This window comes from Ascaphus truei, unplaced genomic scaffold (assembly GCF_040206685.1).
Source record: "Ascaphus truei isolate aAscTru1 unplaced genomic scaffold, aAscTru1.hap1 HAP1_SCAFFOLD_1928, whole genome shotgun sequence".
In the NCBI taxonomy this organism is placed as follows: Eukaryota; Metazoa; Chordata; class Amphibia; order Anura; family Ascaphidae; genus Ascaphus; species Ascaphus truei.
Genome location: NW_027454832.1, coordinates 1 through 57,904, shown reverse-complemented (window position 1 = coordinate 57,904; position 57,904 = coordinate 1). Strand labels below are relative to the sequence as shown.

Below are 57,904 nucleotides of genomic sequence, written 5' to 3'. Positions count from 1 at the left end.
GAGGAGAGCAGCGTGTGGGAGGTGTTGAGCGCTGGGAGAGAGGTGGAGGAGAGCAGCGTGTGGGAGGTGTTTAGCGCTGGGAGCAGAGAGGTGGAGGAGAGCAGCGTGTGGGAGGTGTTGAGCGCTGGTAGCAGAGAGAGATGGAGGAGAGCAGCGTGTGGGAGGTGTTGAGCGCTGGGAGAGAGGTGGAGGAGAGCAGCGTGTGGGAGGTGTTGAGCGCTGGGAGAGAGGTGGAGGAGAGCAGCGTGTGGGAGGTGTTGAGCGCTGGGAGAGAGGTGGAGGAGAGCAGCGTGTGGGAGGTGTTGAGCGCTGGGAGCAGAGAGGTGGAGGAGAGCAGCGTGTGGGAGGTGTTGAGCGCTGGAGCAGAGAGGTGGAGGAGAGCAGCGTGTGGGAGGTGTTGAGCGCTGGGAGAGAGGAGGAGGAGAGCAGCGTGTGGGAGGTGTTGAGCGCTGGGAGAGGTGGAGGAGAGCAGCGTGTGGGAGGTGTTGAGCGCTGGGAGCAGAGAGGTGGAGGAGAGCAGCGTGTGGGAGGTGTTGAGCGCTGGGAGCAGAGAGGTGGAGGAGAGCAGCGTGTGGGAGGTGTTGAGCGCTGGGAGCAGAGAGGTGGAGGAGAGCAGCGTGTGGGAGGTGTTGAGCGCTGGGAGCAGAGAGGTGGAGGAGAGCAGCGTGTGGAGGTGTTGAGCGCTGGGAGAGAGGAGGAGGAGAGCAGCGTGTGGGAGGTGTTGAGCGCTGGGAGCAGAGAAGAGGTGGAGGAGAGCAGCGTGTGGGAGGTGTTGAGCGCTGGGAGAGGTGGAGGAGAGCAGCGTGTGGGAGGTGTTGAGCGCTGGTAGCAGAGAGGTGGAGGAGAGCAGCGTGTGGGAGGTGTTGAGCGCTGGAGCAGAGAGGTGGAGGAGAGCAGCGTGTGGGAGGTGTTGAGCGCTGGGAGAGGTGGAGGAGAGCAGCGTGTGGGAGGTGTTGAGCGCTGGTAGCAGAGAGGTGGAGGAGAGCAGCGTGTGGGAGGTGTTGAGCGCTGGGAGCAGAGAGGTGGAGGAGAGCAGCGTGTGGGAGGTGTTGAGCGCTGGGAGCAGAGAGGTGGAGGAGAGCAGCGTGTGGGAGGTGTTGAGCGCTGGGAGCAGAGAGGAGGAGGAGAGCAGCGTGTGGGAGGGGTTGAGCGCTGGGAGCAGAGAGGTGGAGGAGAGCAGCGTGTGGGAGGGTTGAGCGCTGGGAGCAGTGAGGTGGAGGAGAGCAGCGTGTGGGAGGTGTTGAGCGCTGGGGAGCAGAGAGGTGGAGGAGAGCAGCGTGTGGGAGGTGTTGAGCGCTGGGAGCAGAGAGGTGGAGGAGAGCAGCGTGTGGGAGGTGTTGAGCGCTGGGAGCAGAGAGGTGGAGGAGAGCAGCGTGTGGGAGGTGTTGAGCGCTGGCTGGGAGCAGAGAGGTGGAGGAGAGCAGCGTGTGGGAGATGTTGAGCGCTGGGAGAGAGGTGGAGGAGAGCAGCGTGTGGGAGGGGTTGAGCGCTGGGAGCAGAGAGGTGGAGGAGAGCAGCGTGTGGGAGGTGTTGAGCGCTGGTAGCAGAGAGAGGTGGAGGAGAGCAGCGTGTGGGAGGTGTTTAGCGCTGGGAGAGAGAGGTGGAGGAGAGCAGCGTGTGGGAGGTGTTGAGCGCTGGGAGCAGAGAGGTGGAGGAGAGCAGCGTGTGGGAGGTGTTGAGCGCTGGGAGCAGAGAGGAGGAGAGCAGCGTGTGGGAGGTGTTGAGCGCTGGGAGCAGAGAGGTGGAGGAGAGCAGCGTGTGGGAGGTGTTGAGCGCTGGGAGAGAGGAGGAGGAGAGCAGCGTGTGGGAGGTGTTGAGCGCTGGGAGCAGAGAGGTGGAGGAGAGCAGCGTGTGGGAGGTGTTGAGCGCTGGGAGCAGAGAGGTGGAGGAGAGCAGCGTGTGGGAGGTGTTGAGCGCTGGGAGCAGAGAGGTGGAGGAGAGCAGCGTGTGGGGAGGTGTTGAGCGCTGGGAGCAGAGAGGTGGAGGAGAGCAGCGTGTGGGAGGTGTTTAGCGCTGGGAGCAGAGAGGTGGAGGAGAGCAGCGTGTGGGAGGTGTTGAGCGCTGGAGAGAGAGGTGGAGGAGAGCAGCGTGTGGGAGGGGTTGAGCGCTGGGAGCAGAGAGGAGGAGGAGAGCAGCGCGTGGGAGGTGTTGAGCGCTGGGAGAGGTGGAGGAGAGCAGCGTGTGGGAGGTGTTGAGCGTTGGCTGGGAGCAGAGAGGTGGAGGAGAGCAGCGTGTGGGAGGTGTTGAGCGCTGGGAGCAGAGAGGAGGAGGAGAGCAGCGTGTGGGAGGTGTTGAGCGCTGGGAGCAGAGAGGAGGAGGAGAGCAGCGTGTGGGAGGTGTTGAGCGCTGGGAGAGAGGTGGAGGAGAGCAGCGTGTGGGAGATGTTGAGCGCTGGGAGCAGAGAGGTGGAGGAGAGCAGCGTGTGGGAGGTGTTGAGCGCTGGGAGAGAGGTGGAGGAGAGCAGCGTGTGGGAGGTGTTGAGCGCTGGGAGAGAGGTGGAGGAGAGCAGCGTGTGGGAGATGTTGAGCGCTGGGAGAGAGGTGGAGGAGAGCAGCGTGTGGGAGATGTTGAGCGCTGGGAGAGAGGTGGAGGAGAGCAGCGTGTGGGAGGTGTTGAGCGCTGGGAGAGAGTTGGAGGAGAGCAGCGTGTGGGAGGTGTTGAGCGCTGGGAGCAGAGAGGTGGAGGAGAGCAGCGTGTGGGAGGTGTTGAGCGCTGGGAGCAGAGAGGTGGAGGAGAGCAGCGTGTGGGAGGTGTTGAGCGCTGGGAGCAGAGAGGTGGAGGAGAGCAGCGTGTGGGAGGTGTTGAGCGCTGGAGCAGAGAGGAGGAGGAGAGCAGCGTGTGGGAGGTGTTGAGCGCTGGGAGAAAGGTGGAGGAGAGCAGCGTGTGGGAGGTGTTGAGCGCTGGAGCAGAGAGGTGGAGGAGAGCAGCGTGTGGGAGGTGTTGAGCGCTGGGAGCAGAGAGGTGGAGGAGAGCAGCGTGTGGGAGGCGTTGAGCGCTGGGAGCAGAGAGAGGTGGAGGAGAGCAGCGTGTGGGAGGTGTTGAGCGCTGGGAGCAGAGAGGTGGAGGAGAGCAGCGTGTGGGAGGTGTTGAGCGCTGGGAGCAGAGAGGTGGAGGAGAGCAGCGTGTGGGAGGTGTTGAGCGCTGGGAGCAGAGAGGTGGAGGAGAGCAGCGTGTTGGAGGTGTTGAGCGCTGGGAGCAGAGAGGAGGAGGAGAGCAGCGTGTGGGAGGTGTTGAGCGCTGGGAGCAGAGGAGGAGGAGAGCAGCGTGTGGGAGGTGTTGAGCGCTGGGAGAGAGAGGTGGAGGAGAGCAGCGTGTGGGAGGTGTTGAGCGCTGGGAGAGAGAGGTGGAGGAGAGCAGCGTGTGGGAGGTGTTGAGCGCTGGGAGCAGAGAGGTGGAGGAGAGCAGCGTGTGGGAGGTGTTGAGCGCTGGGAGCAGAGAGGAGGAGGAGAGCAGCGTGTGGGAGGTGTTGAGCGCTGGGAGCAGAGAGGAGGAGGAGAGCAGCGTGTGGGAGGCGTTGAGCGCTGGGAGCAGAGAGGTGGAGGAGAGCAGCGTGTGGGAGGTGTTGAGCGCTGGGAGAGAGGTGGAGGAGAGCAGCGTGTGGGAGGTGTTGAGCGCTGGGAGCAGAGAGGAGGAGGAGAGCAGCGTGTGGGAGGTGTTGAGCGCTGGAGCAGAGAGGAGGAGGAGAGCAGCGTGTGGGAGGTGTTGAGCGCTGGGAGCAGAGAGGTGGAGGAGAGCAGCGTGTGGGAGGTGTTGAGCGCTGGGAGAGAGGTGGAGGAGAGCAGCGTGTGGGAGGTGTTGAGTGCTGGGAGCAGAGAGGTGGAGGAGAGCAGCGTGTGGGAGGTGTTGAGTGCTGGGAGCAGAGAGGTGGAGGAGAGCAGCGTGTGGGAGGTGTTGAGCGCTGGGGAGAGGTGGAGGAGAGCAGCGTGTGGGAGGTGTTGAGCGCTGGGAGCAGTGAGGTGGAGGAGAGCAGCGTGTGGGAGGTGTTGAGCGCTGGGAGCAGTGAGGTGGAGGAGAGCAGCGTGTGGGAGGTGTTGAGCGCTGGGAGCAGAGAGGAGGAGGAGAGCAGCGTGTGGGAGGTGTTGAGCGCTGGGAGAGAGGTGGAGGAGAGCAGCGTGTGGGAGGTGTTGAGCGCTGGGAGCAGAGAGAGGTGGAGGAGAGCAGCGTGTGGGAGGTGTTGAGTGCTGGGAGCAGAGAGGTGGAGGAGAGCAGCGTGTGGGAGGTGTTGAGCGCTGGGAGAGAGGTGGAGGAGAGCAGCGTGTGGGAGGTGTTGAGCGCTGGGAGCAGAGAGGTGGAGGAGAGCAGCGTGTGGGAGGTGTTGAGCGCTGGGAGCAGAGAGGTGGAGGAGAGCAGCGTGTGGGAGGTGTTGAGCGCTGGGAGCAGAGAGGAGGAGGAGCAGCGTGTGGGAGGTGTTGAGCGCTGGGAGAGGTGGAGGAGAGCAGCGTGTGGGAGATGTTGAGCGCTGGGAGCAGAGAGGTGGAGGAGAGCAGCGTGTGGGAGGTGTTGAGCGCTGGGAGCAGAGAGGTGGAGGAGAGCAGCGTGTGGGAGGTGTTGAGCGCTGGGAGCAGAGAGGTGGAGGAGAGCAGCGTGTGGGAGGTGTTGAGCGCTGGGAGAGAGGTGGAGGAGAGCAGCGTGTGGGAGGTGTTGAGCGCTGGGAGCAGAGAGGAGGAGGAGAGCAGCGTGTGGGAGGTGTTGAGCGCTGGGAGCAGAGAGGTGGAGGAGAGCAGCGTGTGGGAGGCGTTGAGCGCTGGGAGCAGAGAGGTGGAGGAGAGCAGCGTGTGGGAGGCGTTGAGCGCTGGGAGCAGAGAGGTGGAGGAGAGCAGCGTGTGGGAGGTGTTGAGCGCTGGGAGAGAGGTGGAGGAGAGCAGCGTGTGGGAGGTGTTGAGCGCTGGGAGAGAGGTGGAGGAGAGCAGCGTGTGGGAGGTGTTGAGCGCTGGGAGAGAGGTGGAGGAGAGCAGCGTGTGGGAGGTGTTGAGCGTTGGGAGCAGAGAGAGGTGGAGAGCAGCGTGTGGGAGGTGTTGAGCGTTGGGAGCAGAGAGAGGTGGAGAGCAGCGTGTGGGAGGTGTTGAGCGCTGGGAGCAGAGAGAGGTGGAGGAGAGCAGCGTGTGGGAGGTGTTGAGCGCTGGGAGAGAGGTGGAGGAGAGCAGCGTGTGGGAGGTGTTGAGCGCTGGGAGAGAGGTGGAGGAGAGCAGCGTGTGGGAGGCGTTGAGCGCTGGGAGCAGAGAGAGGTGGAGGAGAGCAGCGTGTGGGAGGTGTTGAGCGCTGGGAGCAGAGAGGTGGAGGAGAGCAGCGTGTGGGAGGTGTTGAGCGCTGGGAGCAGAGAGGAGGAGGAGAGCAGCGTGTGGGAGGTGTTGAGCGCTGGGAGCAGAGAGGAGGAGGAGAGCAGCGTGTGGGAGGTGTTGAGCGCTGGGAGCAGAGAGGAGGAGGAGAGCAGCGTGTGGGAGGTGTTGAGCGCTGGGAGCAGAGAGGAGGAGGAGAGCAGCGTGTGGGAGGTGTTGAGCGCTGGGAGAGAGGTGGAGGAGAGCAGCGTGTGGGAGGTGTTTAGCGCTGGGAGCAGAGAGGTGGAGGAGAGCAGCGTGTGGGAGGTGTTGAGCGCTGGTAGCAGAGAGAGAGTGGAGGAGAGCAGCGTGTGGGAGGTGTTGAGCGCTGGTAGCAGAGAGGTGGAGGAGAGCAGCGTGTGGGAGGTGTTGAGCGCTGGGAGAGAGGTGGAGGAGAGCAGCGTGTGGGAGGTGTTGAGCGCTGGGAGAGAGGTGGAGGAGAGCAGCGTGTGGGAGGTGTTGAGCGCTGGGAGCAGAGAGGTGGAGGAGAGCAGCGTGTGGGAGGTGTTGAGCGCTGGGAGCAGAGAGGAGGAGGAGAGCAGCGTGTGGGAGGTGTTGAGCGCTGGGAGAGAGGTGGAGGAGAGCAGCGTGTGGGAGGTGTTGAGCGCTGGGAGAGAGGAGGAGGAGAGCAGCGTGTGGGAGGTGTTGAGCGCTGGGAGCAGTGAGGTGGAGGAGAGCAGCGTGTGGGAGGTGTTGAGCGCTGGGAGCAGAGAGGTGGAGGAGAGCAGCGTGTGGGAGGTGTTGAGCGCTGGGAGCAGAGAGGAGGAGGAGAGCAGCGTGTGGGAGGCGTTGAGCGCTGGGAGAGAGGAGGAGGAGAGCAGCGTGTGGGAGGTGTTGTGCGCTGGGAGCAGAGAGGTGGAGGAGAGCAGCGTGTGGGAGGTGTTGAGCGCTGGTAGCAGAGAGGTGGAGGAGAGCAGCGTGTGGGAGGTGTTGAGCGCTGGGAGAGAGGTGGAGGAGAGCAGCGTGTGGGAGGTGTTGTGCGCTGGGAGCAGAGAGGTGGAGGAGAGCAGCGTGTGGGAGGTGTTGAGCGCTGGGAGCAGAGAGGAGGAGGAGAGCAGCGTGTGGGAGGTGTTGAGCGCTGGGAGCAGAGAGGTGGAGGAGAGCAGCGTGTGGGAGGTGAGCGCTGGGAGAAAGGTGGAGGAGAGCAGCGTGTGGGAGGTGTTGAGCGCTGGGAGCAGAGAGGTGGAGGAGAGCAGCGTGTGGGAGGCGTTGAGCGCTGGGAGCAGAGAGGTGGAGGAGAGCAGCGTGTGGGAGGTGTTGAGCGCTGGGAGCAGAGAGGTGGAGGAGAGCAGCGTGTGGGAGGTGTTGAGCGCTGGGAGCAGAGAGGAGGAGGAGAGCAGCGTGTGGGAGGTGTTGAGCGCTGGGAGCAGAGAGGAGGAGGAGAGCAGCGTGTGGGAGGTGTTGAGCGCTGGGAGCAGAGAGGAGGAGGAGAGCAGCGTGTGGGAGGCGTTGAGCGCTGGGAGCAGAGAGGTGGAGGAGAGCAGCGTGTGGGAGGCGTTGAGCGCTGGGAGCAGAGAGGTGGAGGAGAGCAGCGTGTGGGAGGTGTTGAGCGCTGGGAGCAGAGAGGTGGAGGAGAGCAGCGTGTGGGAGGCGTTGAGTGCTGGGAGCAGAGAGAGGTGGAGGAGAGCAGCGTGTGGGAGGTGTTGAGTGCTGGGAGCAGAGAGGTGGAGGAGAGCAGCGTGTGGGAGGTGTTGAGCGCTGGGAGCAGAGAGGAGGAGGAGAGCAGCGTGTGGGAGGTGTTGAGCGCTGGGAGCAGAGAGGAGGAGGAGAGCAGCGTGTGGGAGGTGTTGAGCGCTGGGAGCAGAGAGGAGGAGGAGAGCAGCGTGTGGGAGGTGTTGAGCGCTGGGAGCAGAGAGGAGGAGGAGAGCAGCGTGTGGGAGGTGTTGAGCGCTGGGAGCAGAGAGGAGGAGGAGAGCAACGTGTGGGAGGTGTTGAGCGCTGGGAGCAGAGAGGAGGAGGAGAGCAGCGTGTGGGAGGCGTTGAGCGCTGGGAGAGAGGAGGAGGAGAGCAGCGTGTGGGAGGTGTTGAGCGCTGGGAGAGGTGGAGGAGAGCAGCGTGTGGGAGGTGTTGAGCGCTGGGAGAGAGGTGGAGGAGAGCAGCGTGTGGGAGGTGTTGTGCGCTGGGAGCAGAGAGGTGGAGGAGAGCAGCGTGTGGGAGGTGTTGAGCGCTGGTAGCAGAGAGAGGTGGAGGAGAGCAGCGTGTGGGAGGCGTTGAGCGCTGGGAGCAGAGAGGTGGAGGAGAGCAGCGTGTGGGAGGTGTTGAGCGCTGGGTGCAGAGAGGAGGAGGAGAGCAGCGTGTGGGAGGTGTTGAGCGCTGGGAGCAGAGAGGTGGAGGAGAGCAGCGTGTGGGAGGGGTTGAGCGCTGGTAGCAGAGAGGTGGAGGAGAGCAGCGTGTGGGAGGTGTTGAGCGCTGGGAGCAGAGAGGTGAAGGAGAGCAGCGTGTGGGAGGTGTTGAGCGCTGGGAGCAGAGAGAGGTGGAGGAGAGCAGCGTGTGGGAGGTGTTGAGCGCTGGGAGCAGAGAGAGGTGGAGGAGAGCAGCGTGTGGGAGGTGTTGAGCGCTGGGAACAGAGAGGAGGAGGAGAGCAGCGTGTGGGAGGTGTTGAGCGCTGGGAGCAGAGAGGAGGAGGAGAGCAGCGTGTGGGAGGTGTTGAGCGTTGGCTGGGAGCAGTGAGGTGGAGGAGAGCAGCGTGTGGGAGGTGTTGAGCATTGGGAGCAGAGAGGTGGAGGAGAGCAGCGTGTGGGAGGTGTTGAGCGCTGGGAGGAGAGCAGCGTGTGGGAGGTGTTGAGCGCTGGGAGCAGAGAGGTGGAGGAGAGCAGCGGTGGGAGGTGTTGAGCGCTGGGAGAGAGGTGGAGGAGAGCAGCGTGTGGGAGGTGTTGAGCGCTGGGAGCAGAGAGGTGGAGGAGAGCAGCGTGTGGGAGGTGTTGAGCGCTGGGAGAGAGAGGTGGAGGAGAGCAGCGTGTGGGAGGTGTTGAGCGCTGGGAGCAGAGAGGTGGAGGAGAGCAGCGTGTGGGAGATGTTGAGCGTTGGCTGGGAGCAGAGAGAGGTGGAGGAGAGCAGCGTGTGGGAGGTGTTGAGCGTTGGCTGGGAGCAGAGAGGTGGAGGAGAGCAGCGTGTGGGAGGTGTTGAGCGTTGGCTGGGAGCAGAGAGAGGTGGAGGAGAGCAGCGTGTGGGAGGTGTTAAGCGTTGGCTGGGAGCAGAGAGAGGTGGAGGAGAGCAGCGTGTGGGAGGTGTTAAGCGTTGGCTGGGAGCAGAGAGAGGTGGAGGAGAGCAGCGTGTGGGAGGTGTTGAGCGTTGGCTGGGAGCAGAGAGGTGGAGGAGAGCAGCGTGTGGGAGGTGTTGAGCGTTGGCTGGGAGCAGAGAGAGGTGGAGGAGAGCAGCGTGTGGGAGGTGTTAAGCGTTGGCTGGGAGCAGAGAGAGGTGGAGGAGAGCAGCGTGTGGGAGGTGGGATTATGCAGAGCGCAGCGTGTGGGAGAGAGGAAGCAGCAGACGGTTAGAGACATTTGGGGATTTTCTCCTCCCTCTGCTGCTTGTCTTGTTCTCTCTCCCACCCTCTTTCACCTCTATTCCTCTTCCTATCCTCCTCTCTTCTCTATCCCCCTCTATCTCTTCTCTATCCCCCTCTATCTCTTCTCCTTCCCCCTCTATCTCTTCTCTATCCCCCTCTATCTCTTCTCCTTCCCGCTCTATCTCTTCTCTATCCCCCTCTATCTCTTCTCCTTCCCCCTCTATCTCTTCTCTTGCACCGCCTTACGCCTTTCCGTTTTTCTGTCATTATGTGTGCGTGTATATATATATATATATATATATATATATATATATATATATATATATATATATATATATATACGCATACGCACACGCATACGCACATGCATACGCACATGCATACAAACGTACGCATAAACACATACATACACACATGCATGCACACATACATACATACATACATACATACATAAATACATACACACACAAACACTACCAAACTCCGTAGATCTCGATAGTCGCACTTCTTCTCCCGTTACTACTTGCCAGCAAGAGTATTACCGTCTTACGTTTGTATATGTATTTATATGATACATGCACATAGTACTCACATATGAATATACACACGTGATGATATATGTATGTATGTCAGTCAAAAAAGCAGGCACGCCAACTGGTACAATAAATGTGTTTTTGCTAGCTCAACACTTTGAAAGAGGCTCCATTGGGAAGTGGGAACGTTGTGCTAGTAAAGACACAGTTATTGTACCATTGGGAAGTGGAAACGCTGAGCTAGTAAAGACACAGTTATTGTACCATTGGGAAGTGGGAACGCTGAGCTAGTAAAGACACAGTTATTGTGCCATTGGGAAGTGGGAACGCTGTGCTAGTAAAGACACAGTTATTGTACCATTGGGAAGTGGGAACGCTGAGCTAGTAAAGACACAGTTATTGTACCATTGGGAAGTGGGAACGCTGAGCTAGTAAAGACACAGTTATTGTACCATTGGGAAGTGGAAACGCTGAGCTAGTAAAGACACAGTTATTGTACCATTGGGAAGTGGGAACGCTGAGCTAGTAAAGACACAGTTATTGTGCCATTGGGAAGTGGGAACGCTGTGCTAGTAAAGACACAGTTATTGTACCATTGGGAAGTGGGAACGCTGAGCTAGTAAAGACACAGTTATTGTGCCATTGGGAAGTGGGAACGCTGAGCTAGTAAAGACACACTTATTGTACCATTGGGAAGCGGGAACGCTGAGCTAGTAAAGACACAGTTATTGTACCATTGGGAAGTGGGAACGCTGAGCTAGTAAAGACACAGTTATTGTGCCATTGGGAAGTGGGAACGCTGAGCTAGTAAAGACACAGTTATTGTACCATTGGGAAGCGGGAACGCTGAGCTAGTAAAGACACAGTTATTGTACCATTGGGAAGTGGGAACGTTGTGCTAGTAAAGACACAGTTATTGTACCATTGGGAAGTGGGAACGTTGTGCTAGTAAAGACACAGTTATTGTGCCATTGGGAAGTGGGAACGCTGAGCTAGTAAAGACACAGTTATTGTACCATTGGGAAGTGGGAACGCTGAGCTAGTAAAGACACAGTTATTGTACCATTGGGAAGTGGGAACGTTGTGCTAGTAAAGACACAGTTATTGTGCCATTGGGAAGTGGGAACGCTGAGCTAGTAAAGACACAGTTATTGTACCATTGGGAAGCGGGAACGCTGAGCTAGTAAAGACACAGTTATTGTACCATTGGGAAGTGGGAACGCTGAGCTAGTAAAGACACAGTTATTGTACCATTGGGAAGCGGGAACGTTGTGCTAGTAAAGACACAGTTATTGTGCCATTGGGAAGTGGGAACGCTGAGCTAGTAAAGACACAGTTATTGTGCCATTGGGAAGCGGGAACGTTGTGCTAGTAAAGACACATTTATTGTACCATTGGGAAGTGGGAACGTTGTGCTAGTAAAGACACAGTTATTGTACCATTGGGAAGTGGGAACGTTGTGCTAGTAAAGACACAGTTATTGTACCATTGGGAAGTGGGAACGTTGTGCTAGTAAAGACACAGTTATTGTACCATTGGGAAGTGGGAACGCTGAGCTAGTAAAGACACAGTTATTGTACCATTGGGAAGTGGGAACGTTGTGCTAGTAAAGACACAGTTATTGTACCATTGGGAAGTGGGAACGCTGAGCTAGTAAAGACACAGTTATTGTACCATTGGGAAGTGGGAACGTTGTGCTAGTAAAGACACAGTTATTGTACCATTGGGAAGTGGGAACGCTGAGCTAGTAAAGACACAGTTATTGTACCATTGGGAAGCGGGAACGCTGTGCTAGTAAAGACACAGTTATTGTACCATTGGGAAGTGGGAACGTTGTGCTAGTAAAGACACAGTTATTGTACCATTGGGAAGTGGGAACGCTGAGCTAGGAAAGACACAGTTATTGTACCATTGGGAAGCGGAAACGCTGTGCTAGTAAAGACACAGTTATTGCACCATTGGGAAGCGGGAACGTTGTGCTAGTAAAGACACAGTTATTGTGCCATTGGGAAGTGGGAACGTTGTGCTAGTAAAGACACAGTTATTGTACCATTGGGAAGTGGGAACGCTGTGCTAGTAAAGACACAGTTATTGTACCATTGGGAAGCGGGAACGTTGTGCTAGTAAAGACACAGTTATTGTACCATTGGGAAGTGGGAACGCTGAGCTAGTAAAGACACAGTTATTGTACCATTGGGAAGCGGGAACGCTGAGCTGGTAAAGACACAGTTATTGTACCATTGGGAAGTGGAAACGTTGTGCTAGTAAAGACACAGTTATTGTACCATTGGGAAGTGGGAACGTTGTGCTAGTAAAGACACAGTTATTGTACCATTGGGAAGTGGGAACGTTGTGCTAGTAAAGACAGTTATTGTGCCATTGGGAAGTGGGAACGCTGTGCTAGTAAAGACACAGTTATTGTGCCATTGGGAAGTGGGAACGCTGAGCTAGTAAAGACACAGTTATTGTGCCATTGGGAAGTGGGAACGTTGTGCTAGTAAAGACACAGTTATTGTGCCATTGGGAAGTGGGAACGCTGAGCTAGTAAAGACACAGTTATTGTACCATTGGGAAGTGGGAACGCTGAGCTAGTAAAGACACAGTTATTGTACCATTGGGAAGTGGGAACGCTGAGCTAGTAACGACAGTTATTGTACCATTGGGAAGTGGGAACGTTGTGCTAGTAAAGACACATTTATTGTACCATTGGGAAGTGGGAACGCTGAGCTAGTAAAGACACAGTTATTGTACCATTGGGAAGTGGAAACGCTGTGCTAGTAAAGACACAGTTATTGCACCATTGGGAAGCGGGAACGTTGTGCTAGTAAAGACACAGTTATTGTACCATTGGGAAGTGGGAACGTTGTGCTAGTAAAGACACAGTTATTGTACCATTGGGAAGTGGAAACGTTGTGCTAGTAAAGACACAGTTATTGTACCATTGGGAAGTGGGAACGTTGTGCTAGTAAAGACACAGTTATTGTACCATTGGGAAGTGGGAACGTTGTGCTAGTAAAGACACAGTTATTGTGCCATTGAAGTGGGAACGCTGTGCTAGTAAAGACACAGTTATTGTGCCATTGGGAAGTGGGAACGCTGAGCTAGTAAAGACACAGTTATTGTGCCATTGGGAAGTGGGAACGTTGTGCTAGTAAAGACACAGTTATTGTACCATTGGGAAGTGGGAACGTTGTGCTAGTAAAGACACAGTTATTGTGCCATTGGGAAGCGGGAACGTTGTGCTAGTAAAGACACAGTTATTGTACCATTGGGAAGTGGGAACGTTGTGCTAGTAAAGACACAGTTATTGTGCCATTGGGAAGTGGGAACGTTGTGCTAGTAAAGACACAGTTATTGTACCATTGGGAAGTGGGAACGTTGTGCTAGTAAAGACACAGTTATTGTGCCATTGGGAAGTGGGAACGTTGTGCTAGTAAAGACACAGTTATTGTACCATTGGGAAGTGGGAACGTTGTGCTAGTAAAGACACAGTTATTGTACCATTGGGAAGTGGGAACGCTGAGCTAGTAAAGACACAGTTATTGTGCCATTGGGAAGTGGGAACGTTGTGCTAGTAAAGACACAGTTATTGTGCCATTGGGAAGTGGGAACGCTGTGCTAGTAAAGACACAGTTATTGTACCATTGGGAAGCGGGAACGCTGTGCTAGTAAAGACACAGTTATTGTACCATTGGGAAGTGGGAACGTTGTGCTAGTAAAGACACAGTTATTGTACCATTGGGAAGTGGGAACGTTGTGCTAGTAAAGACACAGTTATTGTGCCATTGGGAAGTGGGAACGTTGTGCTAGTAAAGACACAGTTATTGTGCCATTGAAGTGGGAACGCTGAGCTAGTAAAGACACAGTTATTGTACCATTGAAGTGGGAACGCTGAGCTAGTAAAGACACAGTTATTGTGCCATTGAAGTGGGAACGCTGAGCTAGTAAAGACACAGTTATTGTACCATTGGGAAGTGGGAACGTTGTGCTAGTAAAGACACAGTTATTGTGCCATTGGGAAGTGGGAACGTTGTGCTAGTAAAGACACAGTTATTGTACCATTGGGAAGTGGGAACGTTGTGCTAGTAAAGACACAGTTATTGTACCATTGGGAAGTGGGAACGCTGTGCTAGTAAAGACACAGTTATTGTGCCATTGGGAAGTGGGAACGCTGTGCTAGTAAAGACACAGTTATTGTGCCATTGGGAAGTGGGAACGTTGTGCTAGTAAAGACACAGTTATTGTACCATTGGGAAGCGGGAACGCTGTGCTAGTAAAGACACAGTTATTGTACCATTGGGAAGTGGGAACGCTGAGCTAGTAAAGACACAGTTATTGTGCCATTGGGAAGTGGAAACGCTGAGCTAGTAAAGACACAGTTATTGTGCCATTGGGAAGTGGGAACGCTGAGCTAGTAAAGACACAGTTATTGTGCCATTGGGAAGTGGGAACGCTGTGCTAGTAAAGACACAGTTATTGTACCATTGGGAAGTGGGAACGTTGTGCTAGTAAAGACACAGTTATTGTGCCATTGGGAAGTGGGAACGCTGTGCTAGTAAAGACACAGTTATTGTACCATTGGGAAGTGGGAACGTTGTGCTAGTAAAGACACAGTTATTGTGCCATTGGGAAGTGGGAACGCTGTGCTAGTAAAGACACAGTTATTGTGCCATTGGGAAGTGGGAACGCTGAGCTAGTAAAGACACAGTTATTGTGCCATTGGGAAGTGGGAACGTTGTGCTAGTAAAGACACAGTTATTGTGCCATTGGGAAGTGGGAACGTTGTGCTAGTAAAGACACAGTTATTGTACCATTGGGAAGTGGGAACGTTGTGCTAGTAAAGACCCAGTTATTGTACCATTGGGAAGTGGGAACGCTGAGCTAGTAAAGACACAGTTATTGTGCCATTGGGAAGCGGAAACGTTGTGCTAGTAAAGACACAGTTATTGTACCATTGGGAAGTGGGAACGTTGTGCTAGTAAAGACCCAGTTATTGTACCATTGGGAAGCGGGAACGCTGAGCTAGTAAAGACATAGTTATTGTACCATTGGGAAGTGGGAACGTTGTGCTAGTAAAGACACAGTTATTGTACCATTGGGAAGTGGGAACGCTGTGCTAGTAAAGACACAGTTATTGTACCATTGGGAAGTGGGAACGTTGTGCTAGTAAAGACACAGTTATTGTACCATTGGGAAGTGGGAACGCTGTGCTAGTAAAGACACAGTTATTGTACCATTGGGAAGTGGGAACGTTGTGCTAGTAAAGACACAGTTATTGTACCATTGGGAAGTGGGAACGCTGAGCTAGTAAAGACACAGTTATTGTACCATTGGGAAGCGGGAACGTTGTGCTAGTAAAGACACAGTTATTGTGCCATTGGGAAGTGGGAACGCTGAGCTAGTAAAGACAGTTATTGTACCATTGGGAAGCGGGAACGCTGAGCTAGTAAAGACAGTTATTGTACCATTGGGAAGCGGGAACGCTGAGCTAGTAAAGACACAGTTATTGTACCATTGGGAAGTGGGAACGCTGTGCTAGTAAAGACACAGTTATTGTACCATTGGGAAGTGGGAACGTTGTGCTAGTAAAGACACAGTTATTGTACCATTGGGAAGCGGGAACGTTGTTTTAGTAAAGACACAGTTATTGTGCCATTGGGAAGTGGGAACGCTGAGCTAGTAAAGACACAGTTATTGTACCATTGGGAAGCGGGAACGTTGTGCTAGTAAAGACACAGTTATTGTACCATTGGGAAGTGGGAACGCTGAGCTAGTAAAGACACAGTTATTGTGCCATTGGGAAGTGGGAACGCTGAGCTAGTAAAGACACAGTTATTGTACCATTGGGAAGCGGGAACGCTGAGCTAGTAAAGACACAGTTATTGTACCATTGGGAAGCGGGAACGCTGAGCTAGTAAAGACACAGTTATTGTACCATTGGGAAGTGGGAACGTTGTGCTAGTAAAGACACAGTTATTGTGCCATTGGGAAGTGGGAACGTTGTGCTAGTAAAGACACAGTTATTGTACCATTGGGAAGTGGGAACGTTGTGCTAGTAAAGACACAGTTATTGTACCATTGGGAAGTGGGAACGCTGAGCTAGTAAAGACACAGTTATTGTGCCATTGGGAAGTGGGAACGTTGTGCTAGTAAAGACACAGTTATTGTGCCATTGGGAAGTGGGAACGCTGTGCTAGTAAAGACACAGTTATTGTACCATTGGGAAGTGGGAACGTTGTGCTAGTAAAGACACAGTTATTGTGCCATTGGGAAGTGGGAACGTTGTGCTAGTAAAGACACAGTTATTGTGCCATTGAAGTGGGAACGCTGAGCTAGTAAAGACACAGTTATTGTACCATTGAAGTGGGAACGCTGAGCTAGTAAAGACACAGTTATTGTGCCATTGAAGTGGGAACGCTGAGCTAGTAAAGACACAGTTATTGTACCATTGGGAAGTGGGAACGTTGTGCTAGTAAAGACACAGTTATTGTGCCATTGGGAAGTGGGAACGTTGTGCTAGTAAAGACACAGTTATTGTACCATTGGGAAGTGGGAACGTTGTGCTAGTAAAGACACAGTTATTGTACCATTGGGAAGTGGGAACGCTGTGCTAGTAAAGACACAGTTATTGTGCCATTGGGAAGTGGGAACGCTGTGCTAGTAAAGACACAGTTATTGTGCCATTGGGAAGTGGGAACGCTGTGCTAGTAAAGACACAGTTATTGTACCATTGGGAAGTGGGAACGCTGTGCTAGTAAAGACACAGTTATTGTACCATTGGGAAGTGGGAACGTTGTGCTAGTAAAGACACAGTTATTGTACCATTGGGAAGCGGGAACGCTGTGCTAGTAAAGACACAGTTATTGTACCATTGGGAAGTGGGAACGCTGAGCTAGTAAAGACACAGTTATTGTGCCATTGGGAAGTGGAAACGCTGAGCTAGTAAAGACACAGTTATTGTGCCATTGGGAAGTGGGAACGCTGAGCTAGTAAAGACACAGTTATTGTGCCATTGGGAAGTGGGAACGCTGTGCTAGTAAAGACACAGTTATTGTACCATTGGGAAGTGGGAACGTTGTGCTAGTAAAGACACAGTTATTGTGCCATTGGGAAGTGGGAACGCTGTGCTAGTAAAGACACAGTTATTGTACCATTGGGAAGTGGGAACGTTGTGCTAGTAAAGACACAGTTATTGTGCCATTGGGAAGTGGGAACGCTGTGCTAGTAAAGACACAGTTATTGTGCCATTGGGAAGTGGGAACGCTGAGCTAGTAAAGACACAGTTATTGTGCCATTGGGAAGTGGGAACGTTGTGCTAGTAAAGACACAGTTATTGTGCCATTGGGAAGTGGGAACGCTGTGCTAGTAAAGACACAGTTATTGTACCATTGGGAAGTGGGAACGTTGTGCTAGTAAAGACACAGTTATTGTGCCATTGGGAAGTGGGAACGTTGTGCTAGTAAAGACACAGTTATTGTGCCATTGAAGTGGGAACGCTGTGCTAGTAAAGACACAGTTATTGTACCATTGGGAAGTGGGAACGTTGTGCTAGTAAAGACACAGTTATTGTGCCATTGGGAAGTGGGAACGTTGTGCTAGTAAAGACACAGTTATTGTGCCATTGGGAAGTGGGAACGCTGTGCTAGTAAAGACACAGTTATTGTACCATTGGGAAGTGGGAACGCTGAGCTAGTAAAGACACAGTTATTGTGCCATTGGGAAGTGGGAACGTTGTGCTAGTAAAGACACAGTTATTGTGCCATTGGGAAGTGGGAACGTTGTGCTAGTAAAGACACAGTTATTGTACCATTGGGAAGTGGGAACGCTGAGCTAGTAAAGACACAGTTATTGTACCATTGGGAAGTGGGAACGCTGAGCTAGTAAAGACACAGTTATTGTACCATTGGGAAGTGGGAACGCTGAGCTAGGAAAGACACAGTTATTGTACCATTGGGAAGTGGGAACGCTGAGCTAGTAAAGACACAGTTATTGTACCATTGGGAAGCGGAAACGTTGTGCTAGTAAAGACACAGTTATTGTACCATTGGGAAGTGGGAACGTTGTGCTAGTAAAGACACAGTTATTGTGCCATTGGGAAGTGGGAACGCTGAGCTAGTAAAGACACAGTTATTGTGCCATTGGGAAGCGGGAACGCTGAGCTAGTAAAGACACAGTTATTGTACCATTGGGAAGCGGGAACGTTGTGCTAGTAAAGACACAGTTATTGTGCCATTGGGAAGTGGGAACGCTGAGCTAGTAAAGACACAGTTATTGTGCCATTGGGAAGCGGGAACGCTGAGCTAGTAAAGACACAGTTATTGTGCCATTGGGAAGTGGGAACGCTGTGCTAGTAAAGACACAGTTATTGTACCATTGGGAAGCGGAAACGCTGTGCTAGTAAAGACACAGTTATTGCACCATTGGGAAGCGGGAACGTTGTGCTAGTAAAGACACAGTTATTGTGCCATTGGGAAGTGGGAACGTTGTGCTAGTAAAGACACAGTTATTGTGCCATTGGGAAGTGGGAACGTTGTGCTAGTAAAGACACAGTTATTGTACCATTGGGAAGTGGGAACGTTGTGCTAGTAAAGACACAGTTATTGTGCCATTGGGAAGTGGGAACGTTGTGCTAGTAAAGACACAGTTATTGTGCCATTGAAGTGGGAACGCTGTGCTAGTAAAGACACAGTTATTGTACCATTGGGAAGTGGGAACGTTGTGCTAGTAAAGACACAGTTATTGTACCATTGGGAAGTGGGAACGTTGTGCTAGTAAAGACACAGTTATTGTGCCATTGAAGTGGGAACGCTGTGCTAGTAAAGACACAGTTATTGTACCATTGGGAAGTGGGAACGTTGTGCTAGTAAAGACACAGTTATTGTACCATTGGGAAGTGGGAACGTTGTGCTAGTAAAGACACAGTTATTGTGCCATTGGGAAGTGGGAACGTTGTGCTAGTAAAGACACAGTTATTGTACCATTGGGAAGCGGGAACGTTGTGCTAGTAAAGACACAGTTATTGTGCCATTGGGAAGTGGGAACGCTGAGCTAGTAAAGACACAGTTATTGTACCATTGGGAAGCGGGAACGTTGTGCTAGTAAAGACACAGTTATTGTGCCATTGAAGTGGGAACGCTGTGCTAGTAAAGACACAGTTATTGTACCATTGGGAAGTGGGAACGTTGTGCTAGTAAAGACACAGTTATTGTACCATTGGGAAGTGGGAACGTTGTGCTAGTAAAGACACAGTTATTGTGCCATTGGGAAGTGGGAACGTTGTGCTAGTAAAGACACAGTTATTGTGCCATTGGGAAGTGGGAACGCTGAGCTAGTAAAGACACAGTTATTGTACCATTGGGAAGTGGGAACGTTGTGCTAGTAAAGACACAGTTATTGTACCATTGGGAAGCGGGAACGTTGTGCTAGTAAAGACACAGTTATTGTACCATTGGGAAGCGGGAACGTTGTGCTAGTAAAGACACAGTTATTGTACCATTGGGAAGTGGGAACGCTGAGCTAGTAAAGACACAGTTATTGTGCCATTGGGAAGTGGGAACGCTGAGCTAGTAAAGACACAGTTATTGTACCATTGGGAAGCGGGAACGCTGAGCTAGTAAAGACACAGTTATTGTGCCATTGGGAAGTGGGAACGTTGTGCTAGTAAAGACACAGTTATTGTGCCATTGGGAAGTGGGAACGCTGAGCTAGTAAAGACACAGTTATTGTACCATTGGGAAGTGGGAACGTTGTGCTAGTAAAGACACAGTTATTGTACCATTGGGAAGCGGCAACGCTGAGCTAGTAAAGACACAGTTATTGTGCCATTGGGAAGTGGGAACGCTGAGCTAGTAAAGACACAGTTATTGTACCATTGGGAAGCGGGAACGCTGAGCTAGTAAAGACACAGTTATTGTACCATTGGGAAGTGGGAACGTTGTGCTAGTAAAGACACAGTTATTGTACCATTGGGAAGCGGGAACGCTGAGCTAGTAAAGACACAGTTATTGTGCCATTGGGAAGTGGGAACGTTGTGCTAGTAAAGACACAGTTATTGTGCCATTGGGAAGTGGGAACGCTGAGCTAGTAAAGACACAGTTATTGTACCATTGGGAAGTGGGAACGTTGTGCTAGTAAAGACACAGTTATTGTACCATTGGGAAGCGGCAACGCTGAGCTAGTAAAGACACAGTTATTGTGCCATTGGGAAGTGGGAACGCTGAGCTAGTAAAGACACAGTTATTGTACCATTGGGAAGTGGGAACGCTGTGCTAGTAAAGACACAGTTATTGTGCCATTGGGAAGTGGGAACGTTGTGCTAGTAAAGACACAGTTATTGTGCCATTGGGAAGTGGGAACGTTGTGCTAGTGAAGACACAGTTATTGTACCATTGGGAAGTGGGAACGCTGAGCTAGTAAAGACACAGTTATTGTACCATTGGGAAGCGGGAACGCTGAGCTAGTAAAGACACAGTTATTGTACCATTGGGAAGCGGGAACGCTGAGCTAGTAAAGACACAGTTATTGTACCATTGGGAAGCGGGAACGCTGAGCTAGTAAAGACACAGTTATTGTACCATTGGGAAGCGGGAACGTTGTGCTAGTAAAGACACAGTTATTGTGCCATTGGGAAGTGGGAACGCTGAGCTAGTAAAGACACAGTTATTGTACCATTGGGAAGCGGGAACGCTGAGCTAGTAAAGACACAGTTATTGTGCCATTGGGAAGTGGGAACGCTGTGCTAGTAAAGACACAGTTATTGTGCCATTGGGAAGCGGGAACGCTGAGCTAGTAAAGACACAGTTATTGTGCCATTGGGAAGTGGGAACGCTGTGCTAGTAAAGACACAGTTATTGTACCATTGGGAAGCGGGAACGCTGTGCTAGTAAAGACACAGTTATTGTACCATTGGGAAGTGGGAACGTTGTGCTAGTAAAGACACAGTTATTGTACCATTGGGAAGTGGGAACGCTGAGCTAGTAAAGACACAGTTATTGTGCCATTGGGAAGTGGGAACGCTGAGCTAGTAAAGACACAGTTATTGTACCATTGGGAAGTGGGAACGTTGTGCTAGTAAAGACACATTTATTGTACCATTTGGTGTGCCGACTTTTTTGACGCTTCTACATAGTACAGTTTAATACGTTACCAGAAACACCTGCTCCAATCTTTTGGATTATTACTGTTATTGTGTGCCCTGACACCTTTACTATATATATTTGTGTGTATGTATATACAGCTCAACCCCGTTACAACGCGAATTCGCTTATAACGCGATGCAAGCGTGGCTCCCAATTTTCGTATTTCTAAATACGGTTTTTGGTAACTTAAGTACTTTATAGTACAACGCATACAATTGTACATTATTTCTAACGCGATCCGCTTATCTCGCGGTGTGATTCTTTGGACCCCCAAGCACAGCGTTATAAGGGGGTTAAGCTGTATATAGATAGATATATAGATAAATATATATATATCTATATATATATATATATATATAGATACACATGCACTCACATGTCGACAGTTAGTGTATGTATGTACCCTGAGCAGGTTACTCTGAACAAATGATAAAGATTTATTAAACGCCATCCACGTTTGGCTTGTTCTCCAGCACAGTCCTCCGATTGGGAAAGGTGCGACACGTTCGGATGTGGTTAATGAGTCGTTAGACGGTCACAATGGCGGCACCCTCGGGGGAGTTCATGCCCTGTTAGGGTGGCTTCCGTTCTCGCTAAAAAAAAAAGAGCCAAACGAAGAAAAATAAATGAATACCAACGTAATCGTAGTGCCAGCGCGGGACACAATAATGATATTAGGTCTCTTATTGTCCCATAACACGAGAGGTCTCTCTGGGGACGAGAAATACCCAATATAATCTTTGTGTGCGGTGCTGGAGCTACGATTCCTTTGGCGCATGCGTGCGTGTACACACGGGTGGTTTTTTTGTTGTTATAAAAGAGAAGGTGTCGGTACCCGGACTCTACCGTCTCCTGCTTCTCATCTCTTGTCACGTTGACGTGGCCTCGCGGCGTCACGGAAACGCGGCGGCGCAGGACCACCAGAAGCAGCCGGAGATGAGAAGGTAAGAGATAAAGGTGCCGGCACAGTAAGAGCCCGGTGTGTATACGTGTACACCGTACCGCTGGTATATAGCTGAGACGCAGCGGGCATGATCAGGGCTTTATACGACACGCTTTCGCTTCAGTTTTCGCAGAGACCTGTTTATTGAGCCGACTTGTGAATAAAGCTTTCGGTTTCACTTTAATAGACAACTCTGCAGGTACCTACGCGTTTCCTGCCACTTTTCCAAGTCCTGAGAGTGGCTGCTGTTTCTCCGCTACATATCTCTCTATTTATATATAACTATATACCTATATATCTATATACAGTGGTCGACAAATCACCAAAAAATCTACTCGCCAAATAAAAAAATCTACTCGCCACCTAGTACCACACGTGTGCTGCTTGGGCCAATAGGAGCTCGCCACGATGTTAAATCCACTCGCCCGGGGCGAGCAAATGTATAGGTTTGTCGAACACTGTCTATATAACTATATACCTATATACCTATATACCTATATAACTATATGTAATAGATGCACATTTTTTTTAGACATATGTATTTATATTTTTGCAAGTGTGTTATATATGTGTACGGCTGCAAACCCCTTTCTATGAGGAACCTTTGTTATAAGAACATCTCGCAGCCTGACGTGCCCCTTCCTATGGGGAGATCCCCTGTTATAAGAACACCCCCCTTATAAGAACATCTCACAGCCCTGACGTGCCCCTTCCTATGGCGGGGACCCCTGTTATAAGAACACCCCCCTTATAAGACCATCTCCTCACAGCCCTAACGTGCCCCTTCCTATGGGGGGTACCCCTGTTATTAGAACACCCCCCTTAAAAGAACATCTCGCATCCCCGCCATGCCCCTTCCTATGGGCGGACAGGAGAAACACCTCTACTAGAAGTTATTAGTGTCAGAAGCGCCTCCCACTGATGGGAGAAGATGTCCCCACACAGTATTTCTAGACTTTAATAAGGTCCGTGGTGCCCTCATGGAGTGTCCACACAATCACATATAGGATTGCTCACAGATCATGGGGTCAGTGGTGGCTTCTCCTGATGGTATAAGACGATTCCTTAAGTTAAAGGGATCCCGTGTGTGACGCCCTCTTATCCTATGAGGATGTGGCGCCGCTGACCCGATTCCCGTCTAGCCTCCTCACCTCCACTTAATAGGTTCTCCCAAACATTAGAGGCAGCAGTTGTCCCCCCGCCGCCCGCCTCCCTTACTGTTTAATCCTTCATTTCCTCCCCCCCCCCGCCCCCCTAACCCCTCCTCCAGCCAATGGAAATCTTCGTGGATGATGAGACCAAGCTGACACTTCATGGCCTCCAGCAGTATTACGTCAAGCTCAAGGACAACGAGAAGAATCGCAAGCTCTTCGACCTCCTAGACCTTCTGGAGTTCAATCAGGTGAAGGGCACGTTGTTCTTTGTGTTTACATGCCTCCTAGTGTCCTCTTATAGCCTCACTTCCTGTCCTGTGTTTACATTCTTCCTCCCGCACCCTCACTTCCTGTCCTGTGTTTACATTCTTCCTCCCGCACCCTCACTTCCTGTCCTGTGTGTTTACATAACTTCCCGCCCCCTCACTTCCTGTCCTGTGTTTACATTCCTCTTCCTGCCCCCTCACTTCCTGTCCTGTGTTTACTTTCCTCCCGCCCCCTCACTTCCTGTCCTGTTTGTTTATATTCCTCCCGTCTCTCACTTCCTGTTGTTTACATTCCTCTTCCTCCCGCCCCCTCACTTCCTGTCGTGTTTACATTGCTCTTCCTCCCGCCCTCACTTACTGTCGAGTTTACATTCTTCCTCCCGCCCCCTCACTTCCTGTCCTGTGTGTTTACATTCCTCCTCCCGCCCCCTCACTTCCTGTTGTGTGTTTACATTGCTCTTCCCCCGCCCACTCACTTTATGTACTGTTTACATTACTTTTTTCCTCCCGCCCCCTCACTTCCTGTCCTGTGTTTACATTTCTATTCCTCCCGCCCCCTCACTTCCTGTCCTGTGATTACATTCCTCTTTCTTCCCACCCCCTCACTTCCTGTCCTGTGTATTTACATTCCTCCTCTCGCCCCCTCACTTCCTGTCCTGTTTACATTCCTCCTCTTCCTCCCGCTGCCTCACTTCCTGTCCTGTCTTTACATTCCTCTTCTTCCTCCCGCCCCCTCACTTGTGTTTACATTCCTCCTCCCACCCCCTCACTTCCTGTACTGTTTATATTCCTTTTTTTCCTCCCGCCCCCTCACTTCCTGTGCTGTGTTTACATTCCTCCTCACGTCCTGTCCTGTGTGTTTATATTCCTCCTCCCGCCCCCTCACTTCCTGTCCTGTGTTTACATTCCTCTTCCTCTCGCCCCCTCACTTCCTGTCCTGTGTTTGCATTGCTCTTCCTCCCGTCCCCTCACTTTCTGTCCTGTGTTGCCCCCTCACTTCCTGTCCTGTGTGTTTACCTTCCTCCCGCCCCCTCATTTCCTGTCCTGTTTGCATTCCTCTTCCTCCCGCCACCTCACTTCCTGTGCTGTTTTTACATTCCTCTTCTTCCTCCCGCCCCCTCACTTCCTGTCCTGTGTTTACATTCCTCCTCCCGCCCCCTCACTTCCTGTCCTGTGTTTACATTCCTCTTCCTCCCGCCTCCTCACTTCCTGTCCTGTGTTTACATTCCTCTTCTTCCTCCCGCCCCCTCACTTCCTGCCTGTGTTTACATTCCTCCTCCTGCTCTCTCACTTCCTGTCCTGTGTGTTTACATTCCTCCTCCCGCCCCCTCACTTCCTGTCCTGTGTTTACATTCCTATTCCTCCCGCCCCCTCACTTCCTGTCCTTTGTTTACATTCCTCCTCCTGCTCTCTCACTTCCTGTCCTGTGTATTTACATTCCTCTTCCTCCCGCCCCCTCACTTCCTGTCCTGTGTTTACATTCCTATTCCTCCCGCCCCCTCACTTCCTGTCCTGTGTTTACATTCCTATTCCTCCCGCCCCCTCACTTCCTGTCCTGTGTTTACATTCCTCTTCCTCCCACCTCCTCACTTCCTGTCCTGTGTTTACATTCCTCTTCCTCCCGCCTCCTCACTTCCTGTCCTGTGTTTACATTCCTCTTCCTCCCGCCCCCTCACGTCCTGTCCTGTGTGTTTATATTCCTCCTCCCGCCCCCTCACTTCCTGTCCTGTGTTTACATTCCTCTTCCTCTCGCCCCCTCACTTCCTGTCCTGTGTTTGCATTGCTCTTCCTCCCTTCCCCTCACTTTCTGTCCTGTGTTGCCCCCTCACTTCCTGTCCTGTGTGTTTACCTTCCTCCCGCCCCCTCATTTCCTGTCCTGTTTGCATTCCTCTTCCTCCCGCCCCCTCACTTCCTGTCCTGTGTTTACATTCCTCCTCCCGCCCCCTCACTTCCTGTCCTGTGTTTACATTCCTCTTCCTCCCGCCTCCTCACTTCCTGTCCTGTGTTTACATTCCTCTTCTTCCTCCCGCCCCCTCACTTCCTGCCTGTGTTTACATTCCTCCTCCTGCTCTCTCACTTCCTGTCCTGTGTGTTTACATTCCTCCTCCCGCCCCCTCACTTCCTGTCCTGTGTGTTTACCTTCCTCCCGCCCCCTCATTTCCTGTCCTGTTTGCATTCCTCTTCCTCCCGCCCCCTCACTTCCTGTCCTGTGTTTACATTCCTCCTCCCGCCCCCTCACTTCCTGTCCTGTGTTTACATTCCTCTTCCTCCCGCCTCCTCACTTCCTGTCCTGTGTTTACATTCCTCTTCTTCCTCCCGCCCCCTCACTTCCTGCCTGTGTTTACATTCCTCCTCCTGCTCTCTCACTTCCTGTCCTGTGTGTTTACATTCCTCCTCCCGCCCCCTCACTTCCTGTCCTGTGTTTACATTCCTATTCCTCCTGCCCCCTCACTTCCTGTCCTTTGTTTACATTCCTTCTCCTGCCCCCTCACTTCCTGTCCTGTGTGTTTACATTCCTCTTCCTCCCGCCCCCTCACTTCCTGTCCTGTGTTTACATTCCTATTCCTCCCGCCCCCTCACTTCCTGTCCTGTGTTTACATTCCTCTTCCTCCCGCCTCCTCACTTCCTGTCCTGTGTTTACATTCCTCTTCCTCCCGCCCCCTCACTTCCTGTCCTGTGTGTTTACATTCCTCCTCCCGCCCCCTCACTTCCTGTCCTGTGTTTACATTCCTCTTCCTCCCGCCTCCTCACTTCCTGTCCTGTGTTTACATTCCTCTTCCTCCCGCCCCCTCACTTCCTGTCCTGTGTTTACATTCCTCCTCCTGCTCTCTCACTTCCTGTCCTGTGTGTTTACATTCCTCCTCCCGCCCCCTCACTTCCTGTCCTTTGTTTACATTCCTTCTCCTGCCCCCTCACTTCCTGTCCTGTGTGTTTACATTCCTCTTCCTCCCGCCCCCTCACTTCCTGTCCTTTGTTTACATTCCTTCTGCCCCCTCACTTCCTGTCCTGTGTGTTTACATTCCTCTTCCTCCCGCCCCCTCACTTCCTGTCCTGTGTTTACATTCCTATTCCTCCCGCCCCCTCACTTCCTGTCCTGTGTTTTCATTCCTCTTCCTCCCGCCTCCTCACTTCCTGTCCTGTGTTTACATTCCTCTTCTTCCTCCCGCCCCCTCACTTCCTGCCTTTGTTTACATTCCTCCTCCTGCTCTCTCACTTCCTGTCCTGTGTGTTTACATTCCTCCTCCCGCCCCCTCACTTCCTGTCCTGTGTTTACATTCCTATTCCTCCCGCCCCCTCACTTCCTGTCCTTTGTTTACATTCCTTCTCCTGCCCCCTCACTTCCTGTCCTGTGTGTTTACATTCCTCTTCCTCCCGCCCCCTCACTTCCTGTCCTGTGTTTACATTCCTATTCCTCCCGCCCCCTCACTTCCTGTCCTGTGTTTACATTCCTCTTCCTCCCACCTCCTCACTTCCTGTCCTGTGTTTACATTCCTCTTCCTCCCGCCTCCTCACTTCCTGTCCTGTGTTTACATTCCTCTTCCTCCCGCCCCCTCACGTCCTGTCCTGTGTGTTTATATTCCTCCTCCCGCCCCCTCACTTCCTGTCCTGTGTTTACATTCCTCTTGCTCTCGCCCCCTCACTTCCTGTCCTGTGTTTGCATTGCTCTTCCTCCCGTCCCCTCACTTTCTGTCCTGTGTTGCCCCCTCACTTCCTGTCCTGTGTGTTTACCTTCCTCCCGCCCCCTCATTTCCTGTCCTGTTTGCATTCCTCTTCCTCCCGCCCCCTCACTTCCTGTCCTGTGTTTACATTCCTCCTCCCGCCCCCTCACTTCCTGTTCTGTTTACATTCCTCTTCCTCCCGCCTCCTCACTTCCTGTCCTGTGTTTACATTCCTCTTCCTCCCGCCCCCTCACTTCCTGTCCTGTGTGTTTACATTCCTCCTCCCGCCCCCTCACTTCCTGTCCTGTGTTTACATTCCTTTTCCTCCCGCCTCCTCACTTCCTGTCCTGTGTTTACATTCCTCTTCCTCCCGCCTCCTCATTTCCTGTCCTGTGTTTACATTCCTCCTGCTCTCTCACTTCCTGTCCTGTGTTTACATTCCTCTTCCTCCCGCCTCCTCACTTCCTGTCCTGTGTTTACATTCCTCTTCCTCCCGCCTCCTCACTTCCTGTCCTGTGTTTACATTCCTCTTCCTCCCGCCTCCTCACTTCCTGTCCTGTGTTTACATTCCTCTTCCTCCCGCCTCCTCACTTCCTGTCCTGTGTGTTTACATTCCTCTTCCTCCCGCCTCCTCACTTCCTGTCCTGTGTGTTTACATTCCTCCTCCCGCCTCCTCATTTCCTGTCCTGTGTTTACATTCCTCCTGCTCTCTCACTTCCTGTCCTGTGTATTTACATTCCTCCTCCCGCCCCCTCACTTCCTGTCCTGTGTGTTTACATTCCTCCTCCCGCCCCCTCACTTCCTGTCCTGTGTTTACATTCCTCTTCCTCCCGCCTCCTCACTTCCTGTCCTGTGTTTACATTCCTATTCCTCCCGCCCCCTCACTTCCTGTCCTGTGTTTACATTCCTCTTCCTCCCGCCTCCTCATTTCCTGTCCTGTGTTTACATACCTCTTCCTCCCGCCCCCTCACTTCCTGTCCTGTGTTTACATTCCTCCTCCTGCTCTCTCACTTCCTGTCCTGTGTATTTACATTCCTCCTCCCGCTCTCTCACTTCCTGTCCTGTGTGTTTACATTCCTCCTCCCGCTCTCTCACTTCCTGTCCTGTGTGTTTACATTCCTCCTCCCGCTCTCTCACTTCCTGTTCTGTGTTTACATTCCTATTCCTACCGCCCCCTCACTTCCTGTCCTTTGTTTACATTCCTTCTCCTGCCCCCTCACTTCCTGTCCTGTGTGTTTACATTCCTATTCCTCCCGCCTCCTCACTTCCTGTCCTGTGTTTACATTCCTCTTCCTCCCGCCTCCTCACTTCCTGTCCTGTGTGTTTACATTGCTCCTCCCGCCCCCTCACTTCCTGTCCTGTGTTTACATTCCTCTTCCTCCCGCCTCCTCACTTCCTGTCCTGTGTTTACATTCCTCTTCCTCCCGCCTCCTCACTTCCTGTCCTGTGTTTACATTCCTCTTCCTCCCACCCCCTCACTTCCTGTCCTGTGTTTACATTCCTCCTCCTGCTCTCTCACTTCCTGTCCTGTGTATAAACATTCCTCCTCCCGCCCCCTCACTTCCTGTCCTGTGTTTACATTCCTCTTCCTCCCACCCCCTCACTTCCTGTCCTGTGTGTTTACATTCCTCTTCTTCCTGCCGCCCGCTCACTTCCTGTCCTGTGTGTTTACATTCCTTCTCCCGCCCCCTCACTTCCTGTCCTGTGTTTACATTCCTCTTCTTACTCCCGCCCCCTCACTTCCTGTCCTGTGTTTACATTTCTTCTCCCGCCCCCTCACTTCCTGTCCTGTGTTTACATTCCTCCTCCCGCCCCCTCACTTCCTGTCTTGTGTGTTTACATTCCTCTTCCTCCCGTTCCCTCACTTCCTGGCTTGTGTTTACATTCCTCTTCCTCCCGCCCCCTCACTTCCTGTCCTGTGTGTTTACATTCCTCTTCCTCCCGCCCCCTCACTTCCTGTCCTGTGTGTTTACATTCCTCCTCCCGCCCCCTCACTTCCTGTCCTGTGTTTACATTCCTCTTCCTCCCGCCTCCTCATTTCCTGTCCTGTGTTTACATTCCTCCTGCTCTCTCACTTCCTGTCCTGTGTATTTACATTCCTCCTCCCGCCCCCTCACTTCCTGTCCTGTGTGTTTACATTCCTCCTCCCGCCCCCTCACTTCCTGTCCTGTGTTTACATTCCTATTCCTCCCGCCCCCTCACTTCCTGTCCTGTGTTTACATTCCTCTTCCTCCCGCCTCCTCATTTCCTGTCCTGTGTTTACATTCCTCTTCCTCCCGCCCCCTCACTTCCTGTCCTGTGTTTACATTCCTCCTCCTGCTCTCTCACTTCCTGTCCTGTGTATTTACATTCCTCCTCCCGCTCTCTCACTTCCTGTCCTGTGTGTTTACATTCCTCCTCCCGCTCTCTCACTTCCTGTCCTGTGTTTTACATTCCTCCTCCCGCTCTCTCACTTCCTGTCCTGTGTGTTTACATTCCTCCTCCCGCCCCCTCACTTCCTGTTCTGTGTTTACATTCCTATTCCTACCGCCCCCTCACTTCCTGTCCTTTGTTTACATTCCTCCTGCCCCCTCACTTCCTGTCCTGTGTGTTTACATTCCTATTCCTCCCGCCTCCTCACTTCCTGTCCTGTGTTTACATTCCTCTTCCTCCCGCCTCCTCACTTCCTGTCCAGTTTTTACATTCCTCTTCCTCCCGCCCCCTCACTTCCTGTCCTGTGTGTTTACATTCCTCCTCCCGCCCCCTCACTTCCTGTCCTGTGTTTACATTCCTCTTCCTCCCGCCCCCTCACTTCCTGTCCTGTGTTTACATTCCTCCTCCTGCTCTCTCACTTCCTGTCCTGTGTATTTACATTCCTCCTCCCGCCCCCTCAGTTCCTGTCCTGTGTTTACATTCCTATTCCTCCCGCCCCCTCACTTCCTGTCCTGTGTTTACATTCCTTCTTCCGCCCCCTCACTTCCTGTCCTGTGTTTACATTCCTATTCCTCCCGCCCCCTCACTTCCGGTCCTGTGTTTACATTCCTCTTCCTCCCGCCCCCTCACTTCCTGTCCTGTGTGTTTACATTCCACCTCCTGCCCCCTCACTTCCTGTCCTGTGTGTTTACATTCCTCTTCTTCCTGCCGCCCGCTCACTTCCTGTCCTGTGTGTTTACATTCCTTCTCCCGCCCCCTCACTTCCTGTCCTGTGTGTTTACATTCCTCTTCTTACTCCCGCCCCCTCACTTCCTGTCCTGTGTTTACATTCCTATTCCTCCCGCCCCCTCACTTCCTGTCCTGTGTTTACATTTCTTCTCCCGCCCCCTCACTTCCTGTCCTGTGTTTACATTCCTCCTCCCGCCCCCTCACTTCCTGTCTTATGTGTTTACATTCCTCTTCCTCCCATTCCCTCACTTCCTGTCTTGTGTTTACATTGCTCTTCCTCCTGTCCTGTGTATACATTCCTCTTCTTCCTCCCGCCCCCTCACTTCCTGTCCTGTGTTTACATTCCTCTTCTTCCTCCCGCCCCCTCACTTCCTGTCCTGTGTATACATTCCTCTTCTTCCTCCCGCCCCCTCACTTCCTGTCCTGTGTATACATTCCTCTTCTTCCTCCCGCCCCCTCACTTCCTGTCCTGTGTTTACATTCCTCTTCTTCCTCCCGCCCCCTCACTTCCTGTCCTGTGTTTACATTCCTATTCCTCCCGCCCCCTCACTTCCTGTAAACACAAAGAACAAGTCTGTGTCAATATGTGATGCTCTGGGGGCTGGAAGCTCCGCGAGTCTCTCTGGGGGGAGGTGACGCTCTGCGTGTCGGGTGGGCGGTCTGTGTGGATGCAGTGCAGTGCTGCATCGCTGTGTCCGGGTGAGATGTTCTGCACGCCTGGATACGACGCTCTTGTCTCTGTCCCTCGCAGGTGGTTATCTTTGTGAAGTCCGTTCAGCGCTGCATTGCTCTGGCTCAGCTCCTGGTAGAACAGAACTTCCCGGCCATCGCGATCCACCGCGGGATGCCACAAGAGGAGAGGTGAGTGCGGACCTGCGCAGCGTGTGCGGACCTGCGCAGCGTGTATATATCTGTATGGAAGGGAAGTGTATGCAGGTGGAACGGAACGTTCCACGGCGCCTCGAGGAACATTTTTCCACCGGTGTGTCCTGCCCGGGCTCACGTACGGATCTGAAACGTGGACCTTCAATGCAAAGATCATTTAGAAGCTTCAGGGAACGTGAAAGACCTATGGAGAGATGCATGCTGGGTGTTACCTGAAGAGACAGGAAATTGAATGAATGGGTTCGAAACCGAACCAAAGTCTGTGACATCATCACACGGGGGAAGACATGATGATCGTTGTTGCACTTGATCGTTGTTGCACAAAGATGGAACTCGACTGGATTAAAAGAATCAGGACGATGGGATCAGAACATGTGTTGGAGCGAGTTGGAGAAGAGAGGCTGTAACCGCAGTACCTGGGAGATCATTGGGGAGGCCTCATCCAGCAGTGGGGAGACACGGGCTGAAGGTGGTGATATATATTTATATGTACGTGGAGAAGAGAGGCTGTAACCGCAGTACCTGGGAGATCATTGGGGAGGCCTCATCCAGCAGTGGGGAGACACGGGCTGAAGGTGGTGATATATATTTATATGTACGTGGAGAAGAGAGGCTGTAACCGCAGTACCCGGGAGATCATTGGGGAGACCTCATCCAGCAGTGGGGAGACACGGGCTGAAGGTGGTGATATATATTTATATGTACGTGGAGAAGAGAGGCTGTAACCGCAGTGCTTTGGAGATCATTGGGGAGACCTCATCCAGCAGTGGGGAGACACGGGCTGAAGGTGGTGATATATATTTATATGTACGTGGAGAAGAGAGGCTGTAACCGCTGGACCTGGGAGATCACTGGGGAGGCCTCATCCAGCAGTGGGGAGACACGAGCTGAAGGTGGTGATATATATTTATATGTACGTGGAGAAGAGAGGATGTAACCGCAGTGCCTGGGAGATCATTGGGGAGGCCTCATCCAGCAGTGGGGAGACACGGGCTGATGGTGGTGATATATATTTATATGTACGTGGAGAAGAGAGGCTGTAACCGCAGTGCCTGGGAGATCATTGGGGAGACCTCATCCAGCAGTGGGGAGACACGGGCTGAAGGTGGTGATATATATTTATATGTACGTGGAGAAGAGAGGCTGTAACCGCAGTACCTGGGAGATCACTGGGGAGGCCTCATCCAGCAGTGGGGAGACACGGGCTGAAGGTGGTGATATATATTTATATGTACGTGGAGAAGAGAGGCTGTAACCGCAGTGCTTTGGAGATCATTGGGGAGACCTCATCCAGCAGTGGGGAGACACGGGCTGAAGGTGGTGATATATATTTATATGTACGTGGAGAAGAGAGGCTGTAACCGCAGTGCTTTGGAGATCATTGGGGAGACCTCATCCAGCAGTGGGGAGACACGGGCTGAAGGTGGTGATATATATTTATATGTACGTGGAGAAGAGAGGCTGTAACCGCTGGACCTGGGAGATCACTGGGGAGGCCTCATCCAGCAGTGGGGAGACACGAGCTGAAGGTGGTGATATATATTTATATGTACGTGGAGAAGAGAGGATGTAACCGCAGTGCCTGGGAGATCATTGGGGAGGCCTCATCCAGCAGTGGGGAGACACGGGCTGAAGGTGGTGATATATATTTATATGTACGTGGAGAAGAGAGGCTGTAACCGCAGTGCCTGGGAGATCATTGGGGAGGCCTCATCCAGCAGTGGGGAGACACGGGCTTAAGGTGGTGATATATATTTATATGTACGTGGAGAAGAGAGGCTGTAACCGCAGTGCCTGGGAGATCATTGGGAGGCCTCATCCAGCAGTGGGGAGACACAGGCTGAAGGTGGGATATATATTTATATGTAGGTGGAGAAGAGAGGCTGTAACTGCAGTACCTGGGAGTACATTGGGGAGGCCTCATCCAGCAGTGGGGAGACACGGGCTGAAGGTGGGGATATATATTTATATGTACGTGGGGAAGAGAGGCTGTAACTGCAGTACCTGGGAGATCATTGGGGAGGCCTCATCCAGCAGTGGGGAGACACAGGCTGAAGGTGATGATATATATTTATATGTACGTGGAGAAGAGGGGCTGTAACAGCAGTACCCGGGAGATCATTGGGGAGGCCTCATCCAGCAGTGGGGAGACACGGGCTGAAGGTGGTGATATATATTTATATGTACGTGGAGAAGAGAGGCTGTAACCGCAGTACCTGGGAGATCATTGGGGGAGCCTCATCCAGCAGTGGGGAGACACGGGCTGAAGGTGGTGATATATATTTATATGTACGTGGGGAAGAGAGGCTGTAACCGCAGTACCTGGGAGATCATTGGGGAGGCCTCATCCAGCAGTGGGGAGACACGGGCTGAAGGTGGGGTATATATTTATATGTACGTGGAGAAGAGAGGCTGTAACCGCAGTATCTGGGAGATCATTGGGGAGGCCTCATCCAGCAGTGGGGAGACACAGGCTGAAGGTGGTGATATATATTTATATGTACGTGGAGAAGAGAGGCTGTAACCGCAGTACCTGGGAGATCATTGGGGAGGCCTCATCCAGCAGTGGGGAGACACGGGCTGAAGGTGGTGATATACGTTCAGTTTATAGTCCGTGTTCCTCTTCCATAGGCTGTCCCGGTACCAGCAGTTTAAGGATTTCCAGCGTAGGATCCTGGTGGCCACCAACCTGTTTGGCCGGGGGATGGACATCGAACGAGTGAACATCGCGTTCAACTACGACATGCCAGAGGACTCCGACACGTACCTGCACCGGGTCTGTATGCCTTTATTCCCTGCACGACACGGAGTGACCGACCGCAGGCGTGGCGACCCTTTGCCGTGACAACGGGTCAGTCCTGCGCAGCCGCGTCCAAACTCCCTCACCGGTCTAACACGCCATCTCCAAATGTCTCGCCATTGACGCGGCTGCGCAGGACTCAGACATGTAAAGACGGCTTCGGCGCGCACGGCGCCCTTTTTGCGGTTGGCGCCCCCGGGGGACTTCCCAGGCAGCTCGCCCCTGTAATCCGGGACTGATGACGTGCACAGACCGGTATGGTCTTTGTACTTCCGCCCCCTCTCACGCTCCCCCTTCCTCAGGTGGCCCGCGCCGGGCGCTTCGGCACAAAGGGTCTGGCCATCACGTTTGTCTCCGATGAGGGAGACGCCAAAATCCTGAACGAGGTTCAAGATCGGTTTGAGGTGAACATCAGTGAATTGCCGGATGAGATCGACATCTCCTCCTATAGTGAGTGTGCTTCCCCTCCGTCCTCCTCTCCCCTCCCCTGTCCTCCTCTCCCCTCCCCCGTCCTCCTCTCCCCTCCCCCGTCCTCCTCTCCCCTCCCCCGTCCTCCTCTCCCCTCCCCCGTCCTCTCCCCACCCCCGTCCTGTTCCTCCCCAGTCCTCCTGTTCCTCCCCCGTCCTTCCGTCCTCCGTCCTCCCCTCCTCCTCCCCCCCTCCCCTCCGTCATCCCCCCCTCCCCTCCGTCATCCTGTTTCTTGCTCACTCTTCCCTCTCTCTCCCTCAGTTGAACAGGCGCGGTGAGCCCGGATTCCCAGAACGGGTTCCTCGGTTAGATGGGACGCCCTGCGCCCTCCCTGCGCCGGATCGGGAAGGGGACACTCGCCAGGCAAATGGTTTTGAAGCGGGGGGGGAGGAGAGGGGCCTGACTCTTTAAATCTGCACCCAGCCAACTTGTGTGTCGTATTTAGCCGCAGAGCATCACTCCCTCATTAACCCCTTCCCTGCCAGAAACCCGCAGAACGTCGCCCCATTGCTGATCCCTGCCCTGGCAGAGCCGGGGAGCGACGCTCTGCGGCACAGTGTAATGTGTGGTTGGTCGGGCGATGGATCCAGCTTACTGCTCCGTCCTGAGGCTCAGCGTTTTGTGACCTCCCTCCTGTGTGACACTGCCACAGTCCCCACCCGTGTCCCCACCCCGTGTCCTGTGACATCCAGCGCGGTGACAGTCTCAATAAAAACAACTGTTGATACAGAACGGTGTCATTCGTCTGTCCCGCCCCGCCCTCCCCCCGCACGGTGACACAGACAGAAGGGAGCTATGAGTCTGTCCCTCCCCCCGCACGGTGACAGACAGAAGGGAGCTATGAGTCTGTCCCTCCCCCCGCACGGTGACAGACAGAAGGGAGCTATGAGACTTTCCCTGCCCCCGCAGGGTGACACAGACAGAAGGGAGCTATGCGTCTGTGTCACGATAGCTTATGACAGGTTGTAATTTACACCAAAATATATATATAACTGGGTTGAACTGGTACGAGACTTAGATATGATAAAATATAATTTATTCCTTGATAAAGGTGAACACACGAGATATACAAATAACAGACAAAATATGGACACTCACTTAAGATGGAAATGATGAAACAGTCAAATCTAGACTGGCAGTTCATACAACAATCTTAATAATCCCAAAACATGAAAAGACAATTGAGTAAGGGGTGACTCTGGCTTATATACCATTTTAACCCTTCTTTTACACTCAAGGCGCCGAGCTGTCTAGCAAAAATCCCTTTGAAGCTCTTTGAAGCAGATTTTTGACTTCCAGGGTAAGTGTGAAGTATCACACTTAAAAACACTCAGCCTCTTTGTTCTTGACCCCAGTATAAACAATAGGACAGTTAACTTTTGATCACGGGCTATGTTAATTCCTGCAGGATACTCTTCCTGCCTATTAGCATAACAGACGGAGTGTGCAGTTTCCAGAACAGACCCAAACCACATATACATTTTAATACATACACATTAAAATACCCGGTTCTGGTAGGTCCAGCGGGTCCAAACTTTCCAGACCTTAATGCCGGAACTGGGACACCATATGGTCCGAGTTTCAGCCTGCTAGGACCTGGGGAACCGGAGTTACACAAATATCACATAAACCGTTTTATATTTTATTATAAAAATCTCCGCTAAAAAGAAATCTCAGCGTTTCACTAAATCCCCATTGAAAACAACGGGCTCCGCCACCGTGGGTTTCACTGGAGCAACTCCACCGTTGTAGTCAATGGAGTTTCCTGCCATAGACTTTCAATGGGGAACCGCCGCCATTGAAGTCTATGAGAAAATCCACAAATCTTTACATTCGTCCACACTCCGTCTGGAGGGACTGGGAAGGGGCATGCATTAAAGCCGGAACCTTGGCTACGTGCCACCCAAATCCCATCCCTCTGGGCATTCCAGAACCGGAGCTATGGACTTACACTTTTCAACATTTTTATACTTAGTCATTTTTCCGCCACGCGGCTTTTCCCCCATTGGAATCAATGGCAAAGGTCCCGAACTTTCAAGGGGGTCCATACTCCGTCGGGTTGGTCCAAGAGGGTCAAGGATGGTTCGGCAGCCATGCCGGAGCAGTGCCTACAGGTACCCCAAACCCTGACCCTCCGGAACCGGAGATATGGACTCATGATTTTCAGCTTTTCACACTTTGTCGAAATCCTGAGCTTCTGCCGCCACCATTGGAACCTATGGCGCGACCCGCTCTCTCGGCACGACCCGTCTCGGGTGTCCAGGATTCAGGGACCCAATGGTGGTCGAGTGGGGGGAGGCCTAGGAACTAGGAGCAAAACAATTTTATTTCTAGGTGCTCTAGAACTGTAGATTCCCACGCCACTTAACATTGAACTTGACTAAAGTGATTTAACTCTTTTAAAGGACATTGTATCCGCTTTGCGGTTTGGACGGCAGCCAACTCGTTCCTGGAAAACGCCGTCGAGGAATCTCCATTGAAGTCAATGAGCCCATTGACTTACAATGGGGAACCGCCGCTCCTCCTTTCGGACGCCACCTGCTGGTCTTCACAGGAAACAGGTCCAAAACAGCAAGATCCGCCATTGAAATGCATTGAGCTCTAATGGCGGCCTGTGGGACTCTGCAAAATGGTACCTGAAAAGGCGGGAAAATTACACAAAGGGCTATAATCACTAAAGAAACATTAACCCTTGCCCTCCCGGATGGATCCCAGCATGTAGGTGATGCAAACACTGGCATAACATGATACATTTACACAGGGGAATAAGCATTTGGATATTGAAGCAAGGCAAAACACATTACTGGACCTCAGCCCAGTTAACCCCTTGCTTCCCTGATGAGAGTAGAGGGTGGCCAAATGGGGTTGTAACCCCTTTAATCCCGGGCCAAACCCTCACGACCGTCACACCTCCCCTGCTCAATGGGTGCCTGGTGCCCCAGTCGCCTCCCCTGGCACTGGCGCCCTTGAAGCACTCAATAAGTCCTGAGGGATTGGCCTGGCAAAATTGTCCTCCGGCATTGTCCAGTACATTGTCCTGGCCACAGTGGATTGTAAAGTCCAGATCCTGTGGAGCAGGGCCCCACCGTGGCCGCCGGGCATTCTCCTTTGCCTCCCTCTGCCCCCCACCCAGTGCCTGATGAACCAAGTCCATGGTGAAGGGGCCCCTTTGCAGACTAGGCTGCACACTGCCCAGAGACTGGCATGTCTCTGCATCTGCAGGAGACCAGCTATCCAGCACAGACCGTCGCTTTCCTGTCAACCAAGTCTGGGAAAGGGCTATGTCACTATCCTGTAGGGACCCTACCTGCCCTGGCCCTGTGCCCACCTGTAGCTGCTCCGCTATACCCCTGACTCTCATCCCTGGCTGCCTATCTACCCACAGCCCCTCTGGGAACCCTGGGGAATCTTGGGTCACTCCTGGCCAGTCAGAACAAGGGATCTCCTGCCTACCTAGCCCATCCCTAGCTTCTGCCAGCTGCCTGACACCCCACTGACCTATCTCCCCCTGCTCCCCAGTGCCTCCCTGCCTAGCCTCCCCTAGGGTGACACAGAGACAGGGTGACACAGGAGGGAGCTGTAGGATTTCACATTTAATGTCAAAAATAAAATGTTTATTTGCACAGTAAAAAACACATTTCTGACTCATCGGGCTCCGCCGTGAGGTCACTGCTCTGCTGCTGACTGGCTCATGTTTCTGGGTCACGGCTCTGCCTCGGGGGATGAGGGGCCCCGGGACACGGCTCTGCCTCGGGGGATGAGGGGCCCCGGGTCACGGCTCTGCCTCGGGGTGGGGAGGATGAGGGGCCCCGGGACACGACTGCTTCGGGGGTGAGGGGCCCCAGGTCACGGCTCTGCCTCGGGGGATGAGGGGCCCCGGGACACGACTGCCTCGGGGTGGGGAGGATGAGGGGCCCCGGGACACGACTGCCTCGGGGTGGGGAGGATGAGGGGCCCCGGGACACGACTGCCTCGGGGTGGGGAGGATGAGGGGCCCCGGGACACGACTGCCTCGGGTGGGGAGGATGAGGGGCCCCGGGACACGACTGCCTCGGGGTGGGGAGGATGAGGGGCCCCGGGACACGACTGCCTCGGGGTGGGGAGGATGAGGGGCCCCGGGACACGACTGCCTCGGGGTGGGGAGGATGAGGGGCCCCGGGACACGACTGCCTCGGGGTGGGGAAGATGAGGGGCCCCGGGACACGACTGCCTCGGGGTGGGGAGGATGAGGGGCCCCGGGACACGACTGCCTCGGGGTGGGGAGGATGAGGGGCCCCGTGACACGACTGCCTCGGGGTGGGGAGGATGAGGGGCCCCGGGACACGACTGCCTCGGGGTGGGGAGGATGAGGGGCCCCGGGACACGACTGCCTCGGGGTGGGGAGGATGAAGGGCCCCGGCTCTGCCTCGGCTCCCGGCTCTGCCTCGGCTCCCGGCTCTGCCTCGGCTCCCGGCTCTGCCTCGGGGCCCCGGCTCCCGGCTCTGCCTCGGGGCCCCGGCTCTGCCTCGGCTCCCGGCTCTGCCTCGGCTCCCGGCTCTGCCTCGGCTCCCGGCTCTGCCTCGGGGCCCCGGCCTCACGGCTCTGCCTCGGGGCCCCGGGTCACTGGCTCATGGCCGCCACGTACCAGGCCGGCAGAATGACCAGATCGGGGTCGGTGTGAACTGAGAAAGTGACGTCGGAGTTCCCAGGCTCCCAGGAGAAAAGGTGAACAAGCCTGAGAGAGACGGGGGGGAGATGAGAGCATGAGAGAGAGACGGGGGGGGGAGAGGAGAGCATGAGAGAGAGACGGGGGGGAGAGGAGAGCATGAGAGAGACGGGGGGGAGAGGAGAGAGAGAGACGGGGGGGAGAGGAGAGCATGAGAGAGAGACGGGGGGGAGAGGAGAGCATGAGAGAGACGGGGGGGAGAGGAGAGAGAGAGACGGGGGGGAGAGGAGAGCATGAGAGAGACGGGGGGGGAGAGGAGAGCATGAGAGAGAGACGGGGGGGGGGAGAGGAGAGCATGAGAGGAGACGGGGGGGAGAGGAGAGCATGAGAGAGACGGGGGGGGAGAGGAGAGCATGAGAGAGAGACGGGGGGGAGAGGAGAGCATGAGAGAGAGACGGGGGGGAGAGGAGAGCATGAGAGAGAGACGGGGGGGAGAGGAGAGCAGAGAGAGAGAGACGGGGGGGAGAGGAGAGCATGAGAGGAGACGGGGGGGAGAGGAGAGCATGAGAGAGACGGGGGGGAGAGGAGAGCCTGAGAGAGAGCGGGGGGGAGAGGAGAGCCATGAGAGAGAGACGGGGGGGAGAGGAGAGCATGAGAGAGAGACGGGGGGGAGAGGAGAGCATGAGAGAGAGACGGGGGGAGAGGAGAGCATGAGAGAGGCCGGGGGGGAGAGGAGAGCATGAGAGAGACGGGGGGGAGAGGAGAGCATGAGAGAGAGACGGGGGGGAGAGGAGAGCATGAGGAGAGACGGGGGGGAGAGGAGAGCATGAGAGAGAGACGGGGGGGAGAGGAGAGCATGAGAGAGACGGGGGGGAGAGGAGAGCCTGAGAGAGAGACGGGGGGGAGAGGAGAGCATGAGAGAGAGACGGGGGGGAGAGGAGAGCATGAGAGAGAGACGGGGGGGAGAGGAGAGCATGAGAGAGAGACGGGGGGAGAGGAGAGCCTGAGAGAGAGACGGGGGGGAGAGGAGAGCCTGAGAGAGACGGGGGGGAGAGGAGAGCCTGAGAGAGAGACGGGGGGAGAGGAGAGCTGAGAGAGACGGGGGGGAGATGAGAGCCTGAGAGAGACGGGGGGGAGAGGAGAGCATGAGAGAGAGACGGGGGGGAGAGGAGAGCATGAGAGAGAGACGGGGGGGAGAGGAGAGCTGAGAGAGAGACGGGGGGGAGAGGAGAGCCTGAGAGAGACGGGGGGGAGAGGAGAGCCTGAGAGAGAGACGGGGGGGAGAGGAGAGCATGAGAGAGAGACGGGGGGGGAGAGGAGAGCATGAGAGAGAGACGGGGGGGAGAGGAGAGCATGAGAGAGAGACGGGGGGGAGAGGAGAGCATGAGAGAGAGACGGGGGGGAGAGGAGAGCCTGAGAGAGAGACGGGGGGGAGAGGAGAGCCTGAGAGAGACGGGGGGGAGAGGAGAGCCTGAGAGAGACGGGGGGGGAGAGGAGAGCCTGAGAGAGACGGGGGGGAGAGGAGAGCCTGAGAGAGAGACGGGGGGGAGAGGAGAGCATGAGAGAGAGACGGGGGGGAGAGGAGAGCATGAGAGAGAGACGGGGGGGAGAGGAGAGCATGAGAGAGACGGGGGGAGAGGAGAGCATGAGAGAGAGACGGGGGGGGAGAGGAGAGCATGAGAGAGACGGGGGGGAGAGGAGAGCATGAGAGAGACGGGGGGAGAGGAGAGCCTGAGAGAGACGGGGGGGGGAGAGGCAGAGAGAGAGACGGGGGGGAGAGGAGAGCCTGAGAGAGACGGGGGGGGAGAGGAGAGCCTGAGAGAGAGACGGGGGGAGAGGAGAGCCTGAGAGAGACGGGGGGGAGAGGAGAGCCTGAGAGAGACGGGGGGGAGAGGAGAGCCTGAGAGAGACGGGGGGGGAGAGGAGAGCATGAGAGAGAGACGGGGGGGAGAGGAGAGCATGAGAGAGAGACGGGGGGGAGAGGAGAGCCTGAGAGAGAGACGGGGGGGAGAGCATGAGAGAGAGACGGGGGGGAGAGGAGAGCATGAGAGAGACGGGGGGGGAGAGGAGAGCATGAGAGAGAGACGGGGGGGAGAGGAGAGCATGAGAGAGAGACGGGGGGGGAGAGGAGAGCATGAGAGAGACGGGGGGGAGAGCATGAGAGAGAGACGGGGGGGAGAGGAGAGCATGAGAGAGAGACGGGGGGGAGAGGAGAGCATGAGAGAGACGGGGGGGAGAGGAGAGCATGAGAGAGACGGGGGGGAGAGGAGAGCATGAGAGAGACGGGGGGGGAGAGGAGAGCATGAGAGAGAGACGGGGGGGAGAGGAGAGCCTGAGAGAGACGGGGGGGAGAGGAGAGCATGAGAGAGAGACGGGGGGAGAGGAGAGCCTGAGAGAGACGGGGGGGAGAGGAGAGCATGAGAGAGAGACGGGGGGGAGAGGAGAGCATGAGAGAGACGGGGGGGAGAGGAGAGCATGAGAGAGAGACGGGGGGGAGAGGAGAGCATGAGAGAGACGGGGGGGAGAGCATGAGAGAGAGACGGGGGGGAGAGGAGAGCATGAGAGAGAGACGGGGGGGAGAGGAGAGCATGAGAGAGACGGGGGGGAGAGGAGAGCATGAGAGAGACGGGGGGGAGAGGAGAGCATGAGAGAGACGGGGGGGAGAGGAGAGCATGAGAGAGAGACGGGGGGGAGAGGAGAGCCTGAGAGAGACGGGGGGGAGAGGAGAGCATGAGAGAGAGACGGGGGGGAGAGGAGAGCCTGAGAGAGACGGGGGGGAGAGGAGAGCATGAGAGAGAGACGGGGGGGAGAGGAGAGCCTGAGAGAGACGGGGGGGAGAGGAGAGCATGAGAGAGAGACGGGGGGGAGAGGAGAGCATGAGAGAGAGACGGGGGGGAGAGGAGAGCATGAGAGAGAGACGGGGGGAGAGGAGAGCATGAGAGAGAGACGGGGGGAGAGAGCATGAGAGAGAGACGGGGGGGAGAGGAGAGCATGAGAGAGAGACGGGGGGAGAGGAGAGCATGAGAGAGACGGGGGGGAGAGGAGAGCATGAGAGAGACGGGGGGGAGAGCATGAGAGAGAGACGGGGGGGAGAGGAGAGCCTGAGAGAGAGACGGGGGGGAGAGGAGAGCATGAGAGAGACGGGGGGAGAGGAGAGCATGAGAGAGACGGGGGGGAGAGGAGAGCATGAGAGAGACGGGGGGGAGAGGAGAGCATGAGAGAGACGGGGGGGAGCGAGAGCGAGAGCATGAGAGAGAGACGGGGGGGAGAGGAGAGCCTGAGAGAGACGGGGGGGAGAGGAGAGCATGAGAGAGAGACGGGGGGGAGAGGAGAGCCTGAGAGAGACGGGGGGGGAGAGGAGAGCATGAGAGAGAGACGGGGGGGAGAGGAGAGCATGAGAGAGACGGGGGGGAGAGCATGAGAGAGACGGGGGGGAGAGGAGAGCATGAGAGAGAGACGGGGGGGAGAGGAGAGCATGAGAGAGACGGGGGGGAGAGCATGAGAGAGAGACGGGGGGGAGAGGAGAGCATGAGAGAGACGGGGGGGAGAGGAGAGCATGAGAGAGACGGGGGGGAGAGGAGAGCATGAGAGAGACGGGGGGGGAGAGGAGAGCATGAGAGAGACGGGGGGGGAGAGGAGAGCATGAGAGAGACGGGGGGGGAGAGGAGAGCATGAGAGAGACGGGGGGGAGAGGAGAGCATGAGAGAGAGACGGGGGGGAGAGGAGAGCCTGAGAGAGACGGGGGGGAGAGGAGAGCATGAGAGAGAGACGGGGGGGAGAGGAGAGCCTGAGAGAGACGGGGGGGGAGAGGAGAGCATGAGAGAGAGACGGGGGGAGAGGAGAGCCTGAGAGAGACGGGGGGAGAGGAGAGCATGAGAGAGAGACGGGGGGGAGAGGAGAGCATGAGAGAGACGGGGGGAGAGCATGAGAGAGAGACGGGGGGGAGAGGAGAGCATGAGAGAGAGACGGGGGGGAGAGGAGAGCATGAGAGAGACGGGGGGGAGAGGAGAGCATGAGAGAGACGGGGGGGAGAGGAGAGCATGAGAGAGACGGGGGGGAGAGGAGAGCATGAGAGAGAGACGGGGGGGAGAGGAGAGCCTGAGAGAGACGGGGGGGAGAGGAGAGCATGAGAGAGAGACGGGGGGAGAGGAGAGCCTGAGAGAGACGGGGGGGAGAGGAGAGCATGAGAGAGAGACGGGGGGGAGAGGAGAGCCTGAGAGAGACGGGGGGGAGAGGAGAGCATGAGAGAGAGACGGGGGGGAGAGGAGAGCATGAGAGAGAGACGGGGGGGAGAGCATGAGAGAGAGACGGGGGGGAGAGCATGAGAGAGAGACGGGGGGGAGAGGAGAGCATGAGAGAGAGACGGGGGGGAGAGGAGAGCATGAGAGAGACGGGGGGGAGAGCATGAGAGAGAGACGGGGGGGAGAGGAGAGCATGAGAGAGAGACGGGGGGGAGAGGAGAGCATGAGAGAGACGGGGGGGAGAGGAGAGCATGAGAGAGACGGGGGGGAGAGGAGAGCATGAGAGAGACGGGGGGGAGAGGAGAGCATGAGAGAGACGGGGGGGGAGAGGAGAGCATGAGAGAGAGACGGGGGGGAGAGGAGAGCCTGAGAGAGACGGGGGGGAGAGGAGAGCATGAGAGAGAGACGGGGGGGAGAGGAGAGCCTGAGAGAGACGGGGGGGAGAGGAGAGCATGAGAGAGAGACGGGGGGGAGAGGAGAGCCTGAGAGAGACGGGGGGGAGAGGAGAGCATGAGAGAGAGACGGGGGGGGAGAGGAGAGCATGAGAGAGAGACGGGGGGAGAGGAGAGCATGAGAGAGACGGGGGGAGAGAGCATGAGAGAGAGACGGGGGGGAGAGGAGAGCCTGAGAGAGAGACGGGGGGGGAGAGGAGAGCATGAGAGAGAGACGGGGGGGAGAGGAGAGCATGAGAGAGAGACGGGGGGGAGAGGAGAGCATGAGAGAGAGACGGGGGGGAGAGGAGAGCATGAGAGAGAGACGGGGGGGAGAGGAGAGCATGAGAGAGAGACGGGGGGGAGAGGAGAGCATGAGAGAGACGGGGGGAGAGCATGAGAGACGGGGGGGAGAGGAGAGCATGAGAGAGAGACGGGGGGGAGAGGAGAGCATGAGAGAGAGACGGGGGGGAGAGGAGAGCATGAGAGAGAGACGGGGGGGAGAGGAGAGCATGAGAGAGAGACGGGGGGGAGAGCATGAGAGAGAGACGGGGGGGAGAGGAGAGCATGAGAGAGAGACGGGGGGAGGAGAGCATGAGAGAGAGACGGGGGAGAGAGAGCATGAGAGAGAGACGGGGGGGAGAGCATGAGAGAGACGGGGGGGAGAGGAGAGCATGAGAGAGAGACGGGGGGGAGAGGAGAGCATGAGAGAGAGACGGGGGGGAGAGGAGAGCATGAGAGAGAGACGGGGGGGAGAGGAGAGCATGAGAGAGAGACGGGGGGAGGAGAGCATGAGAGAGAGACGGGGGGGAGAGGAGAGCATGAGAGAGAGACGGGGGGGAGAGAGCATGAGAGAGAGACGGGGGGGAGAGGAGAGCATGAGAGAGAGACGGGGGGGAGAGGAGAGCATGAGAGAGAGACGGGGGGGAGAGGAGAGCATGAGAGAGAGACGGGGGGGGAGAGGAGAGCATGAGAGAGAGACGGGGGGAGAGGAGAGCATGAGAGAGAGACGGGGGGGAGAGGAGAGCATGAGAGAGACGGGGGGAGAGGAGAGCATGAGAGAGACGGGGGGGAGAGGAGAGCCTGAGAGAGAGACGGGGGGGAGAGGAGAGCATGAGAGAGAGACGGGGGGGAGAGGAGAGCATGAGAGAGAGACGGGGGGGAGAGGAGAGCCTGAGAGAGAGACGGGGGGGAGAGGAGAGCCTGAGAGAGAGACGGGGGGGAGAGGAGAGCCTGAGAGAGAGACGGGGGGGGAGAGGAGAGCATGAGAGAGAGACGGGGGGAGGGAGAGCCTGAGAGAGAGACGGGGGGGGAGAGGAGAGCATGAGAGAGAGACGGGGGGGAGAGGAGAGCCTGAGAGAGAGACGGGGGGGGAGAGGAGAGCATGAGAGAGAGACGGGGGGGAGAGGAGAGCATGAGAGAGAGACGGGGGGGGAGAGGAGAGCATGAGAGAGAGACGGGGGGGGAGAGGAGAGCATGAGAGAGAGACGGGGGGGAGAGGAGAGCCTGAGAGAGAGACGGGGGGGGAGAGGGAGAGCATGAGAGAGAGACGGGGGGGAGAGGAGAGCATGAGAGAGAGACGGGGGGGGAGAGGAGAGCATGAGAGAGAGACGGGGGGGAGAGGAGAGCATGAGAGAGAGACGGGGGGGAGAGGAGAGCATGAGAGAGACGGGGGGGAGAGGAGAGCATGAGAGAGAGACGGGGGGGAGAGGAGAGCATGAGAGAGACGGGGGGGAGAGGAGAGCATGAGAGAGAGACGGGGGGGAGAGGAGAGCATGAGAGAGAGACGGGGGGGAGAGGAGAGCATGAGAGAGAGACGGGGGGGAGAGGAGAGCATGAGAGAGAGACGGGGGGGAGAGGAGAGCATGAGAGAGAGACGGGGGGGAGAGGAGAGCATGAGAGAGAGACGGGGGGGAGAGGAGAGCATGAGAGAGACGGGGGGGAGAGGAGAGCATGAGAGAGAGACGGGGGGGAGAGGAGAGCATGAGAGAGAGACGGGGGGGAGAGGAGAGCATGAGAGAGACGGGGGGGAGAGGAGAGCATGAGAGAGAGACGGGGGGGAGAGGAGAGCATGAGAGAGAGACGGGGGGAGAGGAGAGCTGAGAGAGACGGGGGAGAGGAGAGCATGAGAGAGAGACGGGGGGGAGAGGAGAGCATGAGAGAGAGACGGGGGGGAGAGGAGAGCCTGAGAGAGAGACGGGGGGGAGAGCATGAGAGCCTGAGAGAGACGGGGGGGAGAGGAGAGCATGAGAGAGAGACGGGGGGGAGAGCATGAGAGAGAGACGGGGGGAGAGCATGAGAGAGAGACGGGGGGGAGAGGAGAGCATGAGAGAGAGACGGGGGGGGGAGAGGAGAGCATGAGAGAGAGACGGGGGGGAGAGCATGAGAGCCTGAGAGAGACGGGGGGGAGAGGAGAGCCTGAGAGAGAGACGGGGGGGAGAGCATGAGAGAGAGACGGGGGGGAGAGCATGAGAGCCTGAGAGAGAGACGGGGGGGGAGCATGAGAGCCTGAGAGAGAGACGGGGGGGAGAGGAGAGCATGAGAGAGAGACGGGGGGGAGAGCATGAGAGCCTGAGAGAGACGGGGGGGAGAGGAGAGCCTGAGAGAGAGACGGGGGGGAGAGGAGAGCCTGAGAGAGACGGGGGGGAGAGGAGAGCATGAGAGAGAGACGGGGGGGAGGAGAGCCTGAGAGAGAGACGGGGGGGAGAGGAGAGCATGAGAGAGAGACGGGGGGGAGAGGAGAGCCTGAGAGAGAGACGGGGGGGAGAGGAGCATGAGAGAGAGACGGGGGGGAGAGGAGAGCATGAGAGAGAGACGGGGGGGAGAGGAGAGCATGAGAGAGAGACGGGGGGGAGAGGAGAGCATGAGAGAGAGACGGGGGGGAGAGGAGAGCATGAGAGAGAGACGGGGGGGAGAGGAGAGCATGAGAGAGACGGGGGGGGAGAGGAGAGCATGAGAGAGAGACGGGGGGGAGAGGAGAGCATGAGAGAGAGACGGGGGGGAGAGGAGAGCATGAGAGAGAGACGGGGGGGAGAGGAGAGCATGAGAGAGAGACGGGGGGGAGAGGAGAGCATGAGAGAGAGACGGGGGGAGAGGAGAGCATGAGAGAGAGACGGGGGGGAGAGGAGAGCATGAGAGAGAGACGGGGGGGGAGAGCATGAGAGAGAGACGGGGGGGGAGAGCATGAGAGAGAGACGGGGGGGAGAGCATGAGAGAGAGACGGGGGGGAGAGGAGAGCATGAGAGAGAGACGGGGGGGAGAGGAGAGCATGAGAGAGAGACGGGGGGGAGAGGAGAGCATGAGAGAGAGACGGGGGGGAGAGGAGAGCATGAGAGAGAGACGGGGGGGAGAGAGCATGAGAGAGAGACGGGGGGGAGAGCATGAGAGCCTGAGAGAGACGGGGGGGAGAGGAGAGCCTGAGAGAGAGACGGGGGGGAGAGGAGAGCATGAGAGAGAGACGGGGGGGAGAGCATGAGAGCCTGAGAGAGACGGGGGGGAGAGGAGAGCATGAGAGAGAGACGGGGGGAGAGGAGAGCCTGAGAGAGACGGGGGGGGAGAGGAGAGCATGAGAGAGAGACGGGGGGGGAGAGAGCATGAGAGAGACGGGGGGGAGAGGAGAGCATGAGAGAGAGACGGGGGGGGGAGAGCATGAGAGAGACGGGGGGGAGAGGAGAGCATGAGAGAGAGACGGGGGGGAGAGGAGAGCATGAGAGAGAGACGGGGGAGAGAGCATGAGAGAGACGGGGGGGAGAGGAGAGCATGAGAGAGACGGGGGGGGAGAGGAGAGCATGAGAGAGAGACGGGGGGGAGAGGAGAGCATGAGAGAGAGACGGGGGGGAGAGGAGAGCATGAGAGAGAGACGGGGGGGAGAGGAGAGCATGAGAGAGACGGGGGGGGGAGAGGAGAGCATGAGAGAGAGACGGGGGGGAGAGCATGAGAGAGAGACGGGGGGGAGGAGAGCATGAGAGAGAGACGGGGGGAGAGGAGAGCATGAGAGAGAGACGGGGGGGAGAGGAGAGCATGAGAGAGAGACGGGGGGGAGAGGAGAGCATGAGAGAGAGACGGGGGGGAGAGGAGAGCATGAGAGAGAGACGGGGGGGAGAGGAGAGCATGAGAGAGAGACGGGGGGAGAGCTGAGAGCATGAGAGAGACGGGGGGGAGAGGAGAGCCTGAGAGAGACGGGGGGGAGAGGAGAGCATGAGAGAGAGACGGGGGGGAGAGGAGAGCATGAGAGAGAGACGGGGGGGAGAGCATGAGAGAGACGGGGGGGAGAGGAGAGCATGAGAGAGAGACGGGGGGAGAGGAGAGCATGAGAGAGAGACGGGGGGGAGAGGAGAGCATGAGAGAGAGACGGGGGGGAGAGGAGAGCATGAGAGAGAGACGGGGGGAGGAGAGCATGAGAGAGAGACGGGGGGGAGAGGAGAGCATGAGAGAGAGACGGGGGGGAGAGGAGAGCATGAGAGAGAGACGGGGGGGAGGAGAGCATGAGAGAGACGGGGGGGAGAGGAGAGCATGAGAGAGAGACGGGGGGAGAGGAGAGCATGAGAGAGACGGGGGGGAGAGGAGAGAGAGAGACGGGGGGGAGAGGAGAGCATGAGAGAGACGGGGGGAGAGGAGAGCATGAGAGAGAGACGGGGGGGAGAGGAGAGCATGAGAGAGAGACGGGGGGGAGAGGAGAGCATGAGAGAGAGACGGGGGGGAGAGGAGAGCCTGAGAGAGAGACGGGGGGGAGAGCATGAGAGAGAGACGGGGGGAGAGGAGAGCATGAGAGAGAGACGGGGGGGGAGAGGAGAGCATGAGAGAGAGACGGGGGGGAGAGCATGAGAGAGACGGGGGGGAGAGGAGAGCATGAGAGAGAGACGGGGGGGAGAGGAGAGCATGAGAGAGAGACGGGGGGAGAGGAGAGCATGAGAGAGACGGGGGGGAGAGGAGAGCATGAGAGAGAGACGGGGGGGAGAGGAGAGCATGAGAGAGAGACGGGGGGGAGAGGAGAGCATGAGAGAGACGGGGGGGAGAGGAGAGCATGAGAGAGAGACGGGGGGGAGAGGAGAGCATGAGAGAGAGACGGGGGGAGAGGAGCATGAGAGAGAGACGGGGGGGAGAGGAGAGCATGAGAGAGAGACGGGGGGGAGAGCATGAGAGACGGGGGGGAGAGCATGAGAGAGAGACGGGGGGGAGAGCATGAGAGAGAGACGGGGGGGAGAGGAGAGCATGAGAGAGAGACGGGGGGGAGAGGAGAGCATGAGAGAGAGACGGGGGGGAGAGGAGAGCATGAGAGAGAGAGGGGGGAGAGAGACGGGGGGGAGAGGAGAGCCTGAGAGAGACGGGGGGGGAGAGCATGAGAGAGAGACGGGGGGGAGAGCATGAGCCTGAGAGAGACGGGGGGGGAGAGGAGAGCATGAGAGAGAGACGGGGGGGAGAGGAGAGCATGAGAGAGAGACGGGGGGGAGAGCATGAGAGCCTGAGAGAGACGGGGGGGAGAGGAGAGCCTGAGAGAGAGACGGGGGGGAGAGGAGAGCCTGAGAGAGACGGGGGGGGAGAGGAGAGCATGAGAGAGAGACGGGGGGGAGAGCATGAGAGAGACGGGGGGGAGAGGAGAGCATGAGAGAGAGACGGGGGGGAGGAGAGCATGAGAGAGACGGGGGGAGAGGAGAGCATGAGAGAGAGACGGGGGGGAGAGGAGAGCCTGAGAGAGAGACGGGGGGGAGAGCATGAGAGAGAGACGGGGGGGAGAGGAGAGCATGAGAGAGAGACGGGGGGGAGAGGAGAGCATGAGAGAGAGACGGGGGGGAGAGGAGAGCATGAGAGAGAGACGGGGGGAGAGGAGAGCATGAGAGAGAGACGGGGGGGAGAGGAGAGCATGAGAGAGACGGGGGGGGAGAGGAGAGCATGAGAGAGAGACGGGGGGAGAGGAGAGCATGAGAGAGACGGGGGGGAGGAGAGCATGAGAGAGAGACGGGGGGAGAGGAGAGCATGAGAGAGAGACGGGGGGAGAGGAGAGCATGAGAGAGAGACGGGGGGGAGAGGAGAGCATGAGAGAGAGACGGGGGGGAGAGGAGAGCATGAGAGAGAGACGGGGGGGAGAGGAGAGCATGAGAGAGACGGGGGGGAGAGCAGAGAGCTGAGAGAGACGGGGGGGAGAGGAGCGCCTGAGAGACGGGGGGAGAGGAGAGCCTGAGAGAGACGGGGGGAGAGGAGAGCATGAGAGAGAGACGGGGGGGGAGAGCATGAGAGAGACGGGGGGGAGAGGAGAGCATGAGAGAGAGACGGGGGGGAGAGCATGAGAGAGACGGGGGGGAGAGGAGAGCATGAGAGAGAGACGGGGGGGAGAGGAGAGCCTGAGAGAGAGACGGGGGGAGAGCATGAGAGAGAGACGGGGGGGAGAGGAGAGCATGAGAGAGAGACGGGGGGGAGAGGAGAGCATGAGAGAGAGACGGGGGGGGAGAGCATGAGAGAGACGGGGGGGAGAGGAGAGCATGAGAGAGAGACGGGGGGAGAGGAGAGCATGAGAGAGACGGGGGGGAGAGGAGCGAGAGAGAGACGGGGGGGAGAGGAGAGCATGAGAGAGACGGGGGGGAGAGGAGAGCATGAGAGAGAGACGGGGGGGAGAGGAGAGCATGAGAGAGAGACGGGGGGGAGAGGAGAGCATGAGAGAGAGACGGGGGGGAGAGGAGAGCATGAGAGAGAGACGGGGGGAGAGCATGAGAGAGAGACGGGGGGGAGAGGAGAGCATGAGAGAGAGACGGGGGGAGAGGAGAGCATGAGAGAGACGGGGGGGAGGAGAGCATGAGAGAGACGGGGGGGAGAGGAGAGCATGAGAGAGAGACGGGGGGGGAGAGCATGAGAGAGACGGGGGGGAGAGGAGAGCATGAGAGAGAGACGGGGGGGAGAGGAGAGCCTGAGAGAGAGACGGGGGGGAGAGCATGAGAGAGAGACGGGGGGGAGAGGAGAGCATGAGAGAGAGACGGGGGGAGAGGAGAGCATGAGAGAGACGGGGGGGAGAGGAGAGCATGAGAGAGAGACGGGGGGGAGAGGAGAGCATGAGAGAGACGGGGGGGAGAGGAGAGCATGAGAGAGAGACGGGGGGGAGAGGAGAGCATGAGAGAGACGGGGGGGGAGAGGAGAGCATGAGAGAGAGACGGGGGGGAGAGGAGAGCATGAGAGAGAGACGGGGGGGGAGAGGAGAGCATGAGAGAGAGACGGGGGGGAGAGGAGAGCATGAGAGAGAGACGGGGGGGAGAGAGCATGAGAGAGAGACGGGGGGGAGAGCATGAGAGAGAGACGGGGGGGAGAGGAGAGCATGAGAGAGAGACGGGGGGGAGAGGAGAGCATGAGAGAGAGACGGGGGGGAGAGGAGAGCATGAGAGAGAGACGGGGGGGAGAGGAGAGCATGAGAGAGAGACGGGGGGAGGAGGCATGAGAGAGACGGGGGGGAGAGCATGAGAGAGAGACGGGGGGGAGAGCATGAGAGAGACGGGGGGAGAGGAGAGCATGAGAGAGAGACGGGGGGGAGAGGAGAGCATGAGAGAGAGACGGGGGGAGAGGAGAGCATGAGAGAGAGACGGGGGGGGAGAGGAGAGCATGAGAGAGAGACGGGGGGAGAGCATGAGAGAGAGACGGGGGGGAGAGGAGAGCATGAGAGAGAGACGGGGGGGAGAGGAGAGCATGAGAGAGAGACGGGGGGGGAGAGCATGAGAGAGAGACGGGGGGGAGAGCATGAGAGAGAGACGGGGGGGAGAGCATGAGAGAGAGACGGGGGGGAGAGGAGAGCATGAGAGAGAGACGGGGGGGAGAGCATGAGAGAGAGACGGGGGGGAGAGCATGAGAGAGAGACGGGGGGGAGAGGAGAGCATGAGAGAGAGACGGGGGGGAGAGGAGAGCATGAGAGAGAGACGGGGGGGAGAGGAGAGCATGAGAGAGAGACGGGGGGGAGAGGAGAGCATGAGAGAGAGACGGGGGGGAGAGGAGAGCATGAGAGAGAGACGGGGGGGAGAGGAGAGCATGAGAGAGAGACGGGGGGGAGAGGAGAGCATGAGAGAGAGACGGGGGGGAGAGGAGAGCATGAGAGAGAGACGGGGGGGAGAGCATGAGAGAGAGACGGGGGGGAGAGGAGAGCATGAGAGAGAGACGGGGGGGAGAGGAGAGCATGAGAGAGAGACGGGGGGGAGAGGAGAGCATGAGAGAGAGACGGGGGGGGAGAGCATGAGAGAGAGACGGGGGGGAGAGCATGAGAGAGAGACGGGGGGGGAGAGCATGAGAGAGAGACGGGGGGGAGAGCATGAGAGAGAGACGGGGGGGAGAGGAGAGCATGAGAGAGAGACGGGGGGGAGAGGAGAGCATGAGAGAGAGACGGGGGGGAGAGGAGAGCATGAGAGAGAGACGGGGGGAGAGGAGAGCATGAGAGAGAGACGGGGGGGGAGAGCATGAGAGAGAGACGGGGGGGAGAGGAGAGCATGAGAGAGAGACGGGGGGGAGAGGAGAGCATGAGAGAGAGACGGGGGGGAGAGGAGAGCATGAGAGAGAGACGGGGGGGAGAGCATGAGAGAGAGACGGGGGGGAGAGGAGAGCATGAGAGAGAGACGGGGGGGAGAGCATGAGAGAGAGACGGGGGGGAGAGGAGAGCATGAGAGAGAGACGGGGGGGAGAGGAGAGCATGAGAGAGAGACGGGGGGGAGAGCATGAGAGAGAGACGGGGGGAGAGGAGAGCATGAGAGAGAGACGGGGGGGAGAGGAGAGCATGAGAGAGAGACAGGGGGGAGAGGAGAGCATGAGAGAGAGACGGGGGGAGAGAGCATGAGAGAGAGACGGGGGGGGAGAGGAGAGCATGAGAGAGAGACGGGGGGGAGAGGAGAGCATGAGAGAGACGGGGGGGAGAGCATGAGAGAGAGACGGGGGGGAGAGGAGAGCATGAGAGAGAGACGGGGGGGAGAGGAGAGCATGAGAGAGAGACGGGGGGGAGAGCATGAGAGAGAGACGGGGGGGGGAGAGCATGAGAGAGAGACGGGGGGGAGAGCATGAGAGAGAGACGGGGGGGAGAGGAGAGCATGAGAGAGAGACGGGGGGGAGAGGAGAGCATGAGAGAGAGACGGGGGGGAGAGGAGAGCATGAGAGAGAGACTGGGGGGGGAGAGCATGAGAGAGAGACGGGGGGGAGAGGAGAGCATGAGAGAGAGACGGGGGGGAGAGGAGAGCATGAGAGAGAGACGGGGGGAGAGGAGAGCATGAGAGAGAGACGGGGGGAGAGGGAGAGCATGAGAGAGAGACGGGGGGGAGAGGAGAGCATGAGAGAGAGACGGGGGGGGAGAGCATGAGAGAGAGACGGGGGGGGAGAGCATGAGAGAGAGACGGGGGGGAGAGGAGAGCATGAGAGAGAGACGGGGGGGAGAGGAGAGCATGAGAGAGAGACGGGGGGGAGAGGAGAGCATGAGAGAGAGACGGGGGGGAGAGGAGAGCATGAGAGAGAGACGGGGGGGAGAGGAGAGCATGAGAGAGAGACGGGGGGGAGAGGAGAGCATGAGAGAGAGACGGGGGGGAGAGGAGAGCATGAGAGAGAGACGGGGGGGAGAGGAGAGCATGAGAGAGAGACGGGGGGGAGAGCATGAGAGAGAGACGGGGGGGGAGAGCATGAGAGAGAGACGGGGGGGAGAGGAGAGCATGAGAGAGAGACGGGGGGAGAGCATGAGAGAGAGACGGGGGGGAGAGCATGAGAGAGAGACGGGGGGGAGAGGAGAGCATGAGAGAGAGACGGGGGGGAGAGCATGAGAGAGACGGGGGGGAGAGGAGAGCATGAGAGAGAGACGGGGGGAGAGGAGAGCATGAGAGAGAGACGGGGGGGAGAGGAGAGCATGAGAGAGAGACGGGGGGGAGAGGAGAGCATGAGAGAGAGACGGGGGGGAGAGCATGAGAGAGAGACGGGGGGGAGAGCATGAGAGAGAGACGGGGGGGAGGAGCATGAGAGAGAGACGGGGGGGAGAGCATGAGAGAGAGACGGGGGGGAGAGGAGAGCATGAGAGAGAGACGGGGGGGAGAGGAGAGCATGAGAGAGAGACGGGGGGGAGAGCATGAGAGAGAGACGGGGGGGGAGAGCATGAGAGAGAGACGGGGGGGAGAGGAGAGCATGAGAGAGAGACGGGGGGGAGAGCATGAGAGAGAGACGGGGGGGAGAGCATGAGAGAGAGACGGGGGGAGAGGAGAGCATGAGAGAGAGACGGGGGGAGAGCATGAGAGAGACGGGGGGGAGAGCATGAGAGAGAGACGGGGGGGAGAGGAGAGCATGAGAGAGAGACGGGGGGGAGAGGAGAGCATGAGAGAGAGACGGGGGGGGAGAGGAGAGCATGAGAGAGAGACGGGGGGGAGAGGAGAGCATGAGAGAGAGACGGGGGGGAGAGCATGAGAGAGAGACGGGGGGGGAGAGCATGAGAGAGAGACGGGGGGGAGAGCATGAGAGAGAGACGGGGGGGAGAGCATGAGAGAGAGACGGGGGGGAGAGCATGAGAGAGACGGGGGGAGAGGAGAGCATGAGAGAGAGACGGGGGGGGAGAGCATGAGAGAGACGGGGGGGAGAGGAGAGCATGAGAGAGAGACGGGGGGGAGAGGAGAGCATGAGAGAGAGACGGGGGGGAGAGGATGAGAGAGAGACGGGGGGGAGAGGAGAGCATGAGAGAGAGACGGGGGGGAGAGCATGAGAGAGAGACGGGGGGGAGAGGAGAGCATGAGAGAGAGACGGGGGGGGAGAGCATGAGAGAGAGACGGGGGGGAGAGGAGAGCATGAGAGAGAGACGGGGGGGAGAGCATGAGAGAGAGACGGGGGGGAGAGGAGAGCATGAGAGAGAGACGGGGGGGAGAGCATGAGAGAGAGACGGGGGGGAGAGGAGAGCATGAGAGAGAGACGGGGGGGAGAGGAGAGCATGAGAGAGAGACGGGGGGAGAGCATGAGAGAGAGACGGGGGGGAGAGCATGAGAGAGAGACGGGGGGGAGAGGAGAGCATGAGAGAGAGACGGGGGGAGAGCATGAGAGAGAGACGGGGGGGAGAGGAGAGCATGAGAGAGAGACGGGGGGGGAGAGCATGAGAGAGAGACGGGGGGGAGAGCATGAGAGAGAGACGGGGGGGAGAGCATGAGAGAGAGACGGGGGGGAGAGGAGAGCATGAGAGAGAGACGGGGGGGGAGAGCATGAGAGAGAGACGGGGGGAGAGCATGAGAGAGAGACGGGGGGGGAGAGCATGAGAGAGAGACGGGGGGGAGAGGAGAGCATGAGAGAGAGACGGGGGAGAGCATGAGAGAGAGACGGGGGGGAGAGGAGAGCATGAGAGAGAGACGGGGGGGGAGAGCATGAGAGAGAGACGGGGGGGGAGAGCATGAGAGAGAGACGGGGGGGGGGAGAGCATGAGAGAGAGACGGGGGGGAGAGCATGGGAGAGAGACGGGGGGGGAGAGCATGAGAGAGAGACGGGGGGGGGAGAGCATGAGAGAGAGACGGGGGGGGAGAGCATGAGAGAGAGACGGGGGGGGGAGAGCATGAGAGAGAGACGGGGGGGAGAGCATGGGAGAGAGACGGGGGGGGAGAGCATGAGAGAGAGACGGGGGGGGGAGAGCATGAGAGAGAGACGGGGGGGGGAGAGCATGAGAGAGAGACGGGGGGGAGAGCATGGGAGAGAGACGGGGGGGGGAGAGCATGAGAGAGAGACGGGGGGGGGAGAGCATGAGAGAGAGACGGGGGGGGAGAGCATGAGAGAGAGAGACGGGGGGGGGAGAGCATGAGAGAGAGACGGGGGGGAGAGCATGGGAGAGAGACGGGGGGGGAGAGCATGAGAGAGAGACGGGGGGGGAGAGCATGAGAGAGAGACGGGGGGGAGAGCATGGGAGAGAGACGGGGGGGGAGAGCATGAGAGAGAGACGGGGGGGGGAGAGCATGAGAGAGAGGACGGGGGGGGAGAGCATGAGAGAGAGACGGGGGGGAGAGCATGATTGAGAGAGACGGGGGGGAGAGCATGATTGAGAGAGACGGGGGGGAGAGCATGATTGAGAGAGACGGGGGGGAGAGCATGATTGAGAGAGACGGGGGGGAGAGCATGATTGAGAGAGACGGGGGGGAGAGCATGATTGAGAGAGACGGGGGGGAGAGCATGAGAGAGAGTGACGGGAGGGAGAGCATGAGAGAGAGAGACGGGAGGGAGAGCATGAGAGAGACGGGGGGGAGAGCATGAGAGAGAGACGGGGGGAGAGCATGAGAGAGAGAGACGGGGGGGAGAGCATGAGAGAGAGACGGGGGAGAGCATGAGAGAGAGAGACTGGGAGAGAGCATGAGAGAGACGGGGGAGAGAGCATGAGAGAGAGAGACGGGGGAGAGAGAGAAGGAGGGAGGGGGGGGAGAGAGAGAAGGAGGGAGGGGGGGGAGAGAGAGAAGGAGGGAGGGGGGAGAGAGAGAAGGGGTGAGAGAGAGAAGGAGGGAGGGGGGAGAGAGGAGGGAGGGGGGGAGAGAGAGAAGGATGGAGGGGGGAGAGAGAGAAGGAGGGAGGGGGGGAGAGAGAGAAGGAGGGAGGGGGGGAGAGAGAGAAGGAGGGAGGGGGGGAGAGAGAAGGAGGGAAGGGGGGGAGATAGAGGAGGGAGGGGGGGGAGAGAGAGAAGGAGGGAGGGGGGGGAGAGAGAGAAGGAGGGAGGGGGGGAGAGAGGAGGGAGGGGGGGAGAGAGAGAAGGCAGGAGGGAGGGGGGAGACAGGGAAGGAGGGAGGGGGGAGACAGAGAAGGAGGGAGGGGGAGACAGAGAAGGAGGGAGGGGGAGACAGAGAAGGAGGGAGGGGGGAGACAGAGAAGGAGGGAGGGGGGAGACAGAGAAGGAGGGAGGGGGGAGACAGAGAAGGAGGGAGGGGGGAGAGAGAGAAGGAGGGAGGGGGGAGAGAGAGAAGGAGGGAGGGGGGAGAGAGAGAAGGAGGGAGGGGGGAGAGAGGAGGGAGGGGGGAGAGAGAAGGAGGGAGGGGGGCGAGAGAAGAAGGGAGGGGGGAGAGAGAAGAAGGGAGGGGGGAGAGAGGAGGAAGGGGGGAGAGAGAAGGAGGGAGGGGGGGAGAGAGAAGGAGGGAGGGGGGGAGAGAGAAGGAGGGAGGGGGGGAGAGAGAAGGAGGGAGGGGGGGAGAGAGAAGGAGGGAGGGGGGGGAGAGAAGGAGGGAGGGGGGGGAGAGAAGGAGGGAGAGAGAGGAGGGAGGGGGGGGAGAGAAGGAGGGAGGGGGAGAGAGGGGAGGGAGGGGGAGAGAGAGGGGAGGGAGGGGGAGAGGAGGGAGGGGGGAGAAGGAGGTAGGGGGAGAGAGAGAAGGAGGTAGGGGGAGAGGAGGGAGGGGGAGAGAGAGAAGGAGGGAGGGGGAGAGAGAAGGAGGGAGGGGGAGAGAGAGGAGGGAGGGGGAGAGAGAAGGAGGGAGGGGGAGAGAGAGGAGGGAGGGGGAGAGAGAAGGAGGGAGGGGAGAGAGAGAAGGAGGGAGGGGGAGAGAGAGGAGGGAGGGGGAGAGAGAGAAGGAGGGGGAGAGAGAGAAGGAGGGAGGGGGAGAGAGAGAAGGAGGGAGGGGGAGAGAGAAGGAGGGAGGAGGAGAGGTGGGGGGGGGGAGAGAGTGGAGGGAGGGGGAGAGATGGGGGGTTGGGGCGCTCACCCGGGGTCGTCCCTGGTCACCGTTCTCCTCACATAGGACAGGAAGGCGTCACAGAAATTCATACACACAGCGGGTCCCAACTGTGCTTGTCACTCTGTGTATAACAACACATCCTGCGTATAGCGACACACTGTATATACTACCACCCGCCCCACCCCCTCCTAACACTTCATATAATACCCCCCCACCCCCCTCCAGACACGTGTACAGGGATAAGGCGGGGGATCTCTGCGGTGCGGTACTTGCGTATTAGGGTAGTTACCCGGATAAGGTGGGGGATCTCCGCGGCGCGGTACCTGTGTATTAGGGTAGTTACACGGATAAGGTGGAGGATCTCCGCGGTGCGGTATCTGTGTATTAGGGTAGTTACACGAATAAGGCGGGGGATCTCCGCAGTGTGGTACCTGTGTATTAGGGTAGTTACCCGGATAAGGCGGGGGATCTCCGCGGTGCGGTACTTGCGTATTAGGGTAGTTACCCGGATAAGGTGGGGGATCTCCGCGGTGCGGTACCTGTGTATTAGGGTGTCATGGGAGAGGGGGTTTGGCCCGGTATTAAAGGGGTTACCCCCCATTTGGTCATCCCCTGCTCTCACTTGGGAAGCAAGGGGTTAACTGGACTGTGGTCCAGTAATGTGTTTTTACCCTGCTTCAGCAACCAAATGTGTATTCCCCTGTAAATGTGTATTGTTCCCATTCCAGTGTTTGCACCAACACATACACTGGGATTGATGCGGGAGGGAAAGGGTTAAGGTTAATTCAGTGTTGATAGCCCTTTGTTCCCTCTTCCCGCCTTTTCAGGCTCCATTTTGCAGCCTCCCATAGGTCGCCATTGCAGCTCCATGCATTCCAATGGCAGATCTGGCAGTTTGGGCCCGTTTCCATAGAAGACCAGCGGGTGGCGCCAGAGAGGAGGAGCGGCGGTTCCCCATTGTAAGTCAATGGAGCCATCCATTTCAATGGGGATTCCTCAACGCCGACCTCCAGGAACGGGTTGGCAGCCATCCAAACCGCAGACCACAGAAGCGGATACAATGTCTTTAAAAAGAGCTTTTATCACTACTAGTTCAAGGTCAACTACAATTGGCATGGAAACCTTAGGTTCTAGGGCACCCAGAAATAAAATTCTTTTTGCCCCTAGGAACCCCCA

The 57,904-nt window shown here is 56.7% G+C and overlaps 1 protein-coding gene and 2 long non-coding RNA genes across 6 annotated transcripts; 2 read left to right on the top strand and 1 right to left on the bottom strand.

The window, feature by feature from the left end:
• Positions 1-751: 751 nt before the first annotated feature.
• LOC142477089 (uncharacterized) lies at positions 752-4,400 on the top strand. Of its 4 annotated transcripts, XR_012792173.1 has the most exons (5): positions 752-1,765; positions 2,146-2,240; positions 3,228-3,367; positions 4,077-4,171; positions 4,220-4,400. It is a non-coding gene; the product is annotated as an uncharacterized LOC142477089 (long non-coding RNA). The 4 variants fall into 4 exon arrangements; XR_012792172.1 differs by lacking the exon at positions 4,220-4,400 and having other exon boundaries at positions 4,077-4,213; XR_012792174.1 differs by lacking the exons at positions 4,077-4,171; positions 4,220-4,400 and adding an exon at positions 3,560-3,759.
• A 16,420-nt stretch (positions 4,401-20,820) lies between these two features.
• On the top strand, positions 20,821-34,539 carry LOC142477087 (spliceosome RNA helicase DDX39B). Its single transcript, XM_075582144.1, has 5 exons — positions 20,821-22,836; positions 30,406-30,515; positions 33,171-33,315; positions 33,642-33,789; positions 34,069-34,539. The coding sequence occupies exons 1-5, from the start codon at positions 22,708-22,710 to the stop codon at positions 34,083-34,085; spliced, it is 549 nt and encodes a 182-aa protein (XP_075438259.1). The 5' UTR covers positions 20,821-22,707; the 3' UTR covers positions 34,086-34,539.
• Positions 20,905-57,898, bottom strand: LOC142477088 (uncharacterized). The gene is made up of 2 exons (XR_012792170.1): positions 57,180-57,898; positions 20,905-21,084 (listed from the first exon to the last, which is right to left on the bottom strand). It is a non-coding gene; the product is annotated as an uncharacterized LOC142477088 (long non-coding RNA).
• Between the last annotated feature and the right edge of the window lie 6 nt (positions 57,899-57,904).

What these genes read in the sequence shown, in the direction of transcription:
- LOC142477087 (XM_075582144.1), top strand. Translation starts at nt 22,708, where the DNA reads ATGGAAATCTTCGTGGATGATGAGACCAAGCTGACACTTCATGGCCTC. An exon ending in ACCTTCTGGAGTTCAATCAG is followed by an intron (nt 22,837 to 30,405) that starts GTGAAGGGCACG and finishes TGTCCCTCGCAG; the next exon opens with GTGGTTATCTTTGTGAAGTC. An exon ending in CCGACACGTACCTGCACCGG is followed by an intron (nt 33,316 to 33,641) that starts GTCTGTATGCCT and finishes CCCCTTCCTCAG; the next exon opens with GTGGCCCGCGCCGGGCGCTT.